Source organism: Haemaphysalis longicornis, unplaced genomic scaffold (assembly GCF_048455015.1).
Source record: "Haemaphysalis longicornis isolate Haplotype H1 unplaced genomic scaffold, Haemaphysalis longicornis Haplotype H1 scaffold_2, whole genome shotgun sequence".
In the NCBI taxonomy this organism is placed as follows: Eukaryota; Metazoa; Arthropoda; class Arachnida; order Ixodida; family Ixodidae; genus Haemaphysalis; species Haemaphysalis longicornis.
The window spans coordinates 260,727,914-260,789,970 of NW_027526295.1; the positions used below are offsets into that span (position 1 = coordinate 260,727,914).

The following is a 62,057-nucleotide window of genomic DNA, read 5'->3' on the forward strand; positions in this document are numbered from 1 at the left end:
AGCTGAGGTTCAAGCGCGCCGAGGAAACGAACCGTGTCTAGGCGCAGCCAGGACACAGGTCCGCTGCGGGCCGAGCAGGCAGCCCGCAAACGCAGTTGTTCGGCCCCGAGTGGCTCAACGAAGCCAGCGCCTAATGAAGCGCGCATTCCCCACAAGGTTTGCTCCAACAGAGGGCCGTGTTTACGTCACGCGTATCCACTGGGCGCATCGGGACGGCCAAGCATGGGACCCATGCCCGGCTGCTGTCGCCTGCTTCGCTCTTTTTTTTTCTTGTTCCTTTTTTCCCCTGGGTAGCTGCCGTGACCAGTGGAGAAGAAATTTGGTAACGTCAGAAGGTACCCTGAAAATAAGATGCACGCGTGGTGGAAAAATCGCCGCTTACCCGAACTGAAAATACAGGCGAAATAAACGCAAGCGGCAAACTGAATGAGTAGGGAAAGGCCGGAAACCAGGCAGAGTCCAGCGGCTGAGCGGGCGCAGTCACCGCCCGGCGTTGGGACAAGCGAGTCAGAAGCGAAGTCCACAGGCAGCGAAATGCTGAACAAATATTGCACCGCGAGTTGCTGTGCCTGGGTTCGGGGACCGTGCACGGAGCGCAGTAAAACGCGAAGCCGCGCAGGAGCCACGCGGCTTCATGGGAAGCGCTCGATTAACGAACCGTGTCCAAACTGGATCTGCAACGAAGCATGAGGGAGCGCTCGCGAAGTGACAACCGTGCGCGATCGAACGGACTTTGCCACCGGCAGCGAAGCTCGTTTGCCGGGCTTCGGGTATCGTCGAAGGCCCGAGCCACGCGACGCGCGTCTGCACTCGCAGGACCTGCCTTCGGCCCCGAATCGCTCAATCGAGGCAGTTTCTGGGAAACCTTTTTACTCCGTACCACCCGGGGAAACACACAAGTGTCACTCAAGAGCAATATGGCTTCTCTTAACGATTCCGAGGCGGAGCACGCGAAATTGTTATCAGAAGAGATTGCTTGTTGGAATTACGGAGCAATATGGCTTCTGTTAACGATTCCGAGGCGGAGCACGCGAAATTGTTATCAGAAGAGATTGCTTGTTGGAATTACGGAAAAATCCAGGCCAAAATTGGTATTCGTATGGGCGGGGAACACTACTCGGAATCACTGCAAACATTGTAAACGCTATAGCATGTTCACGCACGCAAAATTGATCATATAGACGGCGATTAAAATTTACGAAGTGAGAACTTGTGAATGCAGCGGAAGTTTGGGGTTACCTTTAGCCGTAAAAACACGCCTGGACATGACACAGCTGTGTATGGGTTGTCCTAAAGAATATTGCTAGAGCGGGAACTCGGTTTTCCTGGCTTGTGTTTTAATCACAAGTTATCGGTTGGCAGGTACAAGGGCAAAAAAAATACGGCAAACAAACAAAAACAAACAAAACAAAAAACAAGAAAACTGTCGTTGATTCCTCTGTCATAGGAATCGGTAAAATACGAAAGTGAAATGTACAGCGACATCTACAGTTTGCGGGTCGGTGGATGTCTTGTGAGTGTGCTTGGAGAGCGACATCCTGTTGGCGAGTCGCTTCGGCAAAGGTGTACTGGTGTCATTTCCGTGAGGGATATGACGTCAGTGAAATCTTGGTGTATCCAGGAATAAAACACTTCCGTGCTAAAAAGGGAGAAAAAACGCAGAAACTGGCGTTTCTCAAAGCGACTACTGTGAGCAAAGTGCGCAGCGGCACGTAAGTGGCGCAGCCGCTGTGCATTTGCCACAACTGTATTACATGGCATGCGTTGAAGGTATTCTTCTTGATCCGGATTCATAAAGCTTCGACGTATTGACACAACATTTTTCCGGCGCGATTTTTTTTTTTTTTGCCCCTGGAGCGCAAATTTCTCTTTGCACTACAGCGGAACTTGAAAACACTCGCAGTAGAGTACACCTCCTCCTCTGTGTGGTAATGGCGGCCTTTCGCCCACATCACGTCAATGTGATTCCGTTCCTCCTGCACATTTTTCTCCCATCTTGTAAAAGGTATGCTCATGCTGCATTGTATATTCGGGCCCACTTTCGATTTTCTTCTACTTCTGAACATAACAGACCGTCACGAAGGCGTTATTTTCCTGAGGCGACCTAGTCTAGCAGGTCCAGTGATTTCGATCTCTCTGTTTCCATAAATCGTTAGCGATGCAAAGCTTAGCTTTGCAGGCCGTTTATCTCGCCAGTATGAGCCGCGCAGGAGACCGGCCTTATTGGGAGACCAACCACGGCCGAATGGCCATCAGGAAAAGAAAACCACTCCCTGAGGCCGCTCTTCGGAGCGACCGCTTGTGCCGCCATCCCCGACATCCGTCCAGCGACTTGCCTGCACGGCGGACGCTATAGCTGGCGGACCCCAGGTGGTATAGCGACATTAGGACCGCGAATGGGCTTCGTAGCTCTGCCTGCGGTTCCTGTTAGATCCTCTCAATAGACGATAATAGCGGCAGCCCGTACCCTCGCCAAGAAAGGCGAGCACCGTGCTGATCCCTACCTATGATTACCAGGGATTTCTGGTTCCCTATCTCCTCCGGTGGCCGGGAACTCGGACTCTATGAAGACCGTGTTCTGTACGCTGTGTGCCTTTCCGCAGCCATTCTTGCGGCCCAGGCGCCTTTTTTTTTACTTCTGTGCTTCCTGAGCAAACGCGAATGAGAGAAGGAAGTGATAAGAACGAGAATAGCGGCGAAAACGCAGGCGATGAAAATCTACTGCGTTAAATTCGTTCCTAGGAAACCTTGGAGGACTATACAGAACTATTGAGGTCGAGTTCCTCATGAAATACGCGGGCGTACTATATTACTGTGTTGTAAAGGAACCGCATAATACTAATACGTTCGTGTTCCATCCCTTATGGCATATTGTCCACGCAAAATACGACAGGCTTTGTCACTGTTTTTGCAACTATTTCGCGTTAATGTTTCCTGCCAATAAACGCAAATCATATTTCGAGTATCATAGGGAACACTGAAAGGAATAACGCCGGCAAACATAATAAATTTGTACGATGCCTATTCTTTTTTACTTTTACGTTTCACGGTTGATTAACTTTCTAACAGACATACAGTATAACTAACTTCCTTTTGTGAATAACGTCACTTTTGGTGGACTTTCATACATAACGGACCAATATTTCTAAATGCAAATGCTAGATGCGACTAATATAAAACGATGGAAAGTACAGCTCTGGTGCACACGTAAGTGTGCTAAGCGACATACGCCTTTTTATTATTAACTGCTCTGACCACCACCTGAAGCGAAATAACTTTATTTTGGTTTTCTAGAGGTTAGAAGTGCCCCAGGCTGCAAAAGATAAGAATTTTTCCTGGGGTTCCTTGTAACATACGAATAAACACGCCCATCTCCTTCTAGAGTTGTTATGGGCTGCAGAACTCAGTGATGAGTGGTAACTTCCCCCATTTTTCATGCGGCATGGTGTCGCCCAAGTGGGGCGACTGCCGGCAATCTAATGCGAGGCCAAATCCGATTCAGCAAACAACACTTACTACTATTACTGCTACTACCGCTGCTTTCCGAGCACTCGTAAGGACTCTAAAGGTGCCCACAGCCTGGAAAAACGCCAACATAATTTTGATTCAAAATAAGGGAGATACCAAAATTAAAAACTACAGATCCATCAGTTGTATACAAACTGTTTACCGAAATAGTATTTAACCGCATAGGAGGCGGTCGAGATCCCTAATAACACAGAGCACGGGCTGTGCTTAGGAAACGGCACTCAACAATAGATCACGTCCATGTCGTCAATCAAGTGATAGAATAATTCCGCAGAGTATACTAAAAAAACATTTACATGGCATTTATAGACAATAAAAAAGCGTTTGATTCAGTACACACCGCAGCAGTGATCGTTAAATTAAAAGACCAGGGAATAGGGGAGACCTACATACACTTCTGGACGACATACATAAAGGATTTACGGGCAGGCAAAGTGACGATTTCCCGATCTGAAAGGACGTACGACAGAGCGAAAACATTTTGCCAAAACTGTACACATCATGCCTGGAAGGGGTATTAGGAACTTTGACTGGGAAAACACGTGATTACGAATAAGCGATGGACACTTGAGCCCTTTAAGGTTTGCAGGCGATATATAGGGTGTCCAAGCTATCATGCACCAAGATTTAAAAAAAGAGCGATGGCGTTACTCGAAGAAAACCTAGTGCATAATGTTTGCAGTACTGTGGAGAAGCAGACAGTAATTTTTTTCGTTAATGAGACTTAACTAATTAAGTGTAAATTATTATCTAACTCGAGAATTACTGTCCTAATAACTTAAGTGTCAATGAGGCAGTTGTAGGTACCCACGAGGGACATCTAACTGCGGCATTTTCAGCGACGAACTAATTACATACTCATTTATTCTGACTGATAAAAAAAAACCGTGAAATATGAAAAATACCACGTGACGGCGCTTCCGCGCGCATTGCAAAACAGCGTCCCCAAATAAGCTGATTGAAAGCAACTGCTTCGCCTGTCACCCGCCCGAAGAGACAGCACATCACCTTGATAATGGCATGCATAGAAGGAGCAGCAACAGCAAGATTCGCGGGGTGCGTGTGCAGATAAGGCACAAACTCGGTCGCGATTTCTTCTTTCTTTCTTTTGTTTATTTCTTTCTGGCTAACTCAGAGGCAGCCTGTTTGAAGGCATTGCTTTACGATGCGCGCAGAGGCGCCATCACGTGGTATTTTTAATATTTCTCGGGTTTGCTTTATCAGTCAGAATAAATGTGTGCGCAATTAGTTCGTTGCTGAAGATACCGCAGTTAGATGCCCCTCGTGGGTACCTACAAGTGCCTCATTGACACTTAAGTGATTAGGACAGTAGTTCACAAGTTAGATCATTAATTACAATTAATTAGTTAAGTCTAATTAACGAAAGAAATGCTGCCTGCTTCTCCACAGTACTTCAAACATTATGCAGTAGATTTTCTTCGAGTTACGCCATTATTCTTTTTTAAAATCTTGGTGCATGATAGCCTTGCTAAGTGAGTCTGCAGAATGCCTGCAAAAAATGCTTAAGAAACTGCACTCAGAAAGCGTGGCCGTGGAGCTAAAAATATTAGTTAATGAAACTGAAGTAATGATGCATAAACACATTGAAAGCGCCCTTTTCAGCACATAAAACGAAATTCTAGAGCGAGTGTAAAAATTTAACTACCTCGTACAGGTTGTCAGTGCTGATCCCAACTACGATAAAGAAATCCGGCGCATAATAGGTATATATGGGCTGGGGTGCCCTCGGTAAGCAGTCCCACATAATAAAAAGTGAGCTGCCTCTATCGCTCAAAAGAGTAATAACAGCGAATGCGTCCTGCTGGTGATGAAATATGGGAGAGAAACTTGGCTCCTTAACTAAACAACTGGAAGGCGTACTTAGGTCGGCTCAGTGGGCGATGCAACGAAAAGTTAGAGGAGTAACATTTAGGGACAGGAAGCGAGCTTCCCGTATTAGAAAACAAGCTCTGCAGAAGATGTCATAGTTCAAATAAAAAAAAAACTTAACTTGGGAGGTTCATGTAGTGAGACGAAATGACGACAGGTGGACCACGAGACTAACAGATACTTATAGACAGATCTAAAAGAAGTGGAGGGCCAATAACTCGACGGAGGCATGGATAAAGGAAATTCGGGGCGAAGAATCGACCCGAGCAGTGCAGGGAAGACGCGGTTGGAGGTCAGTGGGAGTGGGATAATGATAATGATACTGCTTACACGTCCGTGCACAATTAATTGTTATTTGGGGCGTATCACCTTGCACAAGAATAGTCGACAGTGGGTACCCCAGTGTTCTATTCTTGGGTCACTGAAATTTTCTATTCTTGTTAGTGGCCTACAAGATTAATTTCTACCGCCTACTGAATTACAGTGCATGCTGACGACACTGCTGACGGCTGCTTTCAGAGCTCGTGTTGTTGTCCTCTTCTTTCTGTCCTGGTTTTTGCGCGCTATTTCACCCCAATGACACTACTATACTTACTAGAGATTATTATATTGATCAATTACTAGCGGTTTTAAATCACGACCTCAATTTATTATCGCCCTGGTGTCAAATTAGAAGAAAGCTTGTCAACCCTTCCAAAACAGAGTTTGTGTTCTTCAATTCTCGGTTATTGATTTCCGCTCAGCATTCTTTCATTTCCATTGACAGCCGCCCTTTCTACCATTCGGATCAATGTTCACTAATGAAACCACAGAGCTCGACTGCCATGTCGAATGCCACGATCTTACGAACAATGCCCGTGACAAAGCTGTCATGACATTCGAATATCCATAAAAGCTTCTCGCTGCTTTTCTCTGTACACTAGTAAAACTTCACTATGAGTTTGTGCATAGCCATTCAAAACTATTGTGGTACACCTTGGGGCCAAGCATATCCAAAGCGAAAATCGAGCTATTCGCTTTATACCCTTCAGCCACCACGCCACTGCTATATCACCTCTCTCCTTGCAACTGCAAATTCCACCGGTCAGCAAGCTGAAAATGTAGAGCTTGAGTAAAGTAGCACATAGCTTGGTCAACAAACATTCCCCGTCTGTTCGCTTCGAACAGCTGGCTAACTCTAACGTGACTAAATTAGCATCACACATTTACATTTCTAATGCAAAAGGCGAAAAAAGTCGTGAATAACAATGGTTGGATTCATTAGTACTAAAATATGAAAATATTTACATACCGCAATAATTTAAATAATTCACAGACACTCACTCCGAGGAGATACCACCAAAATTGACAGCCGTTGACCGTAGTCAAATTCAGTTGCAATGATTCTCCAAAGAGAGCATTTTATGCCATACTCATTAACGTTGTAGCATTACGACGAGGGGCAGCCGCCACGGTGGCTCAATGGCTAAGGCGTCGTGCTGCTGAGCACGAGGAAGCGGGTTCGATTCCCGGCCGCGGGGGCCTAGCTCTTTTCAGATGAAGGCGAAAAGCAAACACGCCCGTGTGTACGAGATTTAGGCGCACGTTAAAGTTCCCCATATGGTTAAAATTAATCTGGAGACCTCCACTACGGTGCGCCTCATCGCCTCTGTTGCGTCGGCGCGTTAGACCCCAAGATCAAATCAGATTACAACGAGGGGAGAAAATGTGCGGAAATTCAGAGAATTGTTTACTAATGCGCATTAGTCTTATGCCGATCGTCTTCATTGTAATTTTTATAGCCCGATTTCTTATGAGTAGCCAAATACGTTGGCCTTTTTCATTTTTTTAAAGCGTTTCTTTGTTTGTCTTTACTCGACTATGGCGCGTGCTACTCCCGCGTTCGTTCGCCCTTGGCCACCCTGACGCACATCCTATGGGGCTGCACCAAGTTCCCCAGCGAAGCGTCTACCAGCCAAGGAAATTTTTGTAGCAGCGTCAGCAGAAAACGCCAGGCTAAATAAACAAAATTACTAGCACCGACAATAATTGAACCCTGACCCGAATAGACAAACTGAGCGAGAGCCCGTTTTCTAAACGACTAAGCTAAATCCGCACGAGAAGACGAGGGGACAGGCGGTGTACTCAACGAGCACAGCGGTGGGTCTACCACCTGCGCTCATTCAGAGCCCTCGTGTAAAAGTGCAAACCGCATAATGTATGATAACGGCGTATGCGAATAATGCAAGTCGATTACGGTGATGTGTGATACGTGAATACAGGCGATGGAATCTTCACGCTCTACATCTCACCGAATACACCCAAATCTGACATCGAGTGCTTCATACGAAAGTTCTCCTCACTGGCGATGGATCACAACACACCCGTGATCATTGTCGGGGACTTTAATGCGGATACCTCAAAAACGCAAAGCAAGTGGTTCATCCAATTCGTCGTGGAAGATTTTGCACTCATATGCTTCACCAATGCCACTCAACCAACCACCATTCACGGACATTAGCGAATAATGTTTCTACAGCCAGAACTGAAAATCTCATGTGTATTCAACTGATCATAAAGCAGACGTGAATGTCGTTGTGAAGTAATCAAGGGTGTGGTTAAGTACATTTCACTTGTCTCTGGTTTCACTCTTTGTAGAGCCACGTGTGTGAATCCAAGTGACGCCACAGGGGTAATCGTTGTGGGTGTCGTTTACAGCTTCTCAGTTCAACCATCTTAACAGCGTGGATTAGAGGCAAACTTTTCTAACGTTTGTTTTCTATTTGTTTCTGATCTTGATTGATTGTAGGGTTTATCACGCTGACGCAACGCAGGCTATGAGGCGCGCCGTAGTGGAGGGCTCCGGATTAATTTTGACCACCTGGGGATCTATAACGTGCGCTGAAATCTCGTGCACACGGGTGTTTTTGCTTTTAGCCTCCATCAGAAAAGCGGCCGCCGTGGCCGGGAATCGAACCCGCGACCCTCGTGCTCAGCAGCGCAACGCCTTAGCCACTGAGCCACCGCGGCGGGTCGAATCAGAATTGTCCGGATGAATGTAACAGTATGGCAGACAGTGAAAGTGTGCTCAGACCCGCCCCGGTGGCTCAGTGGCTAAGGCGTTGCGCTGCTGAGCACGAGGGTCGCGGGTTCGATTCCCGGCCGCGGCGGCCGCTTTTCTGATGGAGACGAAAAAGCAAAAACGCCCGTGTATACGAGATTTCAGCGCACGTTAGAGATCCCCAGGTGGTCAAAGTTAATCCGGAGCCCTCCACTACGGCGCGCCGCATCGTCTGCGTTGCGTCGACGCGTTAAACCCTACAATCAATCGAAAGTGTGTTCAGCTGTGTCTGGTACTTTGCAATGGCGGCATTTTACTGCATGCCCAAACTTAATTCGTTTTTCTCTCTCTTTTTTTCTTTTTTTTGCTTTTGAAGCCCCACAGATATGGGTAAATTATCGCTCTGTAATTTTAAAAGCAACGTCTTGACACCTGGATGCACCAGAATTCGCATAACTTCGGCCCAGCACGTGCTGCCCAGCTCCACGAGTGAAGCGCGTGGTGTGCAGCCTGGGCGTGAAAACACTACAAATGACGTACTTGTAAAAGCTTCTTTCCACGTACTGTCTGTAACTAGTCAGAGGAGAACGGTGCATTCAAAAACGTCACGCTGTCTGCTTTGAAGAAGCACTTCATGTGATGCACAGATGTAGGACCTGGGGACGCAGTAAACAGAATGATATTATATACGAGGAAAGTCTGGAAAACACTTCACAAGACACAGTTTTGTTGATCCCAGAAAAATAGAAAAAAAAAGGTATCTGCTGTCGTGAAAATAACTGGAGTAGGCCGAGGCCCCCGCTTTCAGCGGAAGATACAAAAGGTTACTTCACCGCCCGCGTGTACAACTGCACTGCTGTGAATTGCAACACGCTCTACTAAGGAAACCCAACGTCAGCGTACAGCAATAACCCGAGCCTGTTTCGCATCTCGAGCTTTTCTCAAAGGTATCGCCTCCATTTGTGTACGGTAATTTCAAAGAACCACGTGAGCAACCGGACCATGTTGTTTTGGGAATTAATGTGTTATATCTACTGTCCCACTGTCCTCACTGACTGATACGAATCAGTATAAGAATTTTGGTGACAATTTTTAACGTTCAGTTGACCCTCTCGTCCATCAAATACTTTCACGAATCGTATTTCTTCAACTCAACGAGGTGACTACAGGATTGCTTCCGCAACCAGGGTGATCACACAGCGGCTCAGCGGCATACTTCCTTTTCGCTTCATTTGCTGCCATGCCTTGAACGCCCCATCCTCCCAGTCCACCTTTTATACAACTCCTTCGGCATAAAGTATCGCCAAGGAGGGATTTTCATTAAAAAAGAAGTCAACACTGGATCTACACCACTTTTATTTGCGCCTATTTGAAAGATTCTGAGAGTTGTTTCACTGAAATCAGTATATAGAGTGGTTGCCTCGCTTGAGCTGCGCGGGAACACGAGAGGGCACTTTTAAATGATAACAACCGCCGTGTAAGCTTACACCCGAAACAAAGCACGGAAAGCTGAAAACGTAAAGGAAACAAGCCTGTACTGAACAAAACAATCTCAGCCGGCTTTGTATTTCCTGCAGTACGAAGTGAAGAGAAAGAAAGGGTCCTACGACTGCATGAAGGAGTCATTTTTCCTCCGTCTTTTCTGATGGCCCCGGGTTTCAGAGTCCCCATTATGGCCCGAGCTCCCTCGTATAATCTGCCCCATTCTCTGGTTTTTGTTTGTTTCATTTTACTCTTCACGCGCAGTGCGGCTATCACGTTGCATGAGGGACGCAGTGGCCCTCGGGAGTAGTGTGCCACAGGCGAATTATAGCCGCTTCCTTGTGCGAGCTCGGCATGATCCAGCGGTGCACATGTGCCCGGAGCCCTCTCTAACGGGCCGTCTCTTCTTCCCTCTTGTTATCTTGGCGCGCTCGGCTTTGGGTCGCTTCTTCCTCTTTTTATTGCCACTTTTTCTAAACAAACGTTTCTTTTCCTCCGACGTATACGGTGAGAAGGTTTTTTGCAGCGTCAGCTACACTGACCGAGGTTGAGCAGTTTCGCGTGGCTCCTGGAGAGCCGTGCTGCGCATGAGCGAGGAGCAGTGACGTCTCACGGCGCACAGCTGGCACGCCGGAGCCGCCGCCGCCGCGACTGGACTGGATTGGATTGGATTGGTTTGTATTAAATTGGATTTGATTGGATTGGATTGGATTGGAAATCGTTTTATCAGCAGTAAGAATGATAATCAGCTAATCCTAGACAACCAGGAAACCTAAGAATAAGCAGCTGAACCTTAGCTCACGCTACGTACATCCTGGCTTAGGTGTGCTAAGCCACTGCTAATTTTTTTTTTTTTTTGGACCGGGACCAGAGTTAATGTTTGTGCCGGTTTGATTTTGCCTTCAAGGCAGCCCACAATTTATGCTCCGGTTTGAAAGCGCAGTAACAGAAAATGTTCTGACAAATTCACTTCTATAGAATTCTGTCAATTTTAGGAGACTGGAGTACTAACCCGCAGTGTCATTGCATTAAACTAGACAAGCAATGTACAATTCAGAACTGGTTTGGAACCAAAAATGTTAAATAGTGAACCCACAAAATAGGTTTTTGATTAAAAAGTTAGAGTGAGAAGTCTATGAACTCGGACGAGAGAAAAGAATATTAGAGCCGTATTTGTTTAACAGGTATGACAAGGTTAAAAGCCCATAAAAATTGATTGTATACAAATATGTTCGTAATACTCCTGACGCCAAAAAGGACGAAGTACGCAGCTATTATAATGTTGACGTTAAAGTCAATGCGACACACAAGACAAAGATGAACAAGATAAACGTGCAAGGTAGATCTGATAATATTCCAGGTATTTTCCTATGCTATCTTAAAGCAGTAGCGATACTGCGACAAAATTAGAAAACATTGGCGTGCTTAAACTTCTTTAGCCACGCTCACTTAATTTTATTCTGCTCTGAAGTTATCAGGAACAGCAATCGTATAAGATATTGCAACTTTGTCTGCATACTGTCTTTACCTTACGTAAAAAATTACTGACACCGTATTTTTATTTTTGTTCTTATTGGATTGACGGATTCTAACTTGCCTAGCTATCATGAAACAGCCCCTCAATACCGGATTACGCGATGAAAGTCGACAATGGAGTGATGGCTTCTGGAGGAATTTCCCGCGTTCGCTGATTGATGTACTGGCCTGTGTCAAGCACCGACTGTATTGATTGGTTGATGCTGTCAAAAACAAACACAGAATTTATAAGGAGTTGGCGTAATTTTTGTTTAGCTTTTGTACGGTCACAAGTGCCGCTCACATAACTTGGCTACAAGTGGTCAAAATTGGAAGAAATGTCAAGAACACGAAGCGTCTGTTTTCATATCGGAATATTGGGTATCCCGTTGGGCTCACTCGTGTAATTTTAGCCTAGTGTAAAACAGAGCTTTGAGTTCATCTCTCGGAGCCCGCACTGGAGATCAGGTCACGTTAATACACATCTCTAACGCTCTACAAGGTTCAGCAGGTTAAGCAGTGATGGCTTGATTTCGCATCCTGTCGGAGCGCATTTATTAGCATGCAGTCAGCGTACCGACTGCCCGTGTTCTTTCAGCTTCGTCAGATACGTCATAAGTCATTTAGCTCGTAAGACGATTATTTAGAAATCAGGCTCAATTTCAAACACGCCTTTTTAAAATTAAATTCCGCGGTTCTAAAAGCATTGTTTTGCGCCGAAAAACAAATTCAGTGAATCCTGAACTTCATAAGCTTTCGAATAACCCAAATTCGTATGTTGTCTTCCCGACGCCTTAAACATGCGGTGCATATTTGACCTTGTAGCAAAGCGAAGACAAAGTGTCGCCCTTCTGCGAGTCAGACTGGTGCAAAATATTTTGATAGCACGGAGAGCGTGTTCATACGCTTCGAGGTATACAGCTTTGCTGTACAAGTCTCATCTTTGAAGCACGAAGCTCTCTAGCGCGAGGCGTAGACGAGTGTGTAGGTGTTTTTTCTAGTACGCGTTACGAAGCGCTCCAGTGCGAGGCGTAAACGAGTGTCCCGGTGCTTTTTTTTAGTAGGAGTTACGTTCTAGCGCGAGGCGTAAACGAGTTTCCCTGTGTACTAGTACTGTGACTACATGAGATGAACGACGATTACGATGACGATCACGACAACAGGAGACGCCAACAGCCTTAGCCCCTAATGGGCTTTGCCGCTAAAAAAATTAGTCGGAGTTCATGCGCCACGAGTGCTCTTAAATGCGAATGACTATTTGGCTTGGGCAAATTAATGGGTATTTACTTCACTGGCATCCACATATTAGGAATCCTGGATCGTTACAGCAAGAACATCCTAAAGCGCAAGAATTGCGATTGCGGGTATAGTACCAATATGTTTCAACCACTCCATGGCTTCAACTTAACACTAACGTTTGCTTCACCTCTATAATATGCTTCATGCTGTGGAGCACGCTTTACAGGCAAGCCGGTGATGGTTGGGCGTAAGTCCTTTCAAGTCTTTTTGCCAATTCACGACTTCTCCTCTCCCGCCTCTCCTCTTTTCCCCTCATCTATTTCCGGTAGCTTTTAGCTGCTTTTTTAGCTTCCGGCAGAAAAAAGCGGGAGAGCCAAATAAATACTGAAGTTTGTATCACCACCATAACACCCTTTGTGCTGTTGTGGAAGGTTCACAGGCGAATTGGCTATGCTAGTTAGCTGTGCGTAAGTCCCTTCGGACGCTTTTTGCCAAGTAGCGATAAATTTCCTCTCTCGATTCTTCTCTTATGTCCTCCTTGGCTGTTCCTGACAGCGCCCGACTCCATTTTCTTTGCTTCTGGCTGGAGAGGCCGCAGAGGATGTTGCTCCGAACGTTGGCGGCTTGTAGCCGTGTAGCTCCTCTCGCGATTTGTGCGTGGTGCTGGAGCGGTGACTTTGAAAGAAATTGGCCGATAGCAATAAAAAATTCCCAATATGTACGCTATGTGAGTCGACGTCGTGCGATGCTCCTAGCGTCAGGAGCCGCTGCGCACATTGCAAGATGATCCGCAGCCTAGAAAGACCTTGCGCATCTATTGCAGTCGTATTCGACCACACTTGCATGAGCACCTGTCAGCGAGGTCGTTCTTCGGGTGAAATAATTCATTATGTTTAGCAAGCAGGCATTTTACTCGCGTACGCTGATAATAAGATAACTTACATCCCGAAACCCTGATAGCAGCGGGCCGCAGAAAAGGCGCACGCAATCTTTATCGCTAGCATCGACAATAGGGTGGGTATTTTAACAGCAGAGCAGTTTAGGCCGAAGCCTTTTGCGTCCGTCGCACCAAGAAATCTTGAATATATGTAGTCAGGGAGGTCCCGGGAATCGATCCCGGGACCTTTACGTCGTGAAACCGGCAGCCTAGCCTCTGGGCTTCCCCAACGGCCCGAGGAGTACGGGGTTAGCCGCGGCGGGGAGCAGTGACATGTGCAGCTAATTGGGAAGAAAAAAAAGCGATTCGCGTGGTCGTAATTGAACCTGGGTCACTCGTGTTATTAAACCGGCGTCTATCCGGTTGAGCAGTCACCACATTCAGGGTGCACAGCATTTCCTTTGGGTTCGTAGCGCGGGCGTTGGATTTGGACTTGACCGTGGTTTCTATAGCGCGTGATAACGCGGTTCATGTTGCGAGAGATTTGAAATCCTGCAGACGAAACGATCCGGACCTTCCAGTCTTGCAGAACGTTCAGCGGCAAGTTCAGAAATAAATGGGAGGTGCAGTAGGCGGGTGTCCGACGAAGGGAGAGGGGCCGCCAGCTCCGCTGTTTCTCCAGCCTTGCACCAATAGTGCAAGCTGCGCCTTTTTTTTTTTTAGTGAAACAGCAGGCCTTGTTCATAAATAAGTGATTCTGCACAACAAAATGTGTTCCGCGTGTGCGCCTCTGCTATAAAACAGATTCGGTTGTCATTACGCGGCGCATATATGGAACGGGAAGAAAGCCCCCCCTTAGTCTGGCGGGCTCGGGAACCGGAACAGCAGCGAACAAGGGAAGCGGAACTTAAAAAAACAGCGCGGAACTAGAACTTGAGCGTCGCCCAATAAAAACTACCGTCAGTGGTACCGCAAACGTTTCCGCTACATATATCTAAAGCGTATGAAGAAACTTTAGGTGTAGGAGGTGGTACTTGAATGCGTTCTGTTGAAAGAATGGATGGAAAGATGGACTTGAGCGAAATGAAAACTTTGTACGGTTGACGCGCAGTTTACAACTAAATTTCAAATATCCTTTCTCGGCGGACTATGTTACCACCGTTCTGCGGATTTGATTCGCGAAATTCATCCTACGGTTCTAAACGCGGCTCTCAAGGCTGTTACTTCCAGTTCGTCGCCAGAGATGAGGTCGGCGCGCGTTAGCTGAATGGCGCAGAACGTAAAGACGTAGAGCCCCGGTCAGGCTTCGCCGCTGTGGGCGCATTCCCTCGTCACGTGCGAGAGAAGAGAAAACGCTTCGCTACCTTGAGCCGTTTTGGAGGCGTCGTGCTGCCAAGACACCCGTTCAGTGTGGCCCTCTCTTAAAGGCTGCGCGATGAAATGGGTACCACGATACCAGCGGACAGAGGTCATTCCCAGCCACAAGCAAAACGGGGCTTCCGAAACACCCACTCGACTCGCCGCTCGATTGGAAGGTGTTCGCGTAGCGAAACGTCGCTGTTTGCGAAACGTCAAAGGAGGAGAACCGGAGACTGCGTAGTGCCAACGGAATTCCTGTGCGGAATTCCAAGCTGACCAGTACCAAGCTGACACCCCGCAACAACGAGAAACGCGACTGAAAACTGCGTAGCATGCTTGGGCAAGCGGCTTTATTTCACAACAGAACCTAACAACTTTCGACATCACACTTCTCAGCTATAAGGTGCATTGAGTTTTAGAGCACAGTTTTTTAGCGCCCGTTCGTGCGTTGAGCAGCGCCGGCGTGACCGGGTGAGCAAGAGGAGGAAAGCGGTTGAAAGCACGCAGGAGTTCATGATGGAAGGCAGTGGGAAAGACTATAGAGCGAAAGAGTGAGGGGTAAGCACTATTTAGTGGCGGCCGGCTAGCAGGTGGCTCCAGAAGAGCGCCCCGTTGTTCGTTCACCGATTACTTTGCCGCTCAGCGTTTACGTAACCGAGAGAGCAGGAGCTGGAAAGCGTTAGTGGCGAGTAATTTATTGATTTTGAGGTTTAACGCGAGCCAACGCTACGCAGGCGATGAGGCGCGCCGTAGTGGAGGACTCCGGATTAATTTTGACTACCTGGGGATCTTTAGCGTGCGCCGAAATCTCGAACACACGGGAGTTTTCGCTTTTCGCCTCCGTCGGAGAAGCGGCCGTCGCGGCCTGGAATCGAACCCGCGTCCTTGGGTTCAGCAGCACAACGGCTTAGCCACTGAGCCACCGCGGCATGGCGAAAGCTCGAGGAGCTAGGAGAGGAAAGTGCCGCAAGAAATGTGTTCACCATGGCGACCTGCTGTGAGATGACGCCAGAGCAGCGCCGTCGCCCGTCTACCGGTGACTTCATCGGTATATTAAGCGGTGGGCGCGTACACTAGTGCCGTAATAACAAACAAACTGCTGCATGAGCGGAGGTCTCCCTGCGGCGGCTGCTATGAAACACATCCTGGTGTGTATGAGAAAGGGAGAGAGTTAAACTAAACCTTGGCAATTAAACCACATTTGTGTGAATTCCCTGTTGAAAACAAAAATTATCTTCATTTACGGCATTATAATGATTCGAAGCTGGACATACGCGAAATCTGCAATATTGTGGAGATGCGGGGCGCTATACGGTTTGCCATTTTCCGTAATTGCTTATTTTTTATTTTTTAATTGTCCAAAACTTCGTTTGACCGATTATCTACATTTACGCTGCTGATTACATTTGGAACTTTCGGGAAATCTGCATTATTGTGGAAATGCGACGTGTTATATGTTTTGCCATTTTCCAAAATTTTAATGTTCTTTTTTTATTTTTTAATTGTTCAAAATTTTGTTCGACCAGTTATCTACATTTACGCTATTATAGCGGTTACAGGTGGAACTTCCGCGATATCTGCATCTTTGTGGAAATGCAGGGCGTTACAAGCTCCTGGCTGTGGGGTCACTCGGCAAAGAATGCTACGCATTAATAAATTTCGCGGCCGGTATGTGATAGTGTGTGACTGAATAAACAGGGCATGACAATGGCGCCTACCCTGTTCCGCCAGAACAGCGCGCGCTCCCTCGTTGGTCACGTGGTCTCCACCGCAAAACCGCGACAATCACAATCTGGTACGAACATGCCATTAATAGCCACAGCGTAATAGGTCTCAGCATGACTCACAGGCCAACCTCAAGATCCGACCCTGCGCTCCTGCAACATTGCGATCCTTTTTCTTAGAGCACCAAAACGAAGGCACACTAGTCCTCAATTATCAAACTGGCAAAGCTATTCGGACGAATTTTCTACACAGCCGCCTATTGAGAAGTGCGGACAGAGAAAAGCACTACGATACATGCAGTATCACTCGCGAGGCAGCGGGCCGAAAAGAAAGGCATCCGTTCCGGTGGCGGGAATAAAGCGCCATCGAGTCTCCTGACGTGGCTATAGACAGTTAGGAAACTTGAGTTTTCCCACTCTGGCGAACGAACCGCTATTTCCTTTCTTCTTTTGTTCCTTGGGCACAACACCCACTGTCAAGAGCTGTAAGAAACTATACTGGCGGGCCTGAAAAGGGAAATTTATAAAAAAAGAAAGAAAACGCAGCGTGCAGCCGTTAATATAAAAAGGCTGCGGACAATGGCCGATACAGACCTCCAAAAGGTTAGACAACAGCGAATAGCTCCAAAGACACAAAGGAACTAAGGAGGGTATGAATAAGACAAAAAAAGAGAGAGAAAAGAAACCACGTGCGGGTGAATGGCCCTTTTGAAATGTGAACTTGGTACTTAGGGCGGGGAAATGGCGTTGAAAGGCAGACATCGGCGATTGACTGAGTTCGAAAACATTCAAAGAGCGGTATCTGTATTCCCCCCACCGTAAGCCCGGTGCCATTTGAGCCGACATTATGGCCGACGAAAGCAGTACGGAGGAACGTTGGAATCTGGAGTTGAGTTCGCGACCACGCTGTAATGGAAACCGACGGCAACAACAACAAAAAAAGAAGAAAACTGAAGGGAAAACACATTACGCGTTACGAGACTTAAAAAGAGATACGCGGAAACTTCCATTAGTTTATTATATGTTCCCTGCTTTCTTCTTGCGCAGCTAACTCCGCCACGGCTTCTCGCTCTGTTTTTCCCAACTCGAAACCTATTCGTGCGATAGCCGTGAGCGGGCTGCTCGAAGCGTCTAAGCGCGCACCACGGTGCTGTCTTTTGGCGGTCCCTCCGCTCCTACTTCGTTGGACCAGAGGCGATGGGGGGAAGAAGGTAGGGGCGTCAGATTTATTGCCCGTGGCTCTCTTCGCCCAGTGGCCCGTGCTGCCTTGTCTGATGCTCCGCCGAATGCCCCGCGGTGCAAGATGAGAGCATTTCGTTGCTTTGCTACAAAGGAGCGACTGGCGCACTCTTTGCACGTCCACAATCGTTTGCCATTCATTCATAAAAGGCTCGGCGAAAGCCGGAAGTTCCACGTTATGCGGAAAGCAGGCGTTGTCAGTGTACAGAAAATGGCGCCGCTATAAAGAGTGAAAAACACGTTTGAGCGTTTGTGGGAACACGGATGTTCATAGGAGCCGGGTACGTCATTTGCAGGCTGTAGAATAAGAGTTGGCCTAGTGCGTGCGCGCTGACTGTTATATCGCGTGATAGGTGAACGTGACGGAACGTGAGGAGGGCCGGAGCAGGCCAACCACGGAGAACTTTGATTCTGGGGAAGTTGTGACGTGGGTCACAAGTTTGCCTCTCGAAGTACTATTTAGCGCCAAAAGACGACGAAACGAAAGCAAAGAAAGAAGTACAAACATGGTGTAGAGGGAAAGAAGCAGGTAGAGGTAATTTGGGTCAGAAGACGAAGAAACTAAAGCCAAAAAGAAAAACGAAAATGCGGTGTTGCAGTAAAAGAAGTTGTTACTAACTGGACCCTGCCCCACTTTTTTCAACCTTTTTTCGAAATCCTAAATTTTTTCGGAAGTACCTCAGCCAAAAATTACTGCTCTGTACCTGTCAGATAACTTAAAAACTTGCTCAAAAGATTTTTCTTTCTCGGTCTTGGCATTCTTCGACCACTGTAATTGCGTAATTACAGCGGTATAGAGGCTATTTTCCCGGCGTTACTTCCGTTTCAGGAATGAATGCAGTCGATAGCCACTTAAAAAAAAAAACCATGCACTCCACCGTCTGACGACAGCGACGGTTGAACGCGAAGCTCTCTCGTGAAATCTTTGAGGACATCATCATCATAATCATCATAATCATCATCTTTGGTTACCGTCTCAGCCGTTCGGAGCGGCTGTGTTTTTCCAATGATGCAAGCTGGAAACGGCGCATCGGCCTTCGGCCGAGGTACTTAACTTCCGGACACGAGGAAAATACTTACAAGATCGTCCTTCCCCGTCTCCCGACTGGTACCGTGGTTCTGAACACCGTTTTTCTGCATGCTGACCTTAAACGCCGTCCGTACTGTGCTCCTGACTTCATGGATGCTCTTGCTCGAGTTATGGATCTGGAAGACATTATTAGCATTCGCCAATACCAGATGAGCCATGTATGGATGGTAACGTGTGTCAGTGCTCTTGCGAAGCAGAAGCTTGTAGACCTCGGAAATTTCCCCGTGAAGTTATTAAAGTGTATGGTGTTTGACCCGGACTTGGGCGATGTTACGGTAAAGCTAAGGTTTCTGCAGAAGCCTGCAACACGACGGGCATTTGGTGAGGAAAGGCAGTCAGCACTGGAAAAAGCTTTAGCCAAAATCGAGTATGGTGGCCAATGCTATTCTTATACCCACGGTATAGCTGGGGCATTTTGTTCCCATTATGAAAACCCCTTTAATTACGACACGGGTTCCCGTAGTACGCCTGACTTCAATGTACTCCGCCAGTCCTTTCCTAAGCTCAGTGATGATGAGCGGGCTCTTGTAGAAGGACCAATTACTGTTGAAGAAGGGAAAGCTGCCATTTTCAGAGCTGCCATTTCCTTCCAGAGGCGAAGGAAAGAGTGATATAGCATTTATCGGCAGTGTAGCAGAGTCCATTTAAGTGTCGCCAGGTTTTCGCATTCAATTCACGGAAGCAGACTGAAGTTCTCTGCGGAAGTTTTCCTTTCTTCCCATAGCTTGTTACTCAAAGATTAATATATTCAGAGCTTTGCAGTTTTTGTAAGGGGTAGTAATTGATTTCGCTCCCATAATTTTATTCACGATGTCGATTGCGTCACGCGTGATGGCATTTCCAAGTGCATTTCGAGTGCCATGCAGAGGGTACGATTGCTCTTACCTAATCAGATAAATGATGTCCTTAATTATTGCACTATGTAGGGTGTTCGAAGTGGATAAAAAGCTGCGACCGATACTTAGGGAGTGTTTGATTGAAGATTCAGTACGTAAAGCCAGAACCGACTTCCGTGGGGAAAAAAAAAAGCAATTGATGTCTGCTTCCTTCGCTGCAAATGTCAAGCATGGCGTCTACGATACTAGCAACCATCAATGCAGATCGGCTGCCTGAAGAAAACGCACTCTAGTTATACGGAAATCCGGGCGTACCAGCTTATACTGTTTTAGGCGCAGCGATGTCCGAGCCCGACTTGGAAAGTGCAGAGCGCACGTTTGCCCACAACCGCTGCACGCAGTTTGTGAGGTGGAAAGGAGAATTAGATTGTGTGCGCCCGCAACTTAAACGGACACCAAATGTTGAATAGCCGTTGTATTTTTTAGGAGCGCAGCTCTTTAGCAAATCGTAATTTTTCGTGTCCGCAGTTAAAAATACCAAGAAATTGTCGAGCGCGCCCACGTGAGCACGGGCTTCGAGGCGACCGCCCAGCAGTTGATAAATCTAAGAAAATGCCTAGCGCTCGTGTGAGCGTACCTCGCGATGACCGCCCAGCGCCCCCTGCGCACGTTTGTCAAGCCAAGCATACCCATTTAGGGAGATTGGCCAAGATTGCGGCGACCGCCTGGCAGTTAAAAAAAAAACAAGAAATTGTCGAGCGTTCTTATGTGTGCGCCTCGCGTCGACCGCCTAGCGTCAGCGGCGCGTCAGCGGCGCGAGCCAAGCATACCCACTTGGGAGATTGGCCAAGAAAACCACCTCCCTCCCTGGAGTGGATAAACTTTATGTAGACGAGCTTTAGGCGCTGATGGTTATGCGCCCGCCCGGTGGGGGGCCTCCTCTAGTCCGGGCAGCCCTGGCCCGCGCTGGCTGCCCTAAGCCCTCTCCACCAGGCTACGCTGGGCTGAGAGTTCGGAGCTGACCAACTGGCCCGCCCACTGCTCGTACGTTGGGTGAGGATTTGGGGTAAGGGATGGGGTTTTCTGACACTCCCATACCATGTGGTACAGGGTGCCGGGTTGGGGACAGGAATTTCACGTAGAGTAGTAGAGGGTGGGGTACATGGCATGGAGGATAGTGGGGTGAGGAGAGGAATTTGTCTGAAGTCGGCGACAGGCAGTCGGGAAGGTGTTGAAATACACACGCAATGTTGGCCGGCATGTTGGACAGCAATGAAGTTCGTGGCCGCCGCGTCCTGGTAGCTATCCCATCCTGCTAATGACCTCTGGCTATTGCCGCTAGCTGTTGTGTATACACACACATCTGCGCTATATAAGTAGATATACGGTAGAGTCTCGCGTTCACCCGCATGCGCCTTCTCACTGCGCTTGTACCAAGAGGAGAAATATTCCAACGAACCCGAAACTCAAACGAACCCTACTGCCTGTGGTGACGCACTCGATTTTAAAATGTTTGCAACCTGATGTTTGTCTATTTAAAAAAAATGGCGCAGCTTGCATTAGTGGTGCAAGGCTGGAGAAACAGCAGAGCTGGCGCCTACTCCCCCCCTCCCTTTGACGGCGACCCGGCTGTTGCACCCCACATGGATTTCCGAGCTTGCCGCTGAAAGTTCCCGATGACTGGCAGGCCCGTATCGTTATGTCCGCATCCTCTCCCATCTCTCTCAAAGTGGACCTCGTTAGCACTCCCTAGAACCCGCGGCAACCAGCTTCGCAAACTCGGCGCCTGTGCTCCCCACTTCAGGCGCGAACGCACGTGAACTGGCGAGGATAACAGCACGCGAGCGATCACGCCATGAACGCTGGGCAGAGTGTTCTCGAAGGTCGAGCTGGCCGACGCTGGACGCTCCTCGCGAGGCACACGCTCACGTGCGCTGGAAATTTTTGTATTTTTGGTGAGCTCCTCAGGTGGCACAAGCCCACGCGCAATCCTGGACGAATCCGGGCGCTCCTCACGAGGTGCAAGCTCATGTGCGCTCGACTGGGCTGAGTTTCCTGGTGACACTCCACGGCGAAGCAAAAATTGCAGAAATTCAGAGACTGTCTACTAATGCATAGCATTCTTATGCCGCTTGTCTTGAGTGTGAGTTCTTTACAGCTAATCTTTTTTTCGACCAATTATCTGCATTTACGCTATTATAACGATTACAGGTGGAACTGTCGCGAAATCTGCATTATTGTGGAAATTCAGGGCGTTACAAGATTCTCCATTTTTCTTAATTTTGTATACTTTTGTAATTTTTTAGTTTTTCCAAATTTCGGTAGACCAATTGGAGAGTTTTAGTATAGCGGAAAGCACCACTTATGCGCTCCCATGGGGTTAGCGGGCACGCTAACCGTCGCGTGCGGCCCGCAAAACGTTAACGCCACAGCTAAAACGCTATTATAATCTCTATTATAACGATTGCATTTGGAACATCCGCGAAATCTGCATGTGGAAATGCAGGGCGTTACACGTTTCGCCCTTTAGTGTAATTTTTTATATTTTTGTTATGTTTTAGTTTTTCAAATATTTGTGCGACCAGTTAACTCCATTCCGCGATATCTGCATTTTTGTGGAAATGCAGGGCGCTACATGGTTGGGGGTACTCGGCAAAGAATGCCCACTAAAATATTGTTCTCCGCAATCCCTTTATTTATACCGGGTTCACGTGTCCCTGCGTCAATGTTTGTTTCAGAAGAACGCTTTGACAAGCTCTAGCAATCCCGGCTCAGTTTGATTCGCCTGCAGCGAACTGGTTCTGGCAGTACGTGCAGCACTTCGCCATTGGCTAAAGTGGTGCAGCTGGCGCCACCTGAACTGCGTCGTTCGATTCGCTGGCGTTGCAGACGAGCGCAGGACAGTCCACGGCTTTGCCTGCACTACTAGCCAAGGAAGAGCGGAATGAATTCAGTGCTTTTCCACTCTGTGAGGAAGGATGATTAGCGAAGCTGGGCGCAGTTAACGGAGCAAGAATGCGCAGTTCAAGGAGTGCACAAAACAACACACGGTTGTTTTCAATGTGCGTTTGAGCATACCTCCTAGCCAATTAGCTGCACGAAACTTGGAAGCACTATAGTTTTATTCCAGCGGACAAACATGGTGCTGTCCGCTAGATGCCGACATCACACACCGAATGAAACAGTCCTTCTGGCTTCCCCTCTACACGACAGCGAATGTACGGTTCTTTTAAAAGGCTGCGACATAATCAGCCACACGACACGGCAGCACCGTGCACGGCAGGCTCAAATCAAGCATGGCACGAATGATAGCGTCATGGGATAGATTAATCATACGCCTTTTCAATATCGGTTGCGAGTATGCTACGAGTGGCGTGGCTGTGGGAGGAGAGGTTTGAGATGTCTTCGTCCAACCCCGCCACACCATCTTCCGTGACCCGATTTGGGCCGGATGATATTTGCAATGCTTTTCCGGCCACCAAGAAAGACGGGTCGCCAGCATTCGTTCTGCCTGCTAGTTTGCAAATTGGGGGGGGGGGGGGGGGGGTCAAGGAGACTGGCGGAGATTTTCTAATCGATTAGGAGGTTTTCCAGGCATAGCCAATGGAATAACTATAGCTTGCTTCCATTCCACCGGTATTTTTGAGGCTGTCCACGTCTCATTAATTATATCCAGAATAGTATCAAGAAGGCTTTGGTAAACCTCGTGTGGTATTCAATCCGGACCTGATGTGGTACTTCTGGAACATTCAATAGCGGCGATTACTTCAGGAACCGTAAACGGAGTCCCCAATTAGCCGTCCGTGTATGCGGCAGGTGGAAGCAGATCTTGGGGAAGCGCGGGCGGCACATCGTGTAGAGGGAAGAATCGTCCAGCTGCCAGTTTGGCAAATTCCTCTGGAGTCACCTAAGCAGCAAGGCGGGAGCATGCCACCAGGTCGGGTGGTCGAAGCCCATTTTCCATTGCTCGAACGTGCTCCAAAGTGTGCTATTTGTGTACGGCTGTTCATTCCGTCGCACCCCGTAGCAACCTTCCACGTGAAAGAACCTGATTGATTGATTGATTGATTGATTGATTGATTGATTGATTGATTGATTGATTGATTGATTGATTGATTGATTGATTGATTGATTGATTGATTGATTGATTGATTGATTGATTGATTGATTGATTGATTGTAGGGTTTAACGCGCCGACGCAACGCAAGCGATGATCGAGGCGCGTCGTAGTGGAGGGCTCCGGATTAATTTCGACCACCTGGAGATATTTAACGTGAGCCGAAATCATCGTACACACGGGGGTCATTCCATGCCAAACGTCCCAGCCGTAAAATCAACCATCACGAATTTGCTCAGTAAAAATTGTGGGTCATCCTCGCATGGCCCACAATGCTCCCTGAAAGTGTTTTTGTCCAAAAAAATGTTGTTCTGTTTCTAGCGGCCCTTTTATCTCCAGGGTTTCAAGCAAACTTACGTCTGTGAAAAAAATTCATGAAAAAGTACATTCTCTTGCAATGGCCACCATTTTTTTGTGAACATCATGTCGAGGCCCTGGGCTGCTGTATGCCGAATTTTTAAAATATTTTTCCTTTTCTTTGCTGTGATTACGCCATTCAGAAAATGCACGATGTCGAGCATTTTCAAACATTTTTAGCAAACACAAGCACATTCTCTCAGCCAATGAAGCATTTTTACCTGTATCTCAGCATTGTGGAAAATCGGTAAAAACTATATTTACACTGAAAAAAGGTAAAGTGTGCGAGAAAACGTTTATCAAACTTAGGAAAATCTCCCTTAAGGCCCATATTCATTTTGAAATTGCGCATTGTTGTGCTCGTAGTAAAAATATCAAATGCGAGCCATTCACTAGTACAAATGATCGCAATTTATTGGAGAAAGTTTAATCAGAACAGTTTTTGTTTTAGCAGAGAAAAAAAAAATTCAATTTGTAAATTTGTACAGCGTCACTACCTCACCCCGTTGTTCCACAGAGCGTCTTCTCTGCACGGCATGCACCTGCCTGCATGAAAGAGCAGCGAGCCAGCGGGTTTGCGCTACAAGAATACCTTTCGCCGCAATAATAGTTCGTAGCGTCAGTACAGGAAAGAGGAATAATTCGCGTGTTAGTGGGAAAAATACAACATGCAGCTAACGGGGTGTGCCCATCTATAGCGCGGGTAACTCAACGGCTGGCTGGGCATGGACGTGCATTTAAAGAAGCAGGGTATGTTATACGTATCTTTTAAGTATGCCGAAAATTACGAAATAAACAGCGGTTGAGCCATTGAGTTAAGTGGATTTATTTGTATGCGTTAGAGGGAATTGCATTACCCGATGCTTTAAATGCACATCTGATGTGCAGCCGCTGAGTTACCCGTACTCATGGAATGGGCGCACCACCGCTAGCTCCACGTTGTACTTTTCCCACTAACCCGCGAATTATTCCTTTTTTCTGTACTGACGCTACGAACTACCATTGCGGCGAAAGGTATTCTTGTAGCGCAAACCCGCTGGCTCGCTGCTCTTTCATGCAGGCAGGTGCATGCCGTGCAGAGAAGACGCTCTGTGGAACAACGGGGTGAGGTAGTGACGCTGTACAAATTTACAAATTGAAATTTTTTTTTTCTCTGCTAAAACAAAAACTGTTCTGATTAAACTTTCTGAAATAAATTGCGATCATTTGTACTAGTGAATGGCTCGCATTTGATATTTTTACTACGAGCACAACAATGCGCAATTTCAAAATGAATATGGGCCTTAAGGGAGATTTTCCCAAGTTTGATAAACGTTTTCTCGCACACTTTACCTTTTTTCAGTGTATAGTTTTTACCAATTTTCCACAATGCTGAGATACAGGCAAAAATGCTTCATTGGCTGAGAGAATGTGCTTGTGTTTGCTAAAAATGTTTGAAAATGCTCGACATCGTGCATTTTCTGAATGGCGTAATCACAGCAAAGAAAAGGAAAAATATTTTAAAAATTTTCCAATTTTCCACAATGCTGAGATACAGGCAAAAATGCTTCATTGGCTGAGAGAATGTGCTTGTGTTTGCTAAAAATGTTTGAAAATGCTCGACATCGTGCATTTTCTGAACGGCGTAATCACAGCAAAGAAAAGGAAAAATATTTTAAAAATTCGGCATACAGCAGCCCAGGGCCTCGACATGATGTTCACAAAAAAATGGTGGCCATTGCAAGAGAATGTACTTTTTCATGAATTTTTTTCACAGACGTAAGTTTGCTTGAAACCCTGGAGATAAAAGGGCCGCTAGAAACAGAACAAAATTTTTTTGGACAAAAACACTTTCAGGGAGCATTGTGGGCCATGCGAGGATGACCCACAATTTTTACTGAGCAAATTCGTGATGGTTGATTTTACGGCTGGGACGTTTGGCATGGAATGACCCACTGGGCGTTTTTGCTTTTCGCCTTCATCAACGTGAAAGAACCCTTTGGTATTGTCGAGGTTTGGCGCTAAGACGTACGGTTGACCCTGATCCTGTCCGGGAGAGAACACGGATTTCTCCGAGCAGCGATATCTGCTCTTTTCCGGGCGGTCCTCGTGTTAAGGATGTGCATATGTCAGGGTTTGGTTTCGCTTCCTCTACCCACGTTTTCGTCGTAGCCTCCTTTAACTTTTGAGTCAGTGTAACGCATAAGAGAAACAAGTATCTACACGTCCGCAGTAAGTGAGCGAAACTTGCCCCAGTTGGTAATGCAGGCCTTGCGCTTGACCTTGGAGGTTTTGTGCGGGCGTAAATCAATATAGTAACGTCTGGGTGTACCTTGTCAGTATTCTATTTCCCATCCACCATGTTATACCGGGAGAATTTGCTGTACTTGTGCGGGTAGTCGTGAAAGGAGCGTTGAGAAGCTGACGCGTATACGCCGCGTCAAAAAAAAAAAAAAAAATCGTAAATTTTTGTGCCACGCCGGGAGGTCAATTGCGTATCCCCATTCCATGTGTGGTGCATTAAAGTCACCGCCGACAAGGATTAATTGGGGCGCCCGGGTACACTCCTCGTAAACGAAAAAACCCGCCGAGACGGAGACGAGTATCACCGTACCATGCTGAGGGCGGACGTGCACACAACGACATCCTGGTTAGTGTTACACCAAGCATTAAAGGGACCCTGCAACACTTTTGATAAGCGCTTTCATTCTTTACTTCGCGTGCGGAACCGCTGCGAAAGCTAAAGTTGTCGCCAGCACGGAGCGGCACTGCGTGATTTGCTCGTCGCACCAGATACGCCTTCCATTTCTGCTTTATTTTAGGTGCGGAGTGCCTTAGGACCGCACAATGTCCGTCCGCGCCCGTTCGCATAGCATTTACATTCGCAAAAAATCACACAGGCACCGGCAGGATTCGAGCCTGTGTCTGGTAGACCAGATAGAGTTAGTGTCAGTTGGGCTACGTCCGTGAGTTAGTACCAGAGTCGAACGGCATACTCCCTCGCCTGAAACGGTGCGGACTATCTTAGGACCTTCCAATGTCCGTCCGCGTCCATCCGTGCGCACACCACCATCAAGCGAAATTCGATTTAAGCCGTGAGTTGCAGTTTCATTTAGGGAATAGTCAAGGTGCAACTCACGGCTCAAATCGAATGATGGTCGGGGCGCAACTTGGATGTCATTTCGAGACTCTGTAATCATCCACGAAGTGGAGATGCTGCCATTTTTATAGCTTTTGTTTAAGTTGCTGTCGAAAAGCGCCCATTGCTACAATTGAAGGAAAACCGGCCAAGAGCCGCTACATATGGGCTCAGTGACATAATTTGAGCCATCGAAGAACGTTAAGGCCGGAAAAAAGAGAAAAATCTTTTGAGTTTACAAGTTATCTGATGGACATAGAGCCGTAATTTTTTGCTGATGTACTTTCGAGCCCCTAACTGAGTAATCATCCACGAAGTGGAGATGCTGCCATTTTTATGGCTTTTGTTTAAGTTGCTGTCGAAAAGCGTCCATTGCTACAATTGAAGGAAAACCGGCCAAGAGCCGCTACATATGGGCTCAGTGACATAATTTGAGCCATCGAAGAACGTCAAGGCCGGAAAAAAGAGAAAAATCTTTTGAGTTTACAAGTTATCTGATTGACATAGAGCCGTAATTTTTGGCTGATGTACTTTGCGAGCCCCTAACTGAGCACTGGGTGTATTGGGTGGCTACGTTGTGCAAGCATTTAAGATTTCAAAAAAGTTGCGAAAAGTACATGTAGGAAGATGCGCACAGCCTCCATGAGGAAGGACAGCACCGAACACAGGCCCCCAGTATTTCGACCGTCGTTATTGGTCTTTATCCCAATCCCAAGTAAGTTAGTAAAGTATCTGAATACGATCACAAATGATTGTTCCTCGCAGCAAGGCGACATTACATATGATGCCGATCTGCGCATCTGCGCATCGTGCTGAAACTGCTAGTTCAGTGCCGCCCGAGTACCCGAGTCCCGACTGCGTCATGGATACGCCTTAGCCCTGCCCGTCGCTGCCCTGCACAGTGAGCTCACAGAACAGGGAGGATTTGTGAGCTCTGTGGATTTCAATTTGCCAGGGAGGGCTGGGAGGGCGATGTCGAGACGCAACACTCACGCAACCTGTGTGAAGACCGAAACGGAACCGACAAATGCTGCAGCCCCAACAAGCCAATCGTTAAAATCATGCACTAGCCACTAGCCGCCAATCCGCTTCACACACTACCCATAATTCGCGCATGCGATTGCAGCGCCAGTTTTTTAAAGCTTTATGCACCTAGTGGCGAAGTTCTGAACGGAGTTACAAAGTCAAAATACGCTCTTCTGTATTGTTGGGAGTCAGCGCAGTTACCATTCTTGTGTTATCGTGCTGTGAGCACGTTAGGGAGGGTAAGAGTTGTTGACGTCTTGGCGTACCAAAACATATCCCTACAACCCTTTGAAAAAATTACTTTGTATTTACTCACGGGCACTACTAGCGGTGGAACCTTCGTTTGTACGCATAGTTCGGGAGGCGAAAGTACGAAAAGGTAAGACCCGGAAGAGTGTGGCTTACAGAGGAAAATTACCGAAGGCAAGATTCCATGACCTATGTGCTTACATTCTTAGCTAATCTTTGGCGAGTCGTATTTGCTGTTTAAGAGCTGCGATTTAAGAAGCGGGGAATTCCGCCAATTTAGCGCTGGTTGACATTGGTAGGTGTTTTTCTGAAAGCTGCTATGACGGTTGCTTTGCCTCAAAGCCGAGCATTGATAAGGCTGTGATTGACAACGGGGTAGAAGCACGGTGTGCTGGCAGTGGTATTCAAGCTCTCTGCCGCATTCATGAACCGCAAGGCATTGATTACATGAACCCTAGGACGTTGCTTACGACATGTCTTGCAACGACTGTACTTGCATAGTTTAGCCAGGTTTAGCGCAGGGAATCGCCTCTCCCATAATACAACTGGGACATAGTTTGTTATTTAGTTGGTGTAGCTCTAAAAAATAAATCACAGCTACAAGAATTTCACATCTACTGCTGTTTTGTGTTTGTTCTGTTCGTCTTGTGACGGGGTGTCAGTGTTTGCTTAGCGCGTTTTCTGGCATCCCGCGCAGAGGGGCCAAGCCATGATGGCCGTCAGTTCGCTCAGAGAGCCCAGCGTCACCAGCGTGCCGCCAGTGCCGGAAGGCGGTGGCAGCGATGACCTCATGTCGGACTTCGTGGTGCTGCCGAGGTCTCCCAACGACGACTGCTTCATGCTGGAGGCCGGCGCGGGCAACGGCCCGCTGGACCAGCTGAAGCTCTCGCTGCCGCACGACGACCGCGCTTCGCTCTCATCCGCCAGCGATGACTTGACGCACCAGGAGGCGGAAGAGCGCATCGCCAAGGTTCTCAAAGAAAACGTCACCCTGAAAGGTTTTGCTCGCTCATCTTTTTTTCTCCTCGTGATTATAGCGATGCCCCACAAGAGTGTCGAGCTGCATAGCCATTTCATGGCTTTATAGCATATTCGTTGCACAAAAGTTCTCAACTTGTTATCATCTGCGGTCTTTTCAAGCTAGAAAAGCCAGGTCAGCTACTAGTGTAGAAAAGCATGGCCCGCAGCTGTGTGCACAAGTTGGGCTTTGAGGAATGCCACTTTAAGGGACACTGAAGTGAATTTGTCAAACTTGTGTTTTTGTTTGCAATGCATATAATGGTTCAAATAAAGACACTTTTCTATCGTTTGTACGGTCGGTAAAGCAGTATTTAATTTACAAAGCCTGAAAGAAGAAAAGATACCATGCAACATTTGCGGCAAGCGCAACTACTAAGAGCACTGACGCATATTTAAGATACAGTGTAATTGGACAACGTCCAAGATTGTAATTCAAACCAGGTTCGGTTCTGGGCAACAACATGCTTGGAATCCGGTGTTATAGTTGGTTGGGGATTGTTGACATCTGAGGAATCTGCACATTGTGCTTCTGCCATGTTGCCAGCTGTACATTGTGTCAATAAGCCTGCCAGCACTGCTTAGAATTGTACTGTTCACCAGCTGAGGCGTACGCAGTGGCTGAACACCCTTTGTGTCATGGCATACGTTCATCAGCGAGGTGCCTTGGCCCCACCTTTGGAGCTTGTTTGGCATGTGTGTTTGCACCAGGCTGGGAGTCTGCTTATTCGGCACTGTGCCCACAAGCTGTCGGTGCTTATGTTAACACCATGCCGACGAGAACTTTCAGGTGCGTCAATGTCAGTCTGCAAGCCATCTGCCAACTCGCTCATGGAACAATGAAGGTTGCAGCGCAAAATAGAAAACATTACCCAAGTACAAAAAATCAACTAAAAAAAAAAGTCCTACAGGGTGTTCGCACTTGCTATTTGCAATACACTGCACCCAGTGCTTTAGACCACTTGACCATAGCCCCAGTGCTGTTGGGGATGGAACTATAAAGCATATATTGTATAGCCTGTTTATTTTTATTTTTTTAGTTTCGGCATTCCCAGCAGCTTACATGACTATTTCTTGACTAACATTTGTGCATTGAGCGTTCCCCATTCCCATGAATATTTTGCCTTTAGTGACGGCACTCCTTGTGCAGGAAAAGCGATCGCAAATGTGTGGCTGTGCTGCTGACCGCTGGGGTAGTTCACCCAAAGCAAAAAGGGTTTCCCGTACCTTGGGTTTATGTTCTTCAATAAAAGTATTGGTTGATTTTAATTCCTTCGTACCTATATCAACTTTGCTGACTGTTCTCCTGCCTTTAATTGGCCTTAGATTTTCTACTAGCGTACCAGTGAACGAAGCATCACATGTATGCTTGTATGGAGATACTTTGACTTCATAGACTTTACTAGGCTTGATACATTCTACAAACTAACAAAGTAAAGGCACATTCTTACAGGCACAAATCGTGTTGTGACTTCGTTTTAACTAAGCGAACGAATTACAACAACCTGCTGGTGGCCGCCCGATTGACTCTGTCTTTCGGAGGGTCGGCAAGCCACGCACTAGCGCAGTCAAGCCTAACCATCTCGAGTAAGTGTCATATGAAATGTAATAGGATATTGGCAAGGAGGATGTAGAGAGGAGGACAGCACCTTTTAATTGATATTTCTATCAAATAAAGTCTCGCAAATGCACCGAGTGTGGTCGAAACATGGCCTAGGGACTCCAGACTTCATTTTGTGCAAGCAATCCCGCAAATTTTACAAATCACTTCAGTGTCCCATTCACTGTAACCTTCATGACAAGTGTTTGTGTAATGTCGCTGGCTGGCGCTACATCAGGCACAAATCGTCATACCCAGCAGGCAACTGTGTTCGCGTTTGTCTTGTCACCATTTGGTTGTAGGTGTTCCACTGTTGCCTATTTATTAACCCCTTACGAATAACTTCAAACACAATTCAGACGTGAACGCGGTGGCAGTGGTCATTTTCCTCCAATGCGCACTTTTCAGACGGGCACGCCCCCTGACTAGATCATTCTTGGTAGTGATGTCAGCTTGATATAGGATTTTATAGGTAGCTGTAGCCCAGCTTTGCCCACCATCAAAATGCCCCAGGATTGGAGGAGCAAGTAAATTAGCTGATCTCAGGGTAGCTAAAAAATAATCCATGTCGGTCTCTCCCACCATAATTTCCTGACCATGAAACGTTTTATAACTTTATATCAGTGTGCTTGAAATCTCTATATGAAAAGCATTCCTTATATGGAAAAAGTTTGAGGCTTCTAATGCATGAGAGCAATCTGTGTGGCCAAAATTTTTGACATCCTGCACACTAAATACTGGCTTACGTTGTATGTATTGTGTGTTTCGGAAGGGCCAGTGAGGGCAACTATAGTACGGCTTTAATTCTCCTTTTTTTTAATTTCAATAACTGTAGCTGAGCAGAATGTCAGCATGAAAACACACTAATATGTTATCCACATAAATACATGTTTGCTGACATGTTTGACTTTCGCAAGCTGCGAGAACCCCCGCCTTGTAGCAGGATCCAAGTCATGTTCATTTTAATCTTGCCGCATGCTGAAAAACATCTCTTCATGTGGTTTGAGAGCCTTTGGAGGGCAGCATGGGTGTTCACTGCTCTTCATCCAATTTTTACCCATAGAATACTTAGCGTGGTATAAAAACACCCACCCACCTTTTTCCTTTATTCTGAAAGGTTAGACCCCACAAATGGCAGTTGGTACAAGTCAGATTGTGTTCAAAGGCCTTAAATTTGCAGCTTTCTTAATTTGTAAAAAGGTGAAATAACAAATGAGCTGTGTAAGGCCTGTGGTGCACCCTGCTTGGCCGTTACATTGCTGCATTGGCAGATGTCTGTGGACTCTTGACCAACTATGCTGGATCGCTCCTCCAGCTATGCTTAACTAGACATGCATTAATGTTATGTGCTTGGAATGTCTTTTGGTGGCTTGTCCCCTGCAAAAACCATGTAGCACATTTGATCCCGAGGTATGTAGAACCATGAGCCTGCCTATGTGCAAGCTTTGGTCTGTGTGGAGGCGCTGTGCCAGGTGCTGGCTTCACCAACCCTGGGACTTTTTGTTGCTTGGAACATAGCTGGGCTATGCCAGAGTCCTTCATTGCTTTACTGGTCACGAAACTGCTCCCTAACTGAATGGAAGGGCTTCATATGCTGCGTTTGGCCGCCGCGCGGTGGCGGCACCATTTGACCGAGATCACTCCTCGGGCGGCGTTACCCTGGCTCGAACGACGAAGCGGCGAGTTGTGTTTGTTTTGTGAGGGAAAAAAATGTAACGTGCATCTCGCGCTATTGTGATGCGACTTAAAGGGGCCCTGAAAGGCATTTTGAGCACACTAAATGAACTAGCGCAACCGTTAGATTGGGTCGTCAACGTCCTCTGTGCCAAGTATTACTCTTTTACGCGCAGCGGAAAGCTCACACTTTTGTTGCAAAGTTTGTCGTTTTTTTCTCACCCTTTCCTTCGTGTTTTTGGACGCCGCCATCTTCACATGTCTACATCATCGATTCCCAGATGTTCGTCATGAGCTAGACATCCTGCTATTGGGCGGCTTTTTCACGCACTTCCGGCAAAGAGATGAGTCGTCTGCTCAGCGTCGGCTCGCCGGCTGATCTGCCAGCGGAGTGCCGGAGTGCTTGGGCATTTTACGACAAACGAAACAAGTGTAAAACAAACGCTTAACCGTTTGTATTGAATGCAACACGGCCATAACACGACATGGATATTCTCTTACCTGAGTACGTTCCATAAAGAAAGCGTTGAAGCCCCGTTGCACTTCTTTCGTGCAATCGCAGAGAACGCCCTGAGCCGAATGCCCGGGTTTGACGCATACATTTTATTCAACTTCAAAACAATTTAGAGATGCGTTTCTAACGAACACAACGTCACAACATGCGTTGAAAGTCTGAACCACAATTGACAGAGGATGGGTTGCCTCCTGCCCGTCGTAAATTCGGTACTCACCTCGCGCGCGGTTTGCTGGGACGAACAGCAAGTCACTTAACTCTGGCGCACAAGCCGGTGGCATTTAGCCACGCACACTGCACATACCCCATGCGAGGTTGAGTCGTACGTCGCTGGAGAAAGATAATCCGGGCCATGGGAAGCACTATCCACCCGCAGAAGCACAACGTCGCATTTCATCGCGAAACAAAGGCGTCCACAACACACACACCATCGCCGCCTGTAATGCCAAACGCATCTCGCACTTCCCAATGGGAGTGAGTGGTACGCCTGCAGTGCCCACATGTCGCAAAGTGGAGCCCCAAGCTGAACCGGGATCACGCAACCGTAACTGACTTCTGGAGTGGTTTGTGCCTTGTTGCCAAGGCAACCGATGTTTGAGATTGTCAAAGAAATGGCGCTCGCTCCAGCGCTAGAAAGCTCAGAGCCGCGACGGAGCATGTTTTGCCAACGTTGCCGCTCTCCTCCACGCGTTGCCCCAAGCTGAACTGGTCACATGATTGAAGCGTTTTGTGCACGGGTTCTGTATCGGTTTAATATGACTTTTTCACATGCCGCCGGCAGGAATTACCACCACCGCAAAATAAGACCCGGCACCAGCGGGGCCACATCTGATACGGCGCTTTTTGGATAAACAGTGCGCGGTGCATCAAGGGAACGAGCGCACGACCCTCCCCGTGCGGCTGCGAGTTCGCCGCCGATAAAAAGTCATGTGCCGCCAGCAACGTACACCGCGAAAGGGCAAGGTCAGGCCGCCGCATACATGCGGCCAGATTTTTCGTTCGCTTTTCCAGCCTTGAGCGGCGTACGGGATGGTGTCAACAAAGCTTGCCCGTAGCAGACGACAGCCTGAGCAGCGGAATAGCGGAATTACGTCACCGCTGCGGAGTGCAGCATCATGGGAGGCAAGGCTCGCGTGCCGTCAACAGCGGAGAGTAAGTCGAAAGGAGGAGGAAACGCGGGGCGACGATAATGCGCGGTTTTTTATTTACGATTTCTCAGCTAATACTCATCACTTTAACAAAATTCTTGCGGGAGGAGATTGCAAATACATTGCTTTATTTGGGTACATGTACATCCATGCATCGGCGGAAGGTATTTCAGGACCCCTTTAAATAGTGCAACGGCTATGCCGAACATGGGATGTCGCAGGATGTCGTTTCGGGTACAAGGCTACAACAGAAAAAGTTTTCTTGTTCTGTTTACCGAGTGACGGGGAGCTGTGTGAGCTGGGCCATTCCAAGGCAAAAAACGGGAGATTTCAGCTTAGATTCGAAGTATGTGAGAGTGTGTGAGAATGAAAAAAGCAATGCACCCTTTTGAGAGCCTCCTGGACCTATAGTTGTACAAGGCTAACTTAAAGCCGGATTTTTGTCAGATCAGTCAGGTAGTAGCTGTCCTTTATTACCTGTTTGCAAACTTGTACAGTGGAACCCCGCTGATACGTCCCCCAGACTTACGACCCGCTTCTTACGACGAATCACCGTGGTCCCTGAAAACTTCCCATAGAAACAATGCATTAAAAACCCCGATGATATGACGCTCGTGTCCACGCAGTCTGTTTCATACGACGGATCCTGATGCGGCTAAACTGACTCCCATATTTTACACCGTTTCGTCGCCTCGTCCCGACCTTATTCTTATCCCCCATTTGATGCTGCTTGATGTGCAAGGGTCCGCAAGCGGGCCAGACCACTTGCTGAACAGATGCAAGCAAGCAGGCGTGTACTCGTGAGCAGAAGTTAACCTGCTACGGCCCCACGTGGCAGCAGTACGCCAACGCGCCAACCACGAGAAGTCGAAGTTCAGGTGGCCGGCGTACCGTGAATTTGAAGCTCCCGTCGAGCCGACGACGAACGCGAGAACACATACGATGCAATCCCCGGCAATGACCGAACAACCGCTTTCCCCACCCGCTCGATCCAAGCTTCGTCCTTTCATGACGCTCTCTCTTCCTATATCTCTGCTCTCCACTTATCAGTGTCTTTTAAAGCGATGTTGTCACTCTGCTTATTTCTTTGCTAGGGTGCCTCAATTCATGCGCGTCCGCCGGAAGGGTGGAGACACGTATACATTGGCACCGCCATTTTCGGTCACTGGCTGGCCGCCGCAGCAAGTCACTGTAGCAAGACCGTGCCATAATTTTCGCCGCTACGTGGTTTAGTCGCAAAGTTTGAATCATCTTATCTATTTCGCATTCCTGAGTGTTGTGGGAACGAAAACAGCTATGCGTTGAGCACTTTGACCCAATAGCGACGGCACAGGACCGTTCAACGGTGTCTCCACCATGTACGGCAATGCCGTTTTTTTTTATCATCTACACCTTGTACTATCGTTCGTTTCGCTTGACCTTGGCCCTTTTACATTCACCTTTTTCTTTCTTAATTTGCTCGACCACGTCGGTCTTATCTCTGGCGCGCACAAGATGCGGGGCTGGTGGGTTATAAATAGCGCCGGACAGCACGGGTATCGAGTAGCGCGCGGTGCTTGGCTGGTGGCCTAGCCGGACGCCATGGAGGGGAGGGGGGCACAACATAGGTGTTGCTTTTCTTTTTTTCAACTTGGGATTTCAGCTAAAAGTTCACAAATCACACGAGAACACGCTAAATATAGTAGTTTACATAAGTTCTTTGCCCACCTGCCACGTGAGACCGACTACTAGGCCGGCATTTACCTGCACCCTGGTCGTACGACACCCTGTTCATACGACTCTTTCTTGCGGTCCCTTGAAAGTCGTATTATTGGGGTTCCACTGTATTACCTTGCGCTCAGGCTTGCATGTACAAAAAGCTTTGTGATGTCCTTGTGCTTTTACTTTTCATATTTCCACGAACTGTCGCTTAGGATTCGTTTTGTTTGTTTTGCAACTGTGTGTGGCCGCTTCTGGTTTTCTTATCTGGTGTTTTAACCGAAGCGCCCATTTGCTCTTTTTGTCATACGTCCCGTTGGGCAATATTGTTTAATATGGAAAGGGTGTCGCCTTGTCACTAACTTGATTTTTTGTTTCTTCAATAATGCTCTCGATCCTATTTCCATGCGTGAATCTAAAATTAATAAAGTTTCGAGAATAATGCATGCATAGCAAACGCCCCGCAACTCACTTTATCAACGTTCATCTGTGCACGTCACGGTGGTGCGGACTGCTTCTTCGAAGTTTTTTGTTTCATTCTAGTCTTTTGTAGAGCAGGAGGTCGCTTTAGTAAACTTTGTTCAGTAGAACTTTGCATCGTTCTTGGCTACGTGGCAATATTCTGTTTCCTCCGTGTGCTGCACATCACAGCGCAAAAAATAAATTTTTGTATGCTGGACCATGCCGTTTTGTCTCCTTTTTAATATTGAAATTTTGTTTGTAGCATGTGAAAAAATCAGTTTTATTCTTTTTGTTTCTTTTTTTTGCAAGGATTGAAAAGCGTGGTAGCAGAAAGGCACATGGTGCTACATAATCTCTTCGTGTTTTGATCATGTGCGTTTCTGCAGCATCTTTAAATGTTCTCAATTATGTACCAAATCACCCAAATGACAATATTGTTGGGCTATCTCTGTGAGCATTCTGCGCATTCCAGAGAAATCAACAGATTCATTAATAGCGTAGTCTGAACGACGCATACTTGGTACTTTCAGTTTTTTTTGCATTATCGATAGGCCCGCAGCAGCCCGTGACTACGTAGCTACTGTATATATAGTGGTTACAACTTTTGCTGTAAGAAAAGAAGCAATAGGGATTTGAAAATCCGTAAACACGATGGCGCAGCGCTTGTGCCCGAGTACGCAGAAGCAGTTGCCGTTCGCGGCCGAAGTCTACGGCAATTTATTTGAAAAAATAAAACCCCATTGAAGGCAGGTGGTATACACAATGATTGTACGATTCATCGCTAACTACTACGAAAAAAAAAAAAGAACACTTAATCAGTGCCATAGACCAAAAGCAGCGAGCGTTTACACACCAAGAACTGGCAAATATGCCGCACGCGGGGCGGCTGGATGCCCTTCGTGCAGCGGTGGCGCCAGTAGTGGCGCCCGTAGTCCCAATATGAAATGAGCGCCGAAGTTTCGTGACCAGTAAAGCATTGAAGGACTCTGGCTATGCCCAACTACAGAGTTATGTATACTGGTGACATGAATACCAAATACAATCCAGTCCGGTACCACTGATACCACAATGATGACGCCGAGTTATTTATACGGGGTCAGTAATACAGTACATCGGCAACCAGCTTCCACAGTGATGGAGACCGTTTATGTAAAAATTGCGAGTGGCAAACCCGTTGTGTCTGTACTTCTCAGGGGCTTTTTTCTTCATTGTTCAAAACATCCATTTTGAAATTTTCCCACTTCTCAACCAGCCTTTGTTGTCGTATTTTGACGCTGCATTGTCAGTTTTATGACTGAGCCACGTGACAAGACAAGGCAGGTTCACTAAAACGTGTGGAGCAGCCTTTTAGCCAGTTACGGGGCAGTGCCAAGTGTGCGCAATAGTCCTTATTTGCTGGGCAGGCCATGCACAAGTTTGCTTGGCCTTGAGCATCAAGCTGCCATGGGCACTGTCTTAAAGGGCACCTTCAAGAAACATGACACTCCAAATGTGTCGCAGGAAGAAGCGCGTCTCAGATGCAAAGCATCAGCTTGCTTTGGGCAGAATTTGGCATGGGGTGTTAGGAATGTCAAGTTGGCTCCGCACGGAAAAAGAAAAAAAAGACTGCCGGCATGATGGCTTTAGGGTAACACCAACCTTGTCCACCACTATCTTTTTTAGACCCATAGCCTCCGCAACCCTGTATGTGCACATCTGGAGGGACCGCTTCTTCCTTCCCTTTTTTCCGTGTATGTTCCTGTTGAGAGCTCTTTGATTGATTGATTGATTGATTGATTGATTGATTGATTGATTGATTGATTGATTGATTGTAGGGTTTAACGCGCCGACGCAACGCAGGCGATGAGGCGCGCTGTAGTGGAGGGCTCCGGATTAATTTTGACCACCTGGGGATCTTTATCGTGCGCCGAAATCTCGTACAGACGGGCGTTTTTGCTTTTCGCCTCCATCAGAAAAGCGGCCGCCGCGGCCGGGAATCGAACCCGCGACCTCGTGCTCAGCAGCGCAACGCCTTAGCCAGTTGAGAGCTCTTTGTTCTTGGTAGTTGCGATGGTGTGGAAAGATGACCTGTTGGAGACACACGGGACGATGAAACAAATCCCCCCCCCTCCCCCTCTCCTGTCTCCCCCCCGATGCAGAGAAAGTGGCCCAGAGCACGGCCAAGATCCACCAGCAGCTGGAGGCGTTTGTGAGCTGGCAGCGGCAGCTGCAGGCTGCTCACCAGGCACAGCGCCTGGAGCTGGAGGAGACGCAGCGCCTGCTCCAAGAGAAGAGTGCCCTTGCGGCCCAGCTCACTGAGCGCCTGTCCAAGCAGGACATTTCCATGACGGTGAGGACCAGAGTTGCTCAATGTACTCCAGTTGCGAAACTCCCATAAGCCCCATGTGTAAAATCCGGTCCGAGGTTGGCCTCCCTGCACCTCGGGGGGGGGGGGGAAGATGGGCCAAATTGACTAGCCCGCCATCTGTCAGCAAAAGGCTGAAGTGGTACTGCAGTGCCTTGAGCTGCTGTGAGTCATAAAGGAAAACTGTGGAAACATGAGTGAACATTACCTTACTTAATGTTTCCTCATTTGAAAAGCAAGCTGTGTTTTATTAGGTTGCGTTACGAAGTAAATGTTCAACAATGTGAAGTTTTTGTCCCGTAGATGCCATGCCATTGCCCTTGCCCCTCAGCTTGCCCTTGCCCCTCAACGAAGCAGGATGCTCGCGCCGCCCAGATTCTGAAGTGGAGTTTTGAACTTTTGGTGAGGACGGCACTGTGTCTCGCTTGCCTTGTAGGATAGGCTTGTGAATCAAGCTGCCCCGCTTGTGGGAGACCCTTCTGCTGCTTAGGAGGTGCACTGATGCGTCACGCAGTTGAATTCTTGAATTCTCTCCCCAGCAGAGAGAGGGAGAGTGGGTCATGGCATCAGCTGCTCACAGGAGTGTGTGCTGCCCTGCCATTGCTATCTGTGTTCTTGCCAGTCCTGCCTGAAGAGGAATGGATCTTCATTTTTTTTTTTTTCCATTCTTCCAGGACGTGAGTTTCTGCGAGCCAGTTCCTGGACTACTGCCCAATAAGGATAGAGGTGAAATGGTACGTTGCCATTCTTTTGCTTGGGGGTACTTGTGAGCGCCTCGTGCGGCAGTAGCGTTATCATTAGAGGTCGGATTGTTAGGCATTAAAAAGTGCGTTCTAGGCACCAAAAATAGGAAGGCAAAACTGTGTTTTATACACCATAAATTTTTACAAAATTGCAAACAATTTCAAACAAACTCTGAGCAACTTGTTCCTACAACAGGAAAGCAAAAATTTTATTGTTTATGATGGCACAAAGTCGCCAAGATTTGAAGATAGTTGTTCAGTTGTGCCATAAACTGCTGGTCTAGTGGCGATCCATTGGCTTCATTCAACAAGCGCCCTGCTCACATTTATGCTCAATGGCCGCTGTCGCTTGCTCAAGCGTTGCATATGGTAAAACGGGCATGAAAAATAACACTGGAGAGCTGGGAATACAGATGAAAAAAGCGCTACTGCATGCCTGCCTGCCTGATGCAGTTTAATTACGGTACAACAAAAATAAACAAACAAATGCAAGAGAGGTGGCAATTTTTTATAAAAAGCTCTTGCATGAGGACTGTTAAGTACACCTCCGGTGATTTTCTCATATACAGTGATATTAGTCAAGATGTCCCGATTTTGTCAAATAAACTTCAACACATAGGAAGAACATTTTTCAAAAGATGATTAGTAGCCGAACAGATTTTTGATGGAAATGTGTATTTTAGAGCCTGTTGGCAGTGGGAATTTCAAGGTGCAAGGAAATGAAGCTGTGCAGTGATCTTTCGCCTTTAACTCTTCAATATACGAATGATCTGCTTACAAAAGGCATGTTTGATGCTCAACCGTCGCGTTGAAAATAGTTGGATTTTAGTAGGCTACCAGAAACGAGAATGTGACTGCACATGTTTGAAGAAATCTGTTTGAAGAACGTGCGGAACGCAGTCAAATGATCACCATAAAAATAGTGAAAACAGTGGCAGGCTACCACCATCTCCACATTTTTGGATTCGAAACTGTGCCTCTTGTCACTGAGAATGAGCGTCCCATTCCACTGCTGCTAGTGGTTGTTTTCATGAACTAGAGAACTAGGTTGAACCCAATAGAGTTCCGAACAGTCAATGCTAGCTGCCTGGTAACATGAATAGTGATATGAAACTGCACTTGAAAACAAAAGTTAAGGCTAAATAGTGTTCGTACAGTCCCCTATTTTTAAAATATGCATTTATAGGCATTTAGGCACAAATGCCAAAATAGACAATTAAAGGCACTATGAAAGCACCATTAAAGCACTTCTCAAGTTCTAATTCGTGCGCACTTATCAGAGTGGGGCGATAGGATCAAAGAAACAAAATGGGCATTTGCCGAAAATCTGATCACTAGTTGCCATATTGTTACGTGGCAGTAGTGTTGAGAATTCTTCCGCCATCAGTGAGCGCAAGCTAGGCCACTTGTCACGCACATCACAAGTTGGTGGAGTAGAACACGTTAAGCAACGTGTCCTTCTCTGATTGGATCTTGCGACAATATTTGCACTGTGCTGTACTATGCTGGCTGCTCTTCCTCCTTGTGGGACAAAGTGATATCGTTTACAAGCAAAGGTTTGGGTAAAACGAACACACTTGCTATCTGTGGAAGCTTTTAAAATTGTTATCGCCACAAAAACCGCACGCTCGGTGCCGTGGAGCCCCTCATGCGGGCCATATGTGACCTTTGCCCCTCGAAGATAACATACCCGCACTCACTGGAAATGTAGTTGCACCTCATGCACATCTTTCTTTTTGTGTGTGCGTGCATATTTGTTTTTCTGTTGTGTGGAATACTGGGTAGTAGGCGCCATTACGCTGTACAAAAAGATAAAATTAAGCTGCATCTTTTATTTTCGTGTTGCATAATCTTTCACACTGAACTGGTGCAAGCGTGCAACTGAGGTCGCCTTGCTGTGTCAATAATGATAAGCTATCACTGCCACGGTTTTAAGCGGTACGCGATCCTAACGTGCGGGCTACGGTATTTTTCTTTTCTTATGTGCATTAGAACGGAGTCATTGTGGTAGTTCCCAGCTTAGGGGCTTGCTATTTCCTGCTGCTGCAGTCAGCTATGGGGGAAAGTCGAGGGGCCAGGCTCAGTGGATCCAATCGCCCTTCCTGCTGCTGCCTGTTTTCTTTGCCCGCACGCAGTGGCACAGGGTTGAAGTGCAGCTGCGCATTTCTCTTCACAGACCCTGTCTCAGGCCGTGGTGGAGCTTTATGATGAGCAGACCAAGACTTCACAGCTCACAGAGAAGGTGGATGAGCTGACTGAGAAGGTGAGTGCCCTCTTGCACGGCTGAGGCCTTTTGAGGCCTTTAACCCTTTGAGGTCTATTGTTGGGCTATGCCCGACAACACAAAATGGCCATAGCGGTCCATTGTCGGGATATGCCCGACATGGGTGTCTTAAGGTTAAAATTTCGCTTTTTTCCAGTGTGCCTTGTGCTCATTCTTTGTAAACATGATGCGCCATCTCGTGAGGGAGCACAATGTTCAGCACAGGCCTTCTGGATTCCGGAACACTTTCACGTGCTCGCTGATCGCTGAGAAGCATGGCCGATTTCTCATCGCAGGTGTTCTACGGTGGAGAACTTAGCGAAAGCAAAGATGACTTCAGTGAGGAAGAGAATTATGTGCCTCCATCAAGTAGTGAAGGCAGTGATTTGACAGAAGGGAATGACGAAGACCATGACGGTGGTGGAGACAGCACCAGGCGAATCATTACTCTGTGAGCTATGCATTTTGTTGAAGGACAATGCATAGGTGCAACAGATTTTTTCCTGGCGTCTAGAGGTTTTCATTGTCAGTAGTCTTATTTCTAGGTGCACACAGCTGCAGAATCATGTGAAGAAAGAGTGGCGAAACCTGCAGTACCACCACAACCTCATCCAACAGCTGGTGGATGGTCTGAGGACTCGTACCAAAAAGCGGGGCCCGTCTGCTCGTATGGAGTGCGAGGAAAGGCTACTTCGGACAAGCCATTTTGTCTACAAGCTCCCACCCCGAAGCAGCAGGGATTGTCCTGCCTGTAGAAACAGGAAAAGAAAAGGAGCCAGGAGGGAAACTAATTTTCTGCAAAACCTGCAGGAATAACCTCGGGCTGCACCCAGGACAAGCAGTTTCACACGCTGCTCAAATATTGGTAAAGGAGTTGCAAGCAGAATGCAAGAGAAAAAATAAATGCACAGTTCGTGTTTTTATTCACGTTGGCAGAAACTGCCAGAATGGTTGCGGACCGGAACGGCCGGAAAGTGGATAATAGTTACAGACTGCAAACGGTTAAAGGGTCACTGCAGTGAATTTGTCAAGCTCCTGTTTTTGCTTGCACTGCATAGACTGGCTCAAATTAACACACTTTTCATCGTTTATCCGGGCGGTAAGGCGGTATTTATTTTATAAAGCCCGAAAGAAGAAAGACTACCATGCGCGGTTTACGGCAGCTGCACTAACGGCAGTGACGTAAATACAAGGTGCTACATGATTGGACAATGTCCAAGATTAGAATTCAAACCAGTTTCAGTTTCGGTTCTGACACAACATGCTTGGCATCCGAAGTTATCGTTGGATGGGCATTCCCGATATCTCAGTAATCTGCATACCGCGCTTCTTCCATGTTGTCAGCTGTAAAATGAGGCGGGTAAGCCTACCAGCACGGCTTGAATCATAACAATTACTAGCCGGGGTGTATGCAGTGGTTGAATGCCGTCCGCGTCACCGCAGATGCTCAAATGCAATGCACTTTTACCCAATCTTTGGAGCTTACCTGGCTCGTGCCTGTACCATAAGAGGCGTGTTTACACCAGGCCAAGGGTCAGCTGATTCGGGACTGTACCCGCAAGCAGTCGGTGCTTATGGCAACACCACCTCAACGGGAACTCGCCAGCGCGTCAGTGTCAGTCTGCACGCGTTCTGCGAACTCGCTCATGGAGCAATGAACGTTACAGCGCAAAAATGGTGAATTCAGAATAGAAAACATTGCCCAAAAACAAAGAAATCAACTTCAGAAAAAAATTAGCAGTGGCTTAGCTCGGCTATGCCAGGATATGCGTAGCGTGAGCTAAGGTTCAGCTGCTTATTCTTAGGTTTTCTGGTTGTCTGGAATTAGCTGATGATCATGCTTACTGCTGCTAAAACGATTTCCAATCCAATCCCATCCAATTCAGTCCAGCCCGGTCCAGTCCAGTCACTGCTCTTTTAGCATGCGCAGCATGGCTCTCCAGGAGCCACGCGAAAGGGCTGTCAAGCGACTCTGGCGCAGCGTCAGACTTGGCTACTGCACAACGGAGGCACAGAACTAGGCATGCGCCGGTGCCAGTGCGTCCGCCGCGGCTATGACGTCGCTCCTCTAGAATGCGCAGACCGGCAAATGTGCAGACCCAATTGTCTACACACCCGTGCTCCAATTGGATTGGATTTCAATCCAACACAATCCAATTTAATCCAATCCAAATCAAATCCGATCCGATCCAAACCAATCCAATGCTCCTCGCGCTTGCCCAGAACGGCCCTTCACGGCACACGCGAATCCTCGGCCAGTGTAGCTTACGCTACAAAAAAAAGAGACCACATGAACTATTGGGGATTCGAACTTGCGATTTGTGTAATACCATACCTAGTGCTCCAGACCACTCGGCCATAAGACGGATGCCATGGGCAGATATATCAAGTATATAATGTATGGCCAGTTTACAGTTTTATTTAGTTTTAGCATTTTAAGCAGCTTAAATGACTATTTCTTGTATAGTGCTCGTGCAGTAAGTGTCCCCCAAATTCCCACAATATCTCATGTCTAGCGACTGCATTCCTTAGACGGAAAAGCATTCACAGATGTGTGGTCGTGCTGCTGACCGCTGTGCTATATAACCAAGCGCAAAATGAGCTTCCAGCACCCTCGCCCTAGTTTTACACTGTACGATAAAACTTTCAGTTGATTTTAATTTCTTAGTACCAATATAAACTTCGCTGACTCTTCTCCCGCCTCCAATTGGCCTCAGATTTTTCTACTAGCAGACCAGTCAGCGAAGCGTCACATGTGCGGAGCGACTTTGACTTAGAGCTTGATACCGTCACAAACTAACAAACTAAAGGCACATTCTTCCAGGCACAAACGTGCTGCGGTTAAGTTTCAACGGAGTGAACGAATTGCGACGACCCGCCTGTGACCAGCCGACTGATTCTGTCAGCAAGCCATGCAGTAGCGCAGTCAAGTCAAGCCATCTTGTTTTGATGTCATACGAAACATCACAGGAAATAGGCAAGGAGGACAGCATTATCGAATTGATTTTTGTGCTGAATAAAGTCGCGTAAACGCAGCGAGGGTGGTTGAAACGTGGCGTAAATACTCCAGACTACAATTTGCGCTAGTAATCCCACAATGTTTACAAATCACTTCAGTGTCCCTTCAAGAGGTGCTAGCAGTTTCAGTGGAATTCATGGTCATGTCCAACCATTAAAAAGGGACCATGAAGACGAAACACAAGCTTGGTTCATTAGAAAGACTGCTTTGTCCTGATAGCAATGATACCAATTTTATCTCCAACTTCCAACAAACAATGGAGATGTTTAGGAAAACATGTGAAGCAGTGGTGACTCCCTAGCCACTTTCCAGAAACTTTTCTGTGATGTCACGAAACAGTATTTGTGCAATGGGTGGTTGCTGAACTAACTCGTCACTAAGACACATAAGTGGAAAGTCATAGTGGGGCCTCTAGATCCATTTGATCCCTTCACTTGAATGCTAACTCGCAGTTAACACACTGAAAATTGTTTTTAGTTCTGGCTCTATGCTCTCACTCGTGTTCATTACACGTAACCGTAGCATGAAATTTGAAAATTTTTCAATACTAGCACTTTTTCAGTTAAAAAATGTCTTTTATGGCTGGAACGGCGCTGGGTGAAGCACTGAAGCCTCGTTCTTTCAAGTTATACAAAGGTATATTTTGTCTTTATGGCCCCTTCAACGTTGTACTGATGGAGACGACCCATTGATGAGCTTGAATAAGGTTGTGTGCTGGAAGAGAATTGAAGCTTTGCGAAGAAGTCTTTCAGGGTTTCATCAACTGGTAGTAGTGATTTTATTATGCTCATTTCAGTCTGAAATGGACTTCTGTGCTCAAGTACTAGGTTGTGCTTGGCTAACTCACTGGAACATTGACCAAATTGGTTGTGGTGTCATTGTGTTTTCCCGGTACGCCGGTACCTTTCCTGTCTGTGGACGGCCGATCTGAGTCGGTCCCTGTTGTTGTGCCGCTGCAGCTGGCTGCCAAGACGCTGGAGTGCGAGCAGTCGCAGGAAGCGGTGGCCAAGCTGACCGGGCAGCTGGCCGAGGCAGAGAGCCGCAACTCGGCCCTTTCTGCACGGTCCACCAGCAGGTACGTTGCTCAGCTGGGCACCAGTCGGCTGGGTGCCACCAGTCAGCTGGAATATGCGGCTGTGGGAGCAACACCGGCGGCATAGTCCCTAGAAATTTAGCCAGTCTGTTGTCCAGGCCACGTTTTATCACCATGACGTGCTGTGGCAGCGATGAAAACTCGTGGAAAGCAGCACACCAGTTGATCGCAGCACCCTCTTATTGCACTCGCGTTTCCCTTGAGGCAATTTTGTGATCAAAATTGCTTGTTCTTTTTTTTACCTATTTATTTATTTTTCACTTTCTTGTCTGAATAGGTTTCCTGGAAACTAATACCCCTGTCACACAGCAGATCTAATGACATTTAGAGCAAATGTCATTCGCTCTAAATGTCATTAATTGGGCGCTACACAAGAGTACCGAATGACATTTGAGGCAAATGACATTCAGCGGCTAACTGAGGTCTCGGACCTCAGTTAGTGGCCAAATGAGTAGCCTCGACAGCAGTAGCGCGTCCTTAGACAGGAAAATTCAGTAATAAACCAAAGGATACTGTTTCTAAAAGCTGTCAGTAAACTTATATTTTCTTCTTTGTGTTGTTGTTCAAATAAAGAAAGACAAGTACTAACAAAAAAGAAAATGTCGTCCCCAGTGCGCTTGCTACCCTAATCCGGATTTTTTGCACACTTGTCTTGGCTTGTGATGTCTACTGATGTTTACCTAAATCGGTGGTTTTCTTGTTTTTGTTTAAAAAAATAATTCTTTGTTACGTTTTTTTTTTTTTTTTTTTTTTTTTAATATTACGTGTGAAAACGTTCTAGATGCGCTTGAAATGGAATTTTGAGGTTTTGCGAGCTCGCTAATCGTCACCGCTATCACAATCAAATGACATTTGTTTCGCCGTGTATACCCGCACGGCCGAGCCGAATGTCATTAACAGCTAATGTCATCTAGTTTGAATGACATTAGATTTGCCGTGTGACAGGGGTATAAAAGGTGAAAAGTTAGCATCGTCTACTTGCATGCTGCTGTCCTCTGTCCTTTTCTCTACACAACTGAGCAAATAATCAGAGGCGTGCACACTGCTGCTTAGACTTCAAAAATGTCTATAAAAACTTTTTCAGCCAAGAAAAAGTACAGAAGAAATTAGATAAGAAAAAATTCTTAAGAAGAGAATCATGCACCCCTTTTTCTAACGATAACAATAGTTGAATGTGAAGATTTCTTGTGAAGGATTCCTTCGTATCGTCTGATTTTCTACTTTGACTTGCACAGAGTTTGGACTTTTGATCGCAGCAGTTTTGACTTTGACCCTTCGCCATTTGATTTCTCACGAAAAAAGCCTCACGTCAACTACTGTTTTCGTTAGACAGAGGGGTGCATTTTCTGCTTGATTTTGCACGTCAATGCACCCCACTCCAAATCCAAAGTGCTTCGACCATGCCGGAATGGCGCTATAGGATAGACGCAGCCAGGGGTGGAACAAATGTGCCATTTGCGCCATAGGGTGCCAAACTCTTTCATCAGCGCCGTCCTGTGCCGCAGTGCCTGAATTGAGCTGTGAGATATGACTGCCTTGATGCCCCGTGCCCGAAAGCTTGGCTAAAACATTGTGTTTTTGGTTTCATCGAGCCTGTTATGGTTTCAGTTTCATCAAGACTATGAGCGGCTATGGAAGTTGGCTTTGGCTTAGCCATAAGGCTGCAGGCACTGTGTGCCTTCTGCGTTTTCTTTTTGCATTTCTTTGTGTTGCATTTGCACAGTTTTGTTTGCCAGTGCCAGCTGCTGTGCCACAATCAATGGAAAATGACCAAAAGTAAAATGTTTTTGTGTCTCATCGCAAACAGAATAATATTCACATGAAAGGTTGTGATTTATTGGAGGTGAACATCAATTTATTCACCCATTTTTCACGATCCTAGCTTTGCTGCCCACAACTTTTCGTAGCTGCATGTATTGAACAAACAAGGTCTTGGATGCTTTTCCCTCGCTCGTTAATTCGGTTCATTTTTGTTGCGAGGTAATTACTCATTTTCACCTGGGAACTTTGGAGCTAGCTTTGCTTAGTGGAGGGTGGTTCAACATTAATCGTGCCTTTTAACACGCTCTAGTTACGTAGTGTACAGCACAAGTTTGATCGACTCGCAACCCTGTGACGGACGAAGGCAAAGCCATGTTCAGCTTCGCGCGCATTGAAACCGCTGTTTGATAGAGAAAATGCAATCAAATGCGTTGCATCACGGAATGCCGCCGTGAGTTCGCTTAAACACTGCCGTTTACTGGACACGAAGCAAGGCCTGTTATCTGATCCCCTTTGACTCTGCCCGCGAGGTTTCACCTTTGAACGGTGATAACGCAGCGCACTCGCTGGGGCCGAAGGTAGATAACTCCACATGTTGTTTACCTCCAGATATAGTACAAGAATTGCGATACTCGTTTGGAGTAGGTTCTAGTGCATGGCAGAACGCCTGATATAGTAGATAGATTAATTGGCAGGGGGCTGGCACAGCAGCCTGTAGGGAGGTTATGGAGGGACCATGGAGCTGTGAAGTGGCTGCTCCATTTGCTCTGCTCCAAATCTGCTCCAAATGGCATTTCTGGCTGCTCCAAACTTGCTCCAAAAAGCCTTTTGGCTGCTCCAAGCCTGCTACCAAAGGCACTTTTGCCTGCTCCCAGGACTGCTCCCAAACCCAGGTTTGTTTACGACCACAGGGAGCGTTCTTTCCTTCACTTCTTCACCCACGATCATCACCATCGTTCGAGAAAGTTGGCTTTCTTGCAGCACATCTTCATTACATACGCCATCAGTGAGACATAAAAAGCTTCACTTTAAAACACTAGTTTTTATACAAATATTTCACCAGTAAACATTGTTAGTAAAATTGCTGCAGTTGATCAGTGTGTTGTTTGCCCAATGGCTTTCACTGCTCTTAAAAAAGGGCCCTGCTTAGGGCTTTGGGCAGCAGACTAGCCAAATTTCTGGGGGTTATAGATAACTAGATAACACCATATTTGAAGTGGCCGGCCTAGTTTGGGAGGCTGGTGAGCGCAGTGTGTGTGCCGTTTGTGTCATGAAAAAAAACAGTGCACAAACTAGGTAGGATGAGAACACAAAAAGACACAAATACGAAGTACAAAATATGGTACAAAAGTATAGTACAAAATATACAAATACGGTACGCAGACAGCACCTGTTGTGTTTTCGTCCTGTCTGGCTTGTGCGCTGTTGTTTTTTATAGAGAATGGTGTCCCACTTTGAGCTCTTTTGCTGCCCCCTGTGGTGCAGGCAGGCGGAGCTGGAGACGTCCCTGCTGGAGAAGGAGGCCCTGGTGAGGGTCCTGCAGGGGCAGTGCGAGACCAAAGTGGCCGAGCTGGAAGAGCTCAGGTGAGCGGGGGGTGATGCCATGCGGCCCGTTACTCTTACCTCGGCTCTCTGCAAGGGACAACTAACTGCCCTTCACTCAAGGCCACACTGCACTGTAATTTTGCTCACCAGGAAAGTGTCGCTGTTACCTCTAAGCAAGATCAAATTACAGTCACAGCTAACGAACTTCACTAATTCGAATAATGGATCATTCGAACTGTGTGATTAGGTCCGGCCGAGTCTCCATAGTAGTCTGTATTAAGAAGCCCATTAATTTGAACCTTCGTAGGTTTTTGCACAGATAATTCGAACTACGCACTGCTTTGCCGGCGCCAAAAGAAATTCACTCGCTGCCCACACATGAAACTGCATACGACAGAAAAGGCAAACCAGGGTAAAACCAATCTAAATCAAACATGGTGGACATTTTTAAATATGCATTTTTTGCGAGCTTCATTGATGAGGAAGTGAGCACAGTGGGTTGTGTGGTGCGCTGACAGGTGAGGACATCATGCCTAAGTCAGAAGCGCAGAACCTGTCGCCACCAGTGAGGACAAGGAGGACGAGGACAAGGCATAGCGCAGCTGTCCTCTCAAAAGTCCTGACCGGATGGAATGCAGCCTTTTCTTCAATCGTAAAAAAGGCGAACGGGAAGCCTACCGCTACATTCGTTGAGAAAATAGTGCTTGCTGTCCGTTAAAGGACAAAAGGCAGGCCACAGTCATGGGCTTTGTTAAGCAGCAAAGTGTTGACAAGCCCTACTGCTTTCGAATTGCAGTGTGCTGTTGTTATAGTTCACTTTCATTAGTTCAAGCTTTCATTAATTTAAACTCAGATGGCATGCCCTTGTGGTTTGAGTTAATGAGCTTTTACTGTAATATGTTCCATGAGATGCAGGTCGTTCGTACCTCAGCCAGCCTCTTCTGGTGTGTAAAGGCGTTTAATTGCGCAGTAATAAAGAGTTTCAGTATAGCGCACCGGGCGTTACCATACAAGTAACGTAAGCACATAGCGGAACGCAGCGGCATGATTAGTAAAAGGAGTTTCACTAAGGGAACTTCCACGCTTCGCAAATGTTCGTTAATGCCATCTGCGAGAAAAAACAAAGCACTTCGTGTGTGTAGGTCCCTATGTGTAATATATGTGTATCCTTTTTGTAGTGTAAATAAATTCACGTCTCGTCCATCTCACGTCGTTGTCTGGTGAAAAGGAAAGGAAGGCGCTGAGTTTTTTCCGCTCCTGTTGCCATGTTGCCCTTTGAAGTGGGTCTCACTCTCTGTGATCTTGCGAGAGCGGCACGCAAGCACCTCAACGTACGCTTGCTATTTTGCGGAAATAGCATACGGATCACGAACGTACACGGAGCACGAAAGCAACATAGCGTAGTGCACATGCGCAGTGCAGCGACATAAGGAAATAACATATGCCATTTCTTAACGTAGTCCTTCATACGATATACTAGGACTCTACCACAAGGCACAGTCTAGCACCAGCTGTAAGTTGGTTGATGGCTGACCAAACTTTGCTAGGCTTAGGACTCTATGGGAGGGCTCTGGAGGGGCACCTGTGTGACAGTGCAGCCAGTGTGATGGGGCAACCACAGAAGATGTTGACTAGGCCAGAAATTGGCATCTTGAGCCCAGCTGGACGTTCAGGGCTTCCACCGAAAGTGGCCAGCCAATGCACTTTCTATTAAGGGGTTATTATTATATTAGTCCCCCATTCTAAAGTGACATTTAAAATTTTTGCTGTGTTTCAAGAGCCACTCGAGGATGGCGCCACATCCCCTGCTTCCACTAAATTATTGCTGATTCTCTTACCTTAGCCTTAGCTAATTTGCCTTAGCATGAGAGGAAATTTGCCCTAATTTGCCTTAGCATGAGAGGGAAAAAAAGGAGGGGACTCTTTTGGAGGCAATCAGTTTGAATTTGCACACCTGCACTGCTCTTCAATTGAAGGAGGCCTTCAAAGAAGCACTAAAGGGTAGAAAAAAAGTTGGCCTGTATTGATAGATGAGGGTGTTGATAATGTAAATAAACTATTTTCGCAACTAACATTTGTTTAATAAGGCAGGAAATGCCAGAAATGTGAAAACAGGTGCCGACGCCCCGTATGCTTTTGGATACTACGTTATCTTCATGGTTCCTTTAAGCAAGTTGTGGGGTGTTGCTTATTTAACACCTCCAAACAAAGGGGAGCATAACATTGATTACACCTCGTGTTGCTTCAAAGCACAGAAAAATTGTCATAGGTGAAGCATTCTTGTTCACAACTTCATTAAATGTTCCTGATGTAGCATTACCAATTCCCCAAAGATTTGAAGTTGAGTTTTTGCAATGAGTTTTGCTTTTTTGTTTTGTATTTGTGTTCCATTGCACACCACAGTTGGTGCTTGCAGGAGGAGGAAATGTGGTGCACATTTGATGGTGTAAAGCATTTGTTCTGGAGCAGCTCGAGTGCTGCTTGTTGTGCAGTTTTTGACGTTCGTGCACTTTGGTTGTTCTGGTTCACGTGGATGGCTGAACACTTATGCTCTCATTTTTTTGTTTTCTCCTTTCGTTTGTTTACCTAGGCGTGCTTTGCTGGCAGCCGAGAAGAACTCGGAACGTGCCCGCAGGGATTATGCTGAATTATTACGCACGTGGCAGGAGTTCGAGAACTCCAACGAGGGTGGCGAGGTGAGGCTATCAGAGGACATATTTGCTTGATCGTCTCAAGCGCCAAGAACTACCGTAATCCTTCATATAGGTTGACAAAAAAATAATTTTGCGGAGAAGCACACAAGAAACACCCACAATGCCAATGTTTATTTTGACAACCGTCATAGACGTTTGCCAACGAAGAGCGAATTTCTTCCGCATAAAACAACAGGCCTATGAGCTCAAACCTTTGAGCTCCTGCTTAGAGAGATCGTATTGGTGTGCGAGTTCAACCGCTCTGTAGCAGATAGCCTCTGCTGCAACGAGCAGTGATCAAGCGCGAATCTCCCGAACGAAGCCGGCCACTTTGTTCTCCAACTCAGGGGTTCTCCAACTCAGGGTGCACTGCGTGATGTGAGTGAAAAACGAAAAACAAAATACAAAAAGCCTGCTAGATGGACAGAGCAGTCTACAGAAAGAGGGTGATAGTGATGGACTTTGCCGTCTGATGCTTCAATGCCAGGCTATTCTTCCACCTTGCTGCCAGACAACAGTTTACATTCTGCCAGCGACTGCTAAATGACACGAGGGGGGACTTTTGTGCAGATTTTTTTTTTTAAGTTTGTCCTATATATCGGTTTATGTGGTAATCTCTATGACTGACTGTATTACGGAGGCATTTTTTGTACATGCAAAAAAATTATCCCATAAAATTAGTCCATCGGGTACCTTCAAAGCATGCGCAGTGATGGGACAGTGCAAGCATTGAATTTGGCTTCAAAAACATTTTGCTTGAAAGTTGAGCAGATTAAGTGAGCTCCGGATTTTTTTTGCACGCATCAGTAGCAAAGTGATGCCGACTAACGTAGCCGCATTTTCTCTTGCCTGCGTTGAGAGCCCAATGCACTGCAGCTATCTTGCCCCAGCTCACTGTCTGGGGGTTGCATGATGGTAAAGTTGGACCTGCACAGTGCTGTTCTTGTTTGTGTGTTGTAAGTGAAGGTAAAAAAGTTGTGGAGAATCCGTGACCACAAAATGCATCGGTTTGCCATGTTCGGTAAGATATTCAAACTGCCTTCTCAGTGTCAACGGGGGCCCTCAATGAACAGCACAAAGCAAATCTTAGCCATACTCAAGCAGTGCACGTGCACAAGGTGGTGCTTGAGAAAGGGAAAATTAGAGAAGGGGCCTCCCAGCATGTTTCCATGGTTCAAGTGCATGTAAAAAAAAAAGTGGTGCAGCAAAGGCAAAGCGTGTGGAGTGGACGTCGGGTTCGGGGAGTGCTGCCAGCTCAAGAGAAGAGCCTGTGTGTGCGTGTGTGCTTGTGCGCAGTTTGTGCGGGTGGAGGCCCCCCCTGGTCGGACGGCGGCTGCTTGGCGCGAGTCGGAGCAGGCTCATCGGCAGGAGCTGGCTGAGCAGAAGGAGCAGGTGGCGGCACTCAGGCAGGAGCTGGAGGAGCTGAAGCAACAGGCCGAGCTGCTGCCCCCGCTGCGCGCACAGGTGGGCTTTTCCTCCGTCTTGCGACGCCTGTGTGATCTCCCGTGCCTGGCAGAACTGCCACCAGGTGATGCAGGGCTCTGCACATGCCGTTGAGTATGGAAGTGCATACTTGCTCACCACTAGCCTTGACACATTTTGTTGTGGCCAGGGAGCGCAAGTCTGCTGCGATGCTGTGTTGGCTCTGATGCCACACTTTGTGTGGCCACAGAAGAATTTTTAGGTGTGCTCCCAATGCAGTTCCCATCCATATTATGAGTTCTGGCAGGCAGTGACAAGCTGTAGCTGCAGCCCACACTCAGTTCACGCAGGCCATGGTAGCAACTGGGACTATTTTGTGGCCGCTCGTTGTGTTGCCCTGTGTGTGCGCAATGCCCGCTCTGTGTCAGTGGGCTGCACGCATGAGCAATGGGCTTGCGAGTAGCTGAAGTGTTTCATGCACGTTCGTGTGCTGCAAATCGTCCTTGCATCCAAAGGACACCTTTTGTGGGCCTTCATGTGTAAATAGTTCAGAGGGCTTGCCTGCTGAGTAGTAGTCTGTTCACCGTGTGAGTGCTCTCTGCGCATGGCTGGTCCAGGTTGTTTCATCGTGTGGCCACTTGACACACAGACTTGGTCTGTCGCCCAGATCCCCCTTTACATGGCCCAGTGGTGCCAGCTCTGCTGATAGCGGGCCGTGTGGCTCCCCCCTTGCAGGTGGAGGTGTTCCGCACGGACTACACGACTGAGCGCAACCTGCGCCGAGAGCTGGAGCAGCGGGTTCAGGAGCACCTGAGCACCATTGAGGAACTGCGGGCCCGCATCGGGACCCTGCAGGCTGCCGAAATGAGCAACAACACTGCGCAGCAGAGGTGGGTCAGCCGGCACATGGTTTCACCTTTTTGTAGTGCGTATAAAGATAGTCTGTGGGTGGCTGAAAATGCCCAGCTTATTATTAGCGCCATTGTAGTGGGGAAAGGTGGTGCTTTCAGCCTCAGCAAGGCCAGTCGGCCAGGCAGCAGATCTGGGGCTGTGAGACAAAACTGTTACACTTGCTTTTTGCCCCCTTTTCTTTTCTTTTTTTTCCCCCCCAACTGTCTCAAGACTCCATATTGTGCTTCATATTTTGACCCATCACTGTGGTGTAGGTAGTATTCATGCAATGTTATCAGGCACTCAGGGCTTCACTTGTATTGTACTGAGCATTGGTCCGGGCATTGCAACAAATACGAATGCTGTCGGAGTTGGGGAAGGCAGTGGTGGAAAAAAGTACTGAGCCGCCACAAGCGTAGCAGGTGATAGAGCACAATCATGGCGGGGTGCAAGAAAGTGGTGAGGCATTCAGATAAACATATCCATTTGTACTTTTACTGACGTAATTGACTGGCCTAGTTGGTATTCCATTATGTACAGCCTCAGTGCAAAAAAAAGACAGGAACTAGAAAAAACAACACTAGAGCGCCTGTAACCTAATTGACTGGCATAGTTGGTATTCCATTATATACAGCTTTAGCGCAAAAGAAGAGAGGGACTAGAAAAGACTCAATACAAGAGCACTCTTCTGTAGTCTTTTCTAGTCCCTGTCTTTTCTTGCGCTGAACTGTACATAATGTACATTTAAGTTGGAAAACTGCAAACTAGGCATTCACTATTTTTACTCTGATTAGCAGGTGCTCGTGTGTGCGCTGGGTTCAAAACCGAATGTAGACTGCTTTTGCCCTCATAAGTGGAGGTGCACCAAACTACGCTTTGTTGCACTAGGCTTCACACACATCCTATCTAGGCACCCTATCAACACTGCCAAGTTGATTTCACAGGAATAAAGGTACTTTTTGCAATACTCAAAGTGATTGGAGATGCTATTGGCCCTTGTTATTGGCAGAGTGACCTTTATTGCTCATTAATAAACATCCAAAGAGCAGGCAGGCTATTTGGTTGACTGCAAAGATTGCTTCTTCATGGGGGCTGTTTTAGGGAGTCTAACAGTTAAGTCGTCGGAACCAGTGTCAGCCCCTTGACACCACTGCTGACTTGTGTTATCTCACTATGGACAAACTGCTGCCCTAGAAATCCTTGTCTTTTTAGCCACGGAATGAGGTCGCTAGATTCTGCCCCTGAAGGTTAAGTTGTGTCCCCACAGTGTCAAGTGGGTAGCACACCCACTTGACAATGGTTTTGCAAAAATAGGCACAAACCACTTATTGTCGACTCCTTTTTATTTTTGTAGCTTGACCATAACTACCCAAGAAGTCAAGTTGTCCTTCGTGTCACTAGGAGCTACATGCAAGGAGAAGTGTCTGAACTTATCGCTGCTCTCGATAATTTCTTCCATTTGGTGAAGTGTTGCCACCGTCTGTCGTTTCCTGGTGACTGTGCAGCAATTGCCTGCTACAGCAGAATCTTCTAGTATGATCAACATTTTTGCAAAGGCATTATTGTACCTGCACTAAAATGCTGCTGTTTTTCCTGGAAATTCCAGAAATCTGCTAGTAATGCTATTTGTGACACCAATGCTCAATCTTGCTTGCTTACCCTTTTCCGTGCAGGTCCACTGAAAACAGCTTGGCTTCAACGCAGTCTCAGGTAAGCACCAGCTGGCATGTTTGTGCACGCAGTATGAACATAGCTGAGCTCACTCTGGTGTGTCGAGCTTGTGCAAGTAGGGATTTTAGTTTTCAGTAGTTTTGTTTAGATCATATCAATTCAAAGCGGACATTTTGGGACGGCCAGTACTGAAACTGGAAGGCACAACTTCTGGGGAGAGCTTCATCAAATGGTACAAAGAAAAAAAAAAAAAAAGAGGCACATTTAGAAGCCTTTGTAACAGATTTCATCGTGTAAAGCAAACACAGACACTAATCTGCTGCTTTAGCTGCAGCAGCCATGATCCACCTGTGCAGGGTTTTTCCGTGCCTTCAAGTGTCTGTTGCCAGGGTGCCGGCCTTGCACCATCTGGGCCTTGAGGACTCTTTTCATTGTCAGCAACATTTACGAGGTGCTTCTTGGTGTGCTGTGCGCGTCGGCAGTTCTTGACATCTTTTCTCCTTTTTCTACACGGCAAATACCATATTTATTTGAGTATAAGGTGAGGTTTTTTCCGAAATCCGTAGTCTGAAAGTCATACCCTGCCTGATACCCAGAGAAGCTCTCTCTCTCTCTCTCTCTCTCTCTCTCTCTCTCTCTATATATATATATATATATATATATATATATATATATATATATATATATATATATATATATATGTAGAAAAGAAAACTTCGAACAAGGTAACAAGGTAGAAACCACGATTGTTGCCTACGTTTCAGCAAAGAGACTTGCCTTCATGCTGAAACATAGGCAACAATCGTGGTTTCTACCTTGTTCGAAGTTTTCTTTTCTTGTGTTCTCTACCATCTTCAAAGTTTTATTGCTCTCTCTCTCTCTATATATATATATATATATCACTCAAACTACACCCTCACCATATAATCGAATAAATACGGTAATCTCAAGTGATACCACACACAACCACTGTGGCGTGGCAAGATGGAGAGATTACTCAGCTTGTAAGCAGTCTGTTCAGTGGCACAAGCTGTCAGGCAAGCTAAGTTCGCTACTGGTTTAAATGGATGAGTTGAAATGGCACTGCTTTTGTAAGTGCCACAAACTCCCGTCACACCACTACTCTCTGCAGCATATTGTGGGAAAGATCCTTGCCTATCTTGAGAGTGGATCCTGTCTGGGGATGCAGAGTATATTTGACCAAATCCAGTGTACACCTCACCAAATATCTCCTGATTAAAGATCAAGAGTATATGTGTGGTCTTGATGCTCATGCAACGAAAAATGTGACAGGAGTGGACAGGAAATGGAGAGAGAGAGAGAGATGGGGGGGGGGGGGGGGGGGGGGGGGGGGGAGGCACTAGAAGCATCAGATGATAGTTTATGTATCTTCATAGTAAGCTGGCTCTAGGGAAGTCATCATACCCAGATTAGTTCAAACTTTGTTCAGTTGCAACCTTTTTCGTTCCTGTGCAGTTTGAATTAAAAGGAGCGATGCAGCTTTCAACTTGGGAAAAATGACCAAAATCTTGGTTTTTTGAAAACCACATATTTGGCTCCTATGTTCTGTATTCTGTGCATTTGCAAAGTTTTTCCGCTGAAAACTGTGCAGAGTGACATAAAAATACTTGCATCAGCTGCCGGGACAAAATCCCAGTTGCATTGGCCGTGGGGCTAACCTGTTGCAAAAAATGCACCCCTGTGCAGAGCGCCGAGTCGCCGCTGTCCTGCCCGCTGTGCATGGAGGCGTGCGCTACACGCTCCATCTACATCGCCCACGTCCAGAGCTGTGCCGATGGCCAGGAGGTCCGCTAGGCCACACTGTTCGACACAGGCCTGCCTGTTCTCGCACGAGCGGGCAACATCTGGCACGTCTTGGGATTCCACAGCCAGTGGCAAAATCACCTTATTGACCTAGACAACTGCGAGTCTGGTCCATTTAAGAGTTTGCACGCCCACTTTGTGTGGGACAAAACATGCCAGTCACCGGCATCGTAGGTTGTTACGTAGTGCCCGACTGCACAGTTGCTCACTGTGCTGCTCTGGGGCCCATTGTAGAAGCCGTTGGGCTCTCCCTAGATAGCTTTAATTGTGTGCTATTTGTGCAAATCGCAAGGTGTTTTTCTCTTTTTTTTTTTTTTTCTGAGTGTTTTATGCTAAGAGAACTTTTTCTGTGTGACAAGTTCCCCCCTCCTCCCTGCAACGGTATTCGTTTTTTACACCAAGCAACGGTATTCGTTTTAAACATTTGTCCTGCAAGCATTTCAGGATCAAATTATTGTATGTTATTGGACAATCTCTCAAAAGTTAAAGGGTGGTGTTCCAAAGCAGTCCTTCAATCATAGTATGTTTCTGGTGCTCTTGGCCTTCGCTGCCCTTGTGCCAAAAAAAAAAAACACCCCTAAAGAAAATGATCATAGGATGTCCTATCGAAACGAAAATTGGGTACAGCCATGCTTGTTGCACTGTTTTAGTGGTCGCAGGAGTTCAGATCTCTTTATGGTGTGTCAGCGGATTGTACATGGACATGGTTGTCAGGAGTCAAAGAACCGGCAAAGTTTACTAGTGCAAAGTATGTTCGAGGCAGAGGTTGTGCTCCATTCTGGCTGCACTATAGGGAACTCTAGCTCACAAGTTGCTGGATAGTGCTTTTAGTTTTTCCCACTGTGTTGAACAAATCAACACATTTCATCATTTGATACATCAGGAAGGGGGCACTTTATTAATAAAGAGCTTTTACTGATTTGTTGTGTGGTTTATGGAAAACTTTTGGTTTGTGTATTGCAGCAGTGGCACTACATAGTTCTTCCACTGTTACTTGGATGTAGTTGTGAGACATTGTAAAATTTGTATCAGCAGCTGTGATTAACTAGTACCTTTTTTCTTTTTTTTTTTTTTAGTAGACAGCGCCGTGCTGTCTACTTCTTCCTTCGTCCTTGTTTTTTGAGCGCTTCTGTATTCCACCAAAATGAACACATACCAACTAGCCCAACTTTCCGTTCTTCTGCAGTACCTTTTTTCTTACCATATTGTTATTTGGCCAAAAGAATCACTGGAAAACCTAATCTATCGCTCATTTGTAAGTGCACGTCTAACACACATTTTCTATGCCTCCACATTTTTTTTTTTTTTAACGTAGGCTGTGCAATATATTTCGTATAAATACTTAAGGTTAAGGGAGTATCAGTTTTAGATGGGGTCAGTTATGGCCAGCTTGTGTTGCCACGTTTGAGAAATAGTTACTGTGATTGTTGGGATATCAGAACTCGTTATGCAGCTTATATAAGAATATAGCTCGTGTGGCCTTGAAGCTTGGGCTGAATTTGTCGCTGAAAACTGTTTTCTTGGAATAAACATACCTATGACGTCCAAATTGTTGTTGTACAGTCTTGGATATTGAGTATTGCTGAATGGAGCGTAGCGATAATTTATGCCTGCAGGACTGAACACGCACTTGGCCGAGTTTCACGTATGTTTAATCAGCAGAACATCATCTCCTGTTCTTGTTTCAAACTGCACATAGCAGTTTGCATATGTTTTGGTTTTTTTTTTTTTTTTCATATGTTTTGGTTTCTTAACTTTTAGCTCAGTTTACCCTTCGTGAAAAGCACATTCGTGAAAACTGGCTTCCTCTACCTGCTTCACTAATTCCACAGCACACGCTTTGGTTGCCTGCGCGCGTGAGCACTGCTGAAGTATGGGCCTTTTCCAGAAACTGTTCGCACATCCCCGCAGTAAATTCATAACCAATCGTCTGGCTATTTTGTGGTTTCATCCATCCACAGCAATTTAAGCTCTCCTGGAAACGTTTCCACACAAACAGCTGATGTTATGCAAATAGTATATGCCGACTGAATGCAAGAACTGATTTAAATGGTTTAATATTCGAATGTTTTTGTCGTGCGGGGAGATGAATCTTTCAGAAAACATGGCGCCTGTAGAAGACAAGATCAATACCGATCTTTCATAAAAAATGGTTAATAGGCAATCATACGTATTTTCATTTATGCACAGATCTTGGGTATTTTTATTTATGCGCTTTTAACCAATTAAGTAATACATTTACTTGTTTTGAGGCACCATCCACTTTTATAAGAGCAGGAAACACGCTCATATTTCACAGGCCTTTTCTCCTAATAAATTGCGGAATAAATTTACGTTGTTGCGAAATTTTTCTGCTTCAACACAGTGCAGAAAATAGGTTACAAGTTTTGCAGAAATTGAACCTTGAAATGGGGCGTGTATACGCACAACCATGTTCTTTTTTTCTATTCATCTTTTAAGAAAAGAAAGAAATGTATGTACGTTTCTACAAGAAGTTTCCTGCCTCTTGCTGGGGCAGTTTGTTGAAGAGATCTGAAACATTGACCCTTCAACAAATCCCAGCCTGGCTGCTCTTTTTGTCCATCAGCTGGATCAGCTCCATCGCTCTACGCGATGCATTGTTTTAGGCGAATACAACGGTTTTACTTATGAATAACTGTGAGTAGACTTCAGGATTATGCACATTATGCAATTAAAAGTCTCTTCGAAGCATTCATCCTTGAAATAGATAATCTGTGACCACAAGCAGCCATGGGAGGCCATGGGGCAAGTCTCTCGAACCCCTTCGGGCAAGGTCGCTGCACCCACCAGTTCAAAGGGTACAAGTGCCCCCTGTCTCGGCGAGGGATGAAGGGCTTGGACACGCACTACCTCTGCGGCAGACGTGGTAGGTTCCTCTAGAGCCGCTGGTCACCCACCAGAATAAAAATGGGGACAGGCACCACCGTACGAGGGATCCAGTGTACTGGAAACATTCCACCACGTCAGTTTGCACCATGGGGTAAGAGAATGTGGGAGGTACTTCGGTACTGCTGGGCACCAACCAGTAAAAATTGGTACAAGCACCTCCTGCACAGGGGATCTCGTGCTTGGGAAGTTACCCAACTTTGTCGGGAAATGCCCCGGTGGAGAGTTGTAACTTTTGGCGAGCTGCAGCGATGGCTCAGAGGTACAGCACTCATCTCGTATGCGGAAGGTACCACGTTCGAATCCGCGTAACGCCGCGCACCTACCGGTTTCTTTAATGGGTACAGGTGTCCCTGGTCGAGTGTGGACCCTTGAAAGAGGAATCCACACCTGGAAAGCTGCCTTTAATTACCCTTGCGAAGGGCCCCTGACCCTTGTCCACCTGGCAGGGCCCCTGGCCATCATGCCGCATTGTGCCATTGCCAGGGGTGCGATTTTGTGGGGATGTAATCACGTGTGCGCTTTCTTCTTGGCCATCGTGAGCAGCGATAGCACCCATAGTGGGGCGATAAAGTTGGACGTGGGACGCTAGCGATAGTGGGACGTCGTCTCTGGGTGCGCGATAGAAAGAGGAAGGGGTGACTTGTTTTGGCGCGGGAGTGATGGCTGCTTGAATAAACAGCGACAGTGGGAGATAAGAATGTGTTAACTAGGAACCAGGCGCAGTAAAGCAAGCTGCTCGGGGGCGTTATCGTCGTGGTCGGTCGACGCTCGCACGATGCCTTCAAATCGCACGCCACTCAGCTGACGCGTTGTTCGGCGCGCGGGTGTTTGCGTGTGCTTATTAGAAACGGCCTCCACGAACAGCAAAGGTGACGTAAATCACAGAGCACATGAACGTGTGTATGACACGTGTGGTGTTGCAAAGGTGAGTCTTCGGGATGGCGCGTTGCACAAAGGGTCTATGCCTTTAGTTAACGAATCTGCAATAAGAGAGTCTCTTTCCTTTTTTTTTTCGTCAGTGTTATTTCACTCCCATTTTATTGTTTTGCGCAACTTTTATGCTTCAACACTCGTGTTCG

At 46.8% G+C, this 62,057-nt stretch overlaps 1 protein-coding gene across 1 annotated transcript; it reads left to right on the forward strand.

Moving 5' to 3' along the window:
* Nucleotides 1-28,626: 28,626 nt before the first annotated feature.
* On the forward strand, nucleotides 28,627-59,617 carry LOC144170513 (uncharacterized). The gene is made up of 12 exons (XM_077700358.1): nucleotides 28,627-28,816; nucleotides 29,384-29,684; nucleotides 38,938-39,128; nucleotides 39,818-39,877; nucleotides 42,063-42,149; nucleotides 46,128-46,243; nucleotides 49,508-49,606; nucleotides 52,158-52,263; nucleotides 53,557-53,724; nucleotides 54,418-54,572; nucleotides 56,247-56,283; nucleotides 57,952-59,617. Exons 2-12 carry the CDS (start codon nucleotides 29,396-29,398, stop codon nucleotides 58,057-58,059), a joined length of 1,416 nt encoding a protein of 471 aa, XP_077556484.1. The 5' UTR covers nucleotides 28,627-28,816; nucleotides 29,384-29,395; the 3' UTR covers nucleotides 58,060-59,617.
* The last annotated feature ends 2,440 nt before the right edge of the window (nucleotides 59,618-62,057 follow it).

Excerpts from the sequence above, each read along its gene's own strand:
- LOC144170513 (XM_077700358.1), top strand. The coding sequence starts at position 29,396 with ATGATGGCCGTCAGTTCGCTCAGAGAGCCCAGCGTCACCAGCGTGCCG. Across the intron at positions 29,685-38,937 it reads AGAAAACGTCACCCTGAAAG|AGAAAGTGGCCCAGAGCACG; the intron begins GTTTTGCTCGCT and ends CCCCCGATGCAG. Across the intron at positions 39,878-42,062 it reads ATAAGGATAGAGGTGAAATG|ACCCTGTCTCAGGCCGTGGT; the intron begins GTACGTTGCCAT and ends TTCTCTTCACAG.